Source organism: Meriones unguiculatus, chromosome 17 (genome assembly GCF_030254825.1).
Source record: "Meriones unguiculatus strain TT.TT164.6M chromosome 17, Bangor_MerUng_6.1, whole genome shotgun sequence".
NCBI lineage: Eukaryota > Metazoa > Chordata > Mammalia > Rodentia > Muridae > Meriones > Meriones unguiculatus.
This window is the reverse complement of record NC_083364.1, coordinates 93,419,973-93,478,007: the sequence shown is the minus strand read 5'-3', so window position 1 is coordinate 93,478,007 and position 58,035 is coordinate 93,419,973. Positions and strand designations below refer to the sequence as shown.

The window sequence follows — 58,035 nt, the reverse complement described above, 5'->3', positions numbered from 1 at the left end:
CATGCTTTTGTGAAATCTGCAAAGTGGGAGGTTTTAGCACTTTACTAACATCTCGGTGTTTGTCCTCTTCGAGTTTCTCTCTGACACACTTCTCTCGTAGGGAGGAGCTGGGGTGGCTCCGAGTGTTATTTTAGAAATGATGTGCACAACAGATATTACTTGAAAGAGGTCTATTGGATGAAGATGGAGGGGGGAAGAGAGAGACAGGGCAGGGGGAAGTGGGTGCCCCGAGAGAGAAAGGGGAGAGAGGGAGAGCAAGAGCAAGAGAGAGAGTTAGATGGGGGGGGGAGATAAGAGTCGGGGGTCCATTTATAGTGCCTGCATACTCTGCCACACAACTGGCAGGCGACACATGATGACATCATAGATTACTAGGCAACTGAGAGAGAAGCAGTCTGCCTAAATGCTAACAGTGAGAGCCTTGAGAAACGCCATGATGTTTTATAGCATATATTGATGTAAATCGACAGTACCTGTGAAGTTAAAGAAAAAAATTTTTTTGAACCTACAATAATAAAAACCAAATTTAGGGGCTCAGGGGTGAGATCACAGGCTGTCCTCACAGAGGCCAGGTCAGCTGTCCTCGCAGAGGCCAGGTCAGCTCTCCGCACCCTTGTCAGGTGGCTTCCTGCTCCCGGGGCTGTGGGAAGCTGCTCTCACGCTGCACACAGCCACTGAATGCAGACTGAAAAATCAAACCTGTATTAAAAATGCGGGCTAGTCACGCTAGAGGGAAGACTGAGCTCATTTGTAGGCAAGTGTACAGACGTGTGAATGTGTTCACACGACGGAGAACGACACTTGGCACTTTTTACGCCACACTCACACACAGCTCAACCGGTTGTGAAGTTAAAGGTAACTTTTCTAACCCATAATTTAAGAAGCAAAACTTGACAAATGGTGGGGCAGAAGGGACTGAAGCTCCTTCCTGTTTCTAAATGACTCTGTGCAAGGTTGCCACAGCAAGGATTGCGCAGAGGAGACGCGAGAAAAGCATGGTGGACGCTCCTAACGTTTCCTTATTTTTCTAGTTGTCGCACCAGCGTATTTGGCAGCCTTAAAATGGTAATCTTAATGGTTGTTTGTTTGCTCATTCTACATTAAAGCTTGTCGTTGTGTCTAATTTTATGTTCTTTATTGTGTGTTGTTTTATGTAAAGAGAGCTCACACATAGTATATGAACCTCGGCTCTATAAAACCTGAATCTAGCCTACCACTTTCCGGAAGTCCCTACCCTCCAGACTGTTGATTTCCTTCATCCTAACAGCCTGCCTGTGGGAGGGTGCAACCCCAAAGCAGGTGGATGACAGTGACAGGCAGAGGCCAGCAGTATGTCTGGGTGCATTGGGTCCCTGAATACTCATGGTCCAAAAGGTTCTGACTCCATTGCACAGTTTCGGGAGCCTTTTGAACTAAGTGCTGTTCCCAGGGGTGGATTTGTATTGTGCCGTCTTTGCTGAGCTGATACTTCCTAGATACACTTCCTAGATACGCTCTCTGGGACTGGGTCAGAGTGGGTGGGAACAGGTGTTTGCTCACAGGGTTTGTCAGGGAGAAGGAAATGCACAGCCATAATTTTATACTTGGGAGGTTGGGCTGTGAATGAAACCTTGTCATGGCTCACGGAGTAGAGCTTGTTTGTTGGCTGGCATCCTGGATGCAAGAGCGAGCCCCTGCCGGATATTCCACTACCTCAGCCTCATCTTCTGGGACAGGTGTGGTTTGCCCTGTGGCAAAGGGTGCCAGCATTCTCTGAGGGATAGTTGCAGGAGTGCTCAAACTGGAGGCCTGGTAATGGAGGCGCACGTGCGGTCTGGATTCTAGCCAGTCTTACGTGCTAGCACACTGCATGATGGTTCTGTTCCTTTGGTCAAATTCTGGCTGAGCTTGATCACATGACTGGGAAGTGGTGGTGTGTGCTGCCTCAGTCTTGCCTGATTTCAGAGCCTACTGCAGCTCATCTCTAACTTCTGCCGCGGCCGTTCTTTCTCATGCAACCATCCTATTCTGTGTTTATCTGTCCTCCTTGTTGTTACCCTACCAGTGAGCCTCTGTAGCCGTGTTTCCTGAAGGCCTCCTTGGCCACCTCTCAGCTTCTCTTGCTGCTGTGGACTTCCCCTTCTCATTGTCCCCTGACCCCTTGTTCCCGTGCCTATGGTCTAAATTCTAAGCTCACTCTCTTACCCGGGCTTCTGCCTCCAGAGAACGGTGGAGTCCTCTCACTACCCTTTTCATTGCTTGGGGTCACTTTATGCATTACTGCTCTGTGTGTGTGTGTGTGTGTGTGTGTGTGCCCGGGGCAGCACCTCCATGACAGGCCCACTGACTTCTGTGTGTGTTTGCAGTTGAATGCCCTCTGTGGATATAAGCTGAGCCTCATGTTTGAGTTGAGTCCAAAGTAGGACCCTGATGATGGATGGATGAAATTTTGGTTTGTGGTTGGGCAGGCTCAGGAGGCTTTCCACAAGTGTTAATGACTTTCCAAGTTCAAACTTCCTTAAGGAAGGATTTATTTTGGCTCATGGTTTTGGAGGGCTTTAGTCTCTCACAGCAGGGACAGCACAGCCCCAGGAATATGTGAGGAAGGCTGTTACCATCCCAGAGGACCAGAGAACAAGGAAGGAACCCGGTGCAGGTAGAACCTTCGGAGACCTGCCTGGGGTCTGCCAGCTAGGCCCATCTCCTGAGAGGCTCCACAGTTAGGTTCCTGAGCCAGCCCCGTTAGCTGGTGACCCAGATGCAAAATGTGAGGTGCAGAACAAGAATCAGTTCAGATCAAATGAATTCTGCAGGAAAGAGGAAACTCCCCCGGGTCTCCGGACGGGCTGTTTTCTTATCGTGTTCATTGGCCACAGCTCCCTCTTCTTCAGCCCTACAAATGCTGCATTTCTGATTGCCAAGTAGTCACATTCCAGAAACATCTTCTGGGTGGTCTCTTCTCCACCACCTGGGACTGTCAGAGACCCTTCCGGTGTCCACATCGCAAAGCAGGACCCCTACAAACCACGCTTCCTTAGAGCAAGGTGTGAAGGGGGCCAGCAGGAAGAGCCTTCCAGGTCCCTTCCGAATGGGGAGACTCCTGCCTGCGGATTCCTGACCCCCACCCCCATGTGTGTGTTAAGCACCACCAGCCCCGAGGAGTTTCTAGAAGCTCCAGCGGGAACTGGAAAGGGAAGGCCTGAGGTTCCGTCCGCTTAGGCTCAGGGCAGGATGTGTGTCATGAAATTTCTTGTGTTTTGTTAATTCTGAGAATTTCATATTGATCTGTTTTCTAGAAAGATTACGATCATTGTGTGAGTGTGTGTGTGTTTGCACATGTGTGTGTGATAAAATTTGCTCTCTGGGATCCTGTAAGGTTCTAGGAAAAGCTTGGCGGTTGGGCAAATCAGAGCTGTTCCCGGGCTAAGAGCAGCGGTGGTTACCGTAAGTCCCTGAGAAGAGCTGGCAGGCATCAGACACACGTGTGAGTCACTGAATGTGCCATCGGCAGACCTGGAGTTACACCCAAGCTCTCCGGGGACAATCGGCCCCATCCACCCAGGCGAATGATGCACGGTTACTCGGCTGAGCCTCACACAAACCTGCGACGGAGGCAGAGAGTGTGGAGTCTCACTTTTGGATTCTCCAGAATCCTGCTCTCTGGGGCCATTTTCAGCCTTCTGAATACCTCATCCTTCCAGAAAACTCAGATTCCTAGCCCCTTGGAATACAGCAGGCAGCCGTTTTATTCCGTCTGTGTCGGCTCCGTCCTCCACGGGAATGACTTTACACTGCGAATCTTCACTGGTCCCAAAGCACACACAAAAATCACCTCCAGTCACCACCTGGCACACCTCGGAGTTTTCTGATTCTTCAACAGTTTTCAAAAATGTATTTTACATGTCTGAGTGTTTTGCCTGCTTTTGCCTGCGTGTGTGCCCATGAGCTACATGCACGCCTGGTGCCCACTGAGGTCAGAAGAGGGCATCAGATCCAAGGTGGTGGGCTGGTCAGGTGGGTGCTGGAAAGCGATCCAGGTGCTCTGCAAGAGCAGCCAGCGCCGTAAGCATAACCTCTCCAGCCCTCTCTAACAATTCTTTATACCCCACAAAACCGAAAGACTTCCGCCACCCACACTGTTGAGAGACAGGCTCGTCCAGGTCTCTGCAAACATCCACTCAGACGCCTTTTCAGAATTTCCTCTACCTGGATCATTGATCATCTTTGCTTTAGGAATGTATATTTGATGCTTAACCGGCAGGGTAGAGACTGTGGCCATGAAGGTGGCCGTCCAGGGAAGGCCTTCTCCGCCGCACTCACGTTGTATTGGTCCTTGAGATTTACCCAGTGACGGAAACTCGGCTGCATGCTTTGTAGTAGTGGGGGCTGCATTTGCCCTCTCCCTCAAGAAGTGTTAAGAATTTTAAAAAGTGCAGGATGGGAGGAGTGCACGTCTTTAATCAGGTGGATCTCTGAATCAGCCTGGTCTACAGAGTGAGTCCAGGTCAGCCAGGGCTACACAGAGAGACCCTGTCTCAGAAAACAAATACACAAACATTTTTTCACCCTCAGATGTATATTTTGATTCGATTACGGCTAATCTTTGTGTTTGGAAAGGATGTGCCTGAGCCTCTGGTGACTCTTGTTTACTGTGCTTTTCTCTCTTGTGGGAGGAGTCTCTCTCTTGTGAGCATGTGTGTGCATATGGGTGTGCTTTTGTACATGAGTGCCTGTGTCAGTATGTGTATGCGCATGTATGTGGCTGTGTACAAGTGTGTACCCGTGCATATTTTGGACAGGTCTTGAGCTTTGACTGTGCCAAAACCCCGAAGGGCTGAGCTGCTGAGAGAGGAGTGCTTCTTCGGCTCAGGCGTCTGCTTGTGTAGGACCCGGCCGTAGCCGCTTGCGTTGCTGCACCACGGGCGCACCACATGACTTGAGTCTAACTCACATCCTGCTTCAACCCCTTTCAAGCTGCCAGTCGGTGTTTCTGGAGGCAGGGCACAGAGCCCTCCTGGGAGCCCCCAGTTCAGGGGTGGGTGAGCCATGCCCCTCACCAGTGCACTCTGGGAGGCCTGCCTGGGCTTTTGTCCTGAAGCCTGCACTGGTTCCATATTGTGTAACATGCTACCACAAACTTAGTGTTTTAAGACAAAGACGGCAGGAATCCCAAAAGTGTGAACACAGCTGTGGCTTTTGGGGAGGCTCCAGGGGAAGAGAGATACATATTCTTGGCTTTTCCAGCTTCTAGATGGGTCTTATTCCAATTCATGGGCCCTTCTAAGGCCCATTCTAAGTCAGCAGCACAGAGTCATCAGTTATTTAGCTTGTGTAAGCTCTCTCCCTCTCTCCCTCTCCCTGTGGTTCTCTCTCCCTCTCAGCATCTTATTTGCTGATCCCCTTCCCTCTTTCAGGTATACAAAGGTTGGTCCCAGCCTGTGGTACTGACAGCAGGCAGTGGAACCTTCATTTAAGATGTAGGCCTGATGGGAGGAAGGTAGGTCATTGGGGGGCATACCGATGAAGGCTCCAAAGAACTCCGGCATTCCTCTCTGTCTCTTCAGCCAGGAACTTCTGTCATGAGGTTCTGTGCCACTGCTAGTCTAAAGAAACCTGGCTAAGCAGCTGTGGGGGGCAGTCTTTGAAACTGTGAGCCAGCCTGAGCGTTCCCTCTTTTACGTTGACTTATTTCAGGCATTTTGCCATAGCACAGGAAGCTGGCTAATATATTTCCATGTGGGGGCTTAGATGATAGGCATCCGAGGGACCATGAGTTAGCCCACTGCGGGAGCCGCACGGACTGACTGGCAGCAGGCGGGGCTGTGCCCAGCTCTTCTTCCTCAGATCCTTGTTTCACTTCTATGTGTGCTGTTCCTTCTGTCCCCAAACAGCAGGCTGGTTGGCCACTACTCCGCCTTCCCACACTCGACTCGAAAGGCCATGACCTGTCAAAGATATGCATCCTGGGACTGGCATTGATCTTGTCCTTGTTAACTTACTAAAAGCCTGGCTTAACTAAAGGGGGGTCCTAGGGTGTAGTTCAGTGGTAGAACATTTGCCTACTATGCCCTGGGTTCCATCTCCAGAACAGAGAGAAGGAGAGAGAGAAAGAGGTTAAAACAAAAACAGCAGAAGTGAGGGCTGGAAGGATTCACTAAGTTCTTGATGAAGCCTTATACTTTTATCTGTGAGCACGGTTGTGGTTTCCTGGCTTCAGGAAGGCAGCAGCGAGGCTGACACCTGGGCAGAGCTGGCAGTCAGGAGGTCTTGGGAGGGAGGTTTACTCCAACAGCAACTTTCTTTATTGAACCCTCTCAACCCCTCCACAGAGAAATCCTGGGGACATAGTCCTCTCGTATAGGCTCATACCGGAATTGAGGCTTCCAGGAAAAGGTGAAGAGGGTAGCCCTAGCACCGTCCTAGATTAGCTTGGTCAACACCTCTGGCAGTCAGCTGAGCTCTGATTCCCAATAATGATAATAAATTAATGCTATAGCCCATTCTCTCATTTAGAACAAAGAACGCACCGTTTGCTGCGGGTACGTTCTGAAGCCACCTTGTACCACAATTTGATTTCTGTGGTTTCAGTTGGAAATAAACAATTCCTATGTTTCAGTTTGCATGATATTCTGAGTGCTGGGATAACACTGCGAGAACCATCTCTGTTTCACCCCTTTATCCAATACCTCCATGCTGCCTGCTCCACTCAGCTGCCGGCCGCTTAGTAGCTCTCTGCGTTATCAAGCTGGTATGGTCACAGCTCTGTGTCAGGGAGCCCTCAGATGGTAACGTAGCATATATCATCATGCTAGTCACTCACCTCAGCCCGCCTTCCCTCTCAGGCATTGCGGCATGTAACACCACCAGGAGAACAGCTACAATTTGATGGGATATTTTGAGAGCAAAAGATGACTCTAAAAGAACCATCTATTATATTGTTATAATTGAACTGTTTTACCATAGTTACTGCTCTTAATCCCTACTGTGCCTTATGTACATTATATTGTTGGAGTGATGTTTTTGTGCACTGTGTAAAGGCTGCCCTTGTGTATTCAAATGCTGATTTCTGTACCAGAGCGTTTAGTACAGGTCTGACTTCGGTAGTGTTAAGAATCACCTGTCTCAATGTTTTGTAAACGCTCTTCTCCATCATCTTCTGATTGGTTGAATAAAGAGCTGAACAGCCCATCGCTGAGACACGAGAGGGAGGCAGGACTTCTGGCAGAGACAGAGACTATGGGAAAGAGGCAGGCTGGAGGGTGAGAAAGGAGGGAGGAGAGAGGGGGATGACTCCCTAAGAGACGAGGAGGAAATCAGGGTATGAAGCTGAAGAAGAGGTAACACGTCACATGGCAGGACAAGGGTTAATACAATGGGTTAACACTATATTGACATAATGGGTTAACATAGGTCGAGAGCTAGCTGGGGAGCAAGCCTAAGCTGAAGCCAAACGCTATTATGAATGAGGTAAGTCTCCATGTCATCATTCAGAGCTGGGGCGGACATAGGAAATCTGTGTGGTTTCACAATATGACTGTGTTAAATATGTATATTTACCTGTATAAGTGGAAATATTTATGTGTAGGTTAAGGCAGTATATGATATAGCTTGATGCCGTCCCAGGTTGTAGGTACCCTCTCAGGATAAGGAAGTTACCCGCCATAGACAAGAAAGAACTGTTGCATTATTTATTTATTTATTTACCGTGTATATGTGCTTGTGTGTGTGCGTGTTTCTGTGAGGACACACGTAGGTCTAGATTTTTAATCAAACCTACTTTATTTAGGGTTCTTAAATGCTCTGACCTCCCTTCCAATCCCCCAAAACTGGGCAGGAGGGAAAGAAGGTTAGTGGTGACAGGGGTGGAGTTCTCTTTGCTACTTCCCTCTGGATAGGGTCGAAGGATTCTTTTGGGGCAACACCAATATCAGTCACCAAGAAATCCAGAAGTCCAGGGAACCAGCAAGTCAGCAAATAGCAAATGCAGCAGCAGGCCGAACCAGCAGCAAGCAGGCCTCCTCCAAGCAGCCGCACCCGTTACACTTCTACCCCTCAAAGTCCTCAGACCCCAACTAATTCCACCTGGCAAGACCTCGCTCTGCACGAGACACTTTGTGTGGACAAACTAAAATCCCCAACTTGGAATCATAACAAAAACATGTTTACATAAGGTAAATCAAAGCATCCACAACAGGCACATGGGTGTGAATGTGTGTGCATGAGGTCAGAGGTCAACTTTGAGTGTTGAGTTTCAGGAATGCTATCCAGCTTGTTTTTTGAGATAAGCATTAAAAAATGATATCTTGGTTTTACACATATGTATACACATATGCCCACATGAATGTACAGGAACCACATATAGCTGGGTTGGAATTGTGAGCACACTCTGTTAACCTGCTCTGGACAGGTGGCTGAGCTGCCAGTTAATGACACTTGCTGGTTCCCTTTGGACTTGCACTGACGTGGCAGAGGTATATAATGTGTGAGTCACGGGGCCCTGAAGAGTGCTGTTCCTGGAAGGGAGGCGCCCTTGGGAGAGACGAAGCATGGCAGTGAATGACACTTCTCAGGTTGTAATTAAGGATCAGTTTTGTAATCAATCCAGCATGGTAAAGAATGGCCTGGGGATCCCGTTAAGGACTGCCATAGCGCCCTGGCCAGGAGGCAGAGGAAGGGTGTCGAGGAGAGATGGCAGCATTCTCAGGAGAGTCACGCAGTAGGCGGCCAGAAGAGACAGAGAGTCTAAGAACGCATCAGATCCAGAAGGGGCTTGGAGGTGGAAGGAAGCTGGCCTGGGCAGATCTGGCATCTTTTTTGGAGAGGCGAGGTGAGCTTAGAATCTAGAGGACTAGGTTTAGGACAACCCCTCGAAGTAGCCTGCTTCCTGGACAATGGATGAAGGTGACCCGACCCCAGGTACCTCCAGAGATGCAAAGGAAAGCAGGGTCGTTGCTTGGGGTGGTCAGAACACAGCGTGGACATGCGCCGTGCCACGTGAAGTTTCCCTGAGGTTTGCTTTGCCGGAGTCAATGGACGTCTAGTCGGGGAAGGAGATTGTGCTTCCAGAAGTCACGTCTCAGGGTAACCCACACCCCGCTCAGCCCAGGGCAACCTTGCGGTCAGCGTGCTCACTCTGTGCAGCAGCCCCTCCGGGCCAACAGCTCTGTGCAGCAGCCCCTCCTGGTGAACAGCCACCGGGTCACAGCACGGTGCTATGTGGTTGATGTGAGAAGGCAGTCTGTCGGCAGTGAAAGTCGGCAGACAGAGCGACATGTGGTTAGCACGCCGTAACCACACAGTAGCAAAGGTTACCTAGTTAAGTGCGAAAGCAGCAGTGACTTCTACGAACGTCAAGGAAGCTTGGGAACGCTTCCTCGAAGCTTTCCGATTACACCCAGAACCATGTCAAAATCACAGCGGTTCCTCTGAGGCTGAAGCTGTGCTTTCTCCTGTGCTCAATGGCTCTCCAGGTGCCAGGGGACAAGAGCCTAGAAATGAATCTAGCTAAGTTCCAGGGTCAGGTGGAAGAGCAAGAAGAGGCTCTTCTCGATCCCTTACTGAAAGGAGAGTCTGGGTCTATGCTGTCCCTGCCTGGTGTTGGAACAAACGCACCCACGTGGTTCATCAGAATTCTCCAAAGCCAGTGCTGACAGCTGGTAAGGGAGGTGTCTCTATAAGAGACTGTGTCTCTGGGATCTCCAGCCAAGTAAGGAACACCTATGATGCCAGGATGAGGCAGAGGAGGAACAGGGCAGAGAGGCTTGGAAGGGAGGGGCTGGCCAACACATCAAGCTTGGACAAGGAGGAGGAGGCTGGGTCAATGTGTAGGTGGTTCTTGTAGACAGCAGTGACCTTAGAGAAAGTGTTAGCTGCCAAATTAAGGATGATTAAGCACCGAGTGGGCGTGGAAGCAGAGAAGGTGTGGTAAGAAAGTGTGGTGGTGAGTCAAGGAAATGGTAGAGATAGACATATATACAAATGGTGTGTGTGTGCGTGTGTAAAGCTGGGGAGACCTGAGTATCCTCGTGGGCAGAAGGAAGTTGTCACTGAAGGAGAGAATACTGATTTTGAGCCTCTGTCCATGTGTCGTGCCGTGGCTGACATGTTCATTTAGAAGTCCCCGTGAAGCCCCACATGTTTCGGCCTTGGCTCTGAGGCTGCACTGTGGGAAGCTGGTGTCTTCTCAGGGACAGGTTTGGGGAGTCTGTAGGTCATTGGGAGCGAACTCTCAATAGGAACTATATTCCTCCCCAGTCTTCCTTCTCTTCCTCTCTCTTCCAATATTGATTTTTTTTCTTTATTGGCTTTTTTAAAAAGGTGGTTTAAATGCTTTTTAAATGTTCCTTTGGTCTGGGGCTCTGCCAGGAAAGTGGAAGGACCCTGCCTCTCCTCTCCCCTCCTTCTCGTTTTTCTTCCCCTACTCCATTTCCCTGCGTTAGGCTTGAGATGTGGCCACTGGCTCCTGTGCGCACTCCTGCACAAGAGTTGCTTTTGGAGGGATTTTTTTTTTATCATAGCAATAGAAATGAAGCCAAAAGTTTATATTAATAATTTATGTATGAGGTTAAAAACAACAGCAAAACCCCTACTCAAATGTAGCCCTTAGACTCAGTGTCCAAGTTGGTTCCTGAATAAGGGGAGCAGGAGCTGTCTCTGGCATGAACTCAGTGGCAGGCTCTCTGGTCCCTGGGGGGAAGCAGCCTTGACAGTGCACAGAGGAAGACAATGCAACCAGTCCTGATGAGACCTGATAGGCTAGGCTCAAATAGAAGGGGAGGAGGACCTCCTTTATCAGGACTAGGGGAGGGGCATAGGAGAAGAGGGAGGGTAGGATTAGAAGGAGATGACGGAAGGGACCTCAGCTGGGATTCAAATTGGATAAATTGTAATAAGTGATAATAATAATAATAATAATAATAACAACAACAGCAAGAAAAACCTTGGGCCTGCAGCTTCTCAGAACAAGTTGGAGCTCAGATCACATCTCAAAACAAAACAAAGCAAGGCAAAGCAAAGCAAAACAAAACAAAAAACAAAACCAAACCAAAGTTACCACAGGGAGAGGGAGGGCAAGCCCAGTGCCCAAACACCTACTTGTCATGGATCTGGGCTGTGGTCTCTGTGGACAAGCAAGACGTGGTCTTCCCAAGCAACAGGATAGTACTCAGCCTTCAAAGGGACAAAGTACTGACCAAAATGAGAGCCCATGCATAGCTAAAGACACCAGTCAGAGAGGTATGATCCCGCTGTCTTGGTCCTTCCTATCGCCGTGACAAAACACCCTCTGATAAAAGCAACTGCAAGGGAGGAAGTTTATTGGGCTCACAATTCTAGGTCATTATGGTGAGGTCAAGACAGGAGCTTGAAGCAGCTACGTGAACCCACAGTCAGGGGTAGAGAGACAATGATGCAGGCACGCCCCGAGCCGGGTCTCCGTCTCCTCTTTTATATGGCTCAGGACCCAAACCCAGGAGAGCTGTCACCACCTTTAGGCTGGGTCTTCCATATCAATTATTTACAATAAAAGTTTACATTTAATTATTTGATTCTATATATACAAATGTTTTATCTGTATGTACACATGTATATCATATGTCTGCCTGGTGCCCTTGATGACCAGGGGAGGGGGGTGACATTCTAGAGAGTTCCAGATGGCTGTGAGTCCTCATGTAGGTGCTGGGAACTGAACCTGATTCTCTCCAAGAGCAGCAAATGCTCTTAGTCACTGAGCCAGCTTTCTAGCCCTTTTCCCACAATTAATTACATTAATTGATGTAATCAAGACAACCCCTCCAAGACATGCCTGTGGGCTAACCTGGTCTGCAGGGTCCCTCACTAACACTGATTTCCAAGGTGACTCTAGGCTGTGTCAGGTGGAACTAACTATCATACCCATTTATGTGAAATGCCCAGAAGAGGTCAGTTCACAGACAGAACTCAGACTGGTGCTCCCCAGAGGCTGGGGGCAGGGAGGGAGCACAGAGGAGGACCAGCTTCATGGGTGTGAGGTTCTATTTGAGATGATGAGTATGTTTTCTGATTCTCAGCCTTTCCTTCAAGAGACAGCCATTATTGGACTATCTGCACCATGTTTCAGCACCTGGGATAGATGGCCCGGCCTGAACTGTGCCGACAGCCTGAGGGATCACTTTCTCTAAGCCCTTTGCTGCCAAACATCTCTCTGTTAGTTCACAGCATCTTGGATTCTCCCTGAGTCTTTCTGGAAGAAGAGAATAAGTCCTAGGCTTAGACGGATAGCTCTTTGAAGGTCTGCAAGGGGCAGGCTGGAGAGATGCTGAGTGGTTAAGAGCACTGGCTGCACTTCCAGAGGACCGGGGTTCAATTCCCAGCACCCACAGGGCAGCACACAGCCACCTGTAACTCTAGTTCCAGAGGATCTGATGCCCTCTTCTGGATTCCAAGGGCACCAGGCACGCAGATGGTACAGACAGATGTAGGCAAAACACCCAGACATGTAGCATGAAAGTATGAAATAAGCCCATGAAGGAAGGGCAGAACACTAGCAGCAAGCAGGAAAGATGAGGTGAGCCAGTCATCAAGAGGGGTCTATGCAAAGCAGTGAGGCCCACGGTACTTCCTCAGCCTTCATTCCGAGGACATGAGGACACTGGAGGATACCTGCTTTGCTGAGGGCAGGGATGGGGTTCCCGGAAGACCGGATCTCAGCCAGCTGCCGGAGCAACCAGACAGCCTGGGGTTTTGTTCTAATTTGTACACAGAATTGCGTCTCTTTCATGGCTGAGACTAAACATTAAGGGTATGAAAAGTGATGGCTGCAAAATTCTTACAAATCTCTGCCCGTTCCCAGAAAAGATGAATATTCTCCCACCGTCATCTCCCTCCTCTCTCTTTAAACTACTAATGTGCTCTGTTGACTCCTCCAGGCCTTAGCCAATGGTAAAAGTCTCCTTCACTGCACACACATATGCACACACACACATACACACACACACACACACACACACACACACACACGAAGCCCCAAACCAACCAACTAACCCCACAAACAAACAAACAAACACCAACAACAAACTTATAGGGGTGATCATTTCTCTTGACTCGGGGTTTCAGAGATTTCAGTCTTGAGCTCTGTTAATTCTGGGCACACGGTGAGATAGACCACGATGGAGGAAAAGCATGTGGCAGAGCCCACATGCCTCATAACAGACAGGAAGCAAGAAGAGAGACGGTTACAGCCCCCGGGCCCCTCAGCTAGGCCCCACCTCCTGCTTCCTACCACTTACTGAGGATGCCGTAGTGAGCCCCAGCTCATGATCAGAACACACACGGTCTAATCGTTTCTGGAATATCTCTCACGGACACATCTGGAGCTGTGCTTTGCAGATCTCTTAGATGTTTCTCAGTGAGATGAGCCCTCACAGAGCAATAATTCAAACAAGGCTGGGGGGTAGCTCAGACGGCGAAGGGTCGTCCTGGGTTCCATCTCCAGCACCACATCAGCCCACACGTGGTGGTGCTGGTCTGTAATTCCAGTGCTTGGGAAGGGCGGATGGGAGAATCTGAAAACTCAGTGTCTTCTTTGTTTACATAGTAAGGCTAGCCTGGGCTATGTGAGACCCTGGTCAACTCCTGTTCCCCTTTTACACAGTGACAAAATGATGCCAGGCACTGCCCTTTCCTGGGTTCTGCATCCCTTCTGCCGAGAATGCATTGCTTATGGCCTTTGGAAAGGGCAGGTCACCACCAGCCTCTGAATCCATGGCTGGTGGGTTAGTCCCAGCACAGTGACATATCAGGGTTGCTTTCCCACAGACTTCCTCACATCTAGGAGCAAGTGGCACCAGAGCATCACTATACCTCAGTCTTCTCTTTTCCAGCACTGGAATGTTTTATATAGTCCAGGTTGGCCTTGGACTATGATCCTCCTGCCTCAGCCTCCAAGAGTGCCAGGATTATGAGTGTGCTCTACCACACCTGGCCTCGAATCTCTATCTTCAACCAATGCTGTAGTTAGGCGTGCCACGCTTTGCATAGTGACTAGTTGCCCTGCTTTGCCAGAGACCAAAGGAGTTCCCCCGAATGAGGGAATTTCAGCGCTGAAACCGGGAAGTCCCAAGTCAGTCAGGAGGAGCAGCTGTGTGGGTGTGCAGAGCTCAAAGCTGTGGCCTCTCCTGGCCCAAAGGCCAGCCCCAGGCTCCCTCACCCCCAGGCTGCCGTCCTTCAGCGCAGTCAGGGATGTGCTGGATTTCTGTGAACTAGAGCAGGAAGCTGGATTTAAAGTCAGGGGCAGGCGCTGAGATAATTCTAAAGCAGGGGCTGCTAGTTTATCCTTTCGAAATAGAAACCGGGTTTTCCTTACATCTGGAGGTCAAGGGCTAGCACAACGAGAGACCCTTTCAGTTAGCGAGTGCAGGCAGCCACCCAAGCGTCCTGAGGGGTGGTGGGAGCAGTCAGTGTGTGTAATGAGGAGGCATCTGAGGAGCGCAATAGCCTGGCTAACTTGTAACTGTGCCAAGGGGACTGGGGAAGAGTGGCCGGGACTCTACTCTCTGTTCTGGAGTTGAAGTTGACACAGCACATCTGATGGAGCTGTGGGCAGGGGAAGTTTGGCTGAGGCCAATACAAAAAAGAGCAGCAGAGGCGCTGGTTCCCCCTGAGCCAAGCGTCTCGCTGCATGGCACAATACTTGACAAAAGTGACCTACAGAAGGGAGAGTTTATGTGGGTCACAGTTTGAGGGGACGCAGGCCATTGTGGCATGGAAGGCATGCGGTGTGTGTGTGTGTGTTTGTGTGTGTGTGTGTGTATGTGTGCATGTGTAGAGGCTGGCGATGTTTCTGTAGCTGGGAGGCAGAGACCTTTGCCCTTTTCATCCTTTCCAGGCTACCAGCCTATGGGGTAGAGATGTCTCCACTGAGTCAGTCTCCCTTCTCAGGCAAAGCTCCCTGAGACTTCATTCACAGACATGCCCAGAGGTGTGTCTCCTGGTGGATTGTATAGGAAATGAAGTTGACAATGAGGTTAACTCATTACAAGGGGTGAGGGTGAAGGAGGTCTGAGCTGCTGGCATTTGATGGGGTGTTTTTAGGGCAGTGGTTGACCCTGAGTCGAAAGCGGACAGCTAAGTACAGTGTGCATTAGTCACGAAGCGGATAGCCGGAGGGCCCAGCCACTTATGACTGGAAAAACAAAACATGGTGTATTGTGGAAATTATTTGGCAATTAAAAAAAAAGTCATCTTGGGTCAGCAAGATGTTCAAGTTGGCAAAGGTGTCTACTGCCTCGATTCATGACCTGAGCTTGAGCCCTGGGACCCACATGGTGAAAAGAGGAAAGTGACTCGTGTAAGTTGTCCTCTGAGCATCACAAATGCGCCATGATGTGCACAAGTCCACACAATCACAGTTCACACACTAAGTAAATAAGTATAAAAAATAGAACATTGAGCATCACCGGTGGGCTTCTATGCCTCTATGATGAGGCTCTATTGGCCTCAACTAGGCCACAAGGCAGTCAAGAATGTGGCGGCTGAGGCATAGCCACTGTGGCTGGAGCATGTGTGTCCAAGTGGGTCTGAAAAGAGAGTCTGAAAGAGAGTAGCTTGGTCCTGTGTTCTTTTTCTTATCACTGTGACCAAATAACCCGCTAAAAAATGGAAGGGACCTGGGAATGTGGCACAGGCCTGTAATCCCAGCATGTGGAAAGAAGAAGCAAGAACAGGAGTGCAAGGGACATTTGGGCTCCATGAGACCCTTTCTCAAACATTTATAGCTAAATCCCAAAAACTTAAAGTATTTTTAAAGTATTTTTCTCAAAATACTTATTTTGGTTCACATGTCCAGGGGGTCACAGCTCCCTGTGGCTAGGAGGGCACACACAAGGCAAAGAGGAAGCAGGGACAAGATGGCTCTAAGGACACACCTCCAACAACCTGCTTCCGCTAGCCAGGTCTCTTCTCACCTCTAAGTTTTCTAGAATCTTTCAAATTAGCACCGTTAGCTGGAGACCAAGCCCTCAACAAATGAGCCTTTGGGGAAGACATTCCATAATAACCCTTATGAGCAAGTGGCCCTGGCACAGCTGCCCAGGGACTCTAAGAACTAAGAGGAGTTAAAAGGAATTGAAGGAGGTGAGAGACGTTCCCGACACCAGGGAAGGGCAGTTGCCAAGGACTGGATCTCCATCTCCAGTGCGTAATAAAACTTCCAGAGAAAAACCAACAAAATACTGTTAGGTGCTGCAGTGCAGATGGACCTGGACAATGGTCTGCTAAGCAAAGAATCCAGGCCCAATGGGCCACGAAGGTATGATTCTCTTCATCTGGACGGTGTAGAAAAGGCACATTTATAAACCCAGTAGAGGAAGCCAACCAAGGAGAGTTAATGGGCACCAAACAAGTTCATAGGCCTTCTGCTTGCTTGGGAGACCACACGAGCTACCAGTGTGCCCCGAGTTGTGGTATGTAACCCCTGGACCCTCCCTCCATGCTGTTGTTGCTTTCAGGCCTACTCTGAGTGGGAGAGTCTTTGAGGAATGGGGAGCAGAGCAGGGATAGCCCAGGGAAGCAGCCATGTCTCTCAGCCCTTCCTCTTGCACACGCTCTTGATCAAATGGGAGTCTTGGCCCCAGAGCTGCCCGTTGCCTTGAACTCTGGCTTTGCATCCTGCCCAGATCTAGCTGACATGCTGCTGTGAGTCAGGAGATGCCGGGCCTTGACCAACCTTATCTTCAGATCCTACTGCACCTTAGAAACGCCCAGGAAGCTGAAAGCCCACAGGACCTCCCCTCATTCCTTGAGGCCTCTGCATCATCAGTTGGGGTGTGTGGTAGGGACTCAAATCTTAAACACAGAGTGAGACCTATAACATGTAGATCAAAGACTGTCAGCCAGCCGTGGAAGGGAGACTTGTTGGAGTCTGTTAGGCAGCTAGTCCAGTGTTGTTTCCCACTGTGGTATGTAAATCCTTTGATTTAAAATTTGTAATTCTTAATTATGTTCTCTTAGTGTAAATAAATATTAATTTTGAACCTAATTTTGTGTTTTTTAAAACTAATGTGTGTATGAATGTTTTGCACACATGTGTGTATATGACCCATATGTGTGTAATGCTCACACAGGTCAGAAGAAGGCTTTGGAGCCTCTGGACCTGGAGTTAGAGATGGTTTTCAGTCACTGTGTGGGTGCTGGGATCCAAATCCAGGTCCTCTGCAAGCACAGGAAGTGCTCTGCTCTTACCTGCTGAGGCACGTCTCCAGTAACATGCTCTTTCTTTCTTCCTTCCCTCCTCTCTCTCCTTCTACCTTCCTCCTTCCTTCGTTCCCTCCCTTCTTTTCTCCCTTCCCTCCTTTCTTCCTTCTTTTGTTTCTTTGTTTCTTTTCTAACTGAAGATATGCAGAATATACTCTCAACACTGTATATGCCGTGTTCTTGTTTGCTTGTGGTCTCTTTTTAAATTTTTTTAAAATTTTATATTTTGAAATTTTTATTCATTATTTATTACAATTTATTCATTTTGTATCCCAACTATAGCCCCCTCCCTCATCTTCTCCCAATCCTACCCTCTCTCCCTCTTCTCCTCCTATGTCCCTGCCCTAGTCCACTGATAAGGAGGTCTTCCTCCACTTCTATTTGACTCTAGCTTATCAGGTCTCATCAGGACTGGCAGCATGGTCTTCCTCTGTGGCCTGGCAAGGCTGCACCCCCCAGGGGGAGGTGATTAGAGAGCCAGCCACTGAGTTCATGCCAGAGAAAGCCCCTGCTCCTCTTACTAGGGACCCCACTTGGAAACTGAGTCTATGGCTATATCTGAGCTAGGGTTTTAGGTCCTCTCCATGCATTGTCCTGGTCTCTGCAGGACCCCCAGGGCCCAAGTTTGTTTTTTTTTTTTTTGTTTTTTTTTTTTTTGGTTTTTTTTTTTTTTTTTTTTGGCTCTGTTGGTCTCCTTTTGAAGCTCCTGTTCCCTCCAGGTCCCCAGCTCCTTTCTATCTCCTCCTTTTAGCTTTTTAAAATGAAATGATTTACTTGTTTTATTCTTTGACAATCTCATGCAATGTGTTTTGATCATTTTCACAACCTTGCCCTCTCCAACGCCCCGTCCACTCCTGCTGAACCCTTCCCTCTTCTGAACAGTCCCTGCCTTCTTTCATGTATTATTTCACTTTGTTTCTGTGAGCCCTTGAGTTGAATTCTGGTTCTTTGTGTATGTAGGACAGGTGGTGGATACTGGCACATGGGCAGCAAGTGGCTACAGCACTGAAGAAAATGACTCTCCATACCCCAGTGACCATCAACTGACTTTAGTTCCTCAGGGGGTGGGGTGGGGTGGGGCTCATGGTCCCCTCCTCCATCCCTGACAGAAAGATGAACTAGAGCCACAGAAGGCTGTAACTCTCCGTGTGGGTTCTAGGAATTGAAACCAGGTCCCCTGGGAGAACACTTCTTCTCCTTTTTTGTTAGTTCTTTGAGAAATTCATACAGTGTGTTTTGATCATATCCATCCCCTCCTCCAACTCCTGCCAGACCCACCCACCCTTTTCACTCAACTTCCCTTTGTGTACTCTTAAAACAAAAACAAACAGATAAACAAAAAACCCAAACCAGCAAGTGCAATTTGTGCTGCTCAGATGGTCACCAATGTGTGGCCTCCACTGGAGCCTGGCCAGTCTCCCAGCAGGTACCAGTGGCCAACATGTCCTCCTCGAGGGGTGGGCCGACGCCACCTCCCCTCGGCAGATGCGACTGTCTGGTTTGAGGGTCTACAGTTCTGTTCCTGAGTGTCATGCCTGTTGAGAGCCAGAAGCACACTCCCGCTGTGTCCAGAGGACGCTCCTTCCTTGTAGCCAGCTAGTCATCCATGGCCTCTGGCTCTTACAGCCCTCTTGTGCCTCTTAAGCAATGGTCCCCGAGGCTTTGGTGGACAGGTGGTGCAGCCATCCCACTAGGGACTAAGCATTCTGCACTCTTTTCACCTTGGCCAGTTGTGGGTCTCAGTATTAATGGCTATCAGCTGCAAACAGAAGCTTCTCCAATGAGGCCTGAGGGCTGCCTTAGTGCCTGGGTGTGATCCCTAGTCATTAGGAGCTGGTTTTATGCTACGTGCATTTAGCAGGCTCCCCGCTAGGGCCTGTGACCTGTCGAGCTACAAATTCTTGGCCATGAAATCATTCCAGGTATGGTTTTCATCTTGTGGAATGAGCCTTAAGTCCAATTAGGAAGTGGCTGGCTTCCCTTGCTCATCATGACTGTTGATTACACCAGTGGGCATACTTTGCCAGGCAAGTTGTTATTGTAGCTTGCAGGGTTCACAACTGGGTAAGACTGGTGATTGTTTTCCTCCTCCTGAAGATTCCAGCACTATGAAAGCCAGAAAATATGGGTACTGGCTGGTTTTGTGTCAATTCCACACAAGTTAGAGTCATCAGAGAGGAAGGAGCCTCAGCTGAGGAACCGCCTCCATGAGATCCAGCTGTCAGGCATTTTTTCAACTAGTGATCAGTGGGGGAAGGCCCAGCCCATGGTGGGTGGTGCCATCCCTGGGCTGGTGGTCCTGGGTGCTTTAAGAAAGCAGACTGAGAAAAAAAAAAAAAAAAAAAAAAAAGAAAGCAGACTGAGTAAGCCACAGGGAGCACACCAGGAAGCAGCACCCTCCGTGGGCTCTTTGTCAGCTCCTGCCTCCAGGATCCTGCCCTGCCTTGCTTGAGTTCCTGTCCTGACTTCCTTTGGTGATGGACAACAACGTGGAAGTGTAAGACAAATATACCCTCTCTTCCCAACTTGGTTTTTGTCACTGTTTCATTACAGCAAGACAAACAAACCCTGACCGAGGCAGTGGGTTGAAGATTTCAGGCCCACACCAGCTAGAATTCTCCATGTTGTGTGAATCAAACATGTGCTGTCTTCAGGGTCTTCCCATCAGCTCGAGAGTAACCGCTAGCATTGAGAATATTCTGTAGTGTTTGGGGGCCTATGGGCACTCCTTGCTAAGAACTCCAAAAGGTAACCTTTTTCCTGGCACAGGGCTTTTCATCTGTTAGCCTGTGCTGCCTAGTCGTACTGTTGTTCTGTCATAGGACAACTCCATTTTAACTTTTTATTTGTGGTTGCACTTTAAGATGCTTCAATGGTAGTGGGGTTTCATATGACTTTTTCTAAAGTGTGCGCGTGTGTGTGTGTGCGCGTGCGCAGAAGAGGCCAGAGGAGTCATTAAATTCCCTGGAGCTAGAGTAACAGGAAGTTATGAGCTCCCTGATATTGATGCTGGGACCCAAACTCTGGTTCTCTGCAAGAGCATTAAGTGTTTGTAACTGCTGAGCCAACCCTTAAATTGTTGCTTTTCTTCTTCTTCTTTCAAGGACAATAGCTTAAATGAAATCTTTTGAACTATTTTAGTGGACTCATTAACTGTTCGTCTTTTGTTAAACGTGTGTTGGCTAATTGGATGTATCTGTGGCCTACCCAGATACTGGGGAAACACTATTCTAGATGTTTCTATGCTGGAGTTTTGAAGATGAATCCCATTTTTCTCGGTGGTGGTGTGGATCAGTGTGGTGGCCATGGATGTGGTGATGGTGGTTAGATCTGAGACATTTCTGAGATGGCCCTGGCAGGATTTCCTGACAGAATGTAGGGCATGAAAGAAAGGGGAAGTCAAGGCTCCTACATGCTTTTACGTAGAAGAAAGGAACTAGCTCACCAGTTCTGATGAGAAATGATTGAGCAATGAGACAGTTTGGCTTGGTTTCAAAATTGCATCCCCATCCCTCTTCCTGTTTGTTTTATTAGAGATAGGCCTTAAGCATGATATCATTCTGCCTTAGCTCCAGGGTGCCGAGGTTACAGTGTTGGAGGTACTAATTATGACTGGCTGGTGTTCTTCATTTTGTAATGAAAGAATTTTGTGAAGCATTTTTTTTTTTAAGGAAAAGAAAATGTCTGAAGTCTGTGCTTGTAGAGTCTTCTAGATAATACTGCAACTTTGAACTGTGTATTTTATCACCACCAATCTTCATGATGTGTGAGAACATCTTTCTCATGTTTATTACTATGCAATCATTACTGTATTATAGTTTCTGAGCACTTCTTGGGTTTTAGGCAGAGAGGTGAAGCCGAAGCTGTTTAGCCAGGTTTACACAGGTAATGGGCATCAGGGCTTGAACTGAACTAGGTTGTATCTTGGGACCCTTATTCTTCAAGACATTTGGGCCTAACTGCAGAATTGTACGTTTGATCTGCCTACCCAAAGAGAAATGCACAGCAATAAGTTTGAGCTATCTATACACTCCAGAGTGGCTAAGGCAGCACGTGTCCCTTGGGTCATTTTCAATGTTTGTTCTTTAAATTCTATGCATAGAAAAAAAAATAGACTTCCCTGCATTGATGAGGAAGTATAACTAGACGCTGGACGCTGAGTCAAGAGGGAAAATGTCAACGTAAAAAAAAACGCCCTTGCATTTGAGGAAGTAGGTCCGAAGGCCAGCAGACCCACAAAGAACCAGACAGCGGTACGTAAGTTCAGAGCAAAATCATCTAAGATGGAAGGACTAACACTAGCCATATACCAGTACTGTAATTGGTCCAGGCTGGTTTTCCTCGACTGGGTTAGTGAAAGAGCGGGTGTTCGGGGCAGGATGTACAGGGCGTGAACAGGCCTCAAGATGAATGGAGGCATCATCTTTTTCACTTAGCATTCCTGCGGTGACTGACGGCTTTGCTTAGCATATTCATTCCTGATGGTTATCAGCACAGAGATGTGAATGGCGGGCTGTAGCTCAGCGGTAGAGGGCTTACTTAGTACCCATGGACCTCTGGGCTCAATCCTTCACACTGAAAAACAACAAACAAAAAGGAGTACAGGATGCAGGCAGCAGACACCGCCCACACCGAGAATGGGCAGATGCAGGGGAAGATTTGAGGTACAGCCCAGTTACGTTTTAGAGAAAAGCAGCTCTGAGACAAAAGCTTCACCTTATCCCTTCTGCTTTTGGGGAAAAAAAAATAAACGCAAACCCACTTTTATTATGTTGTTGTTGTTGTTGTTGTGATTTTGACAAAAACAAACACGCTCTTCTTGACTGGGGTAAATCTATACTGGATTCATTATGATGAATTCTCTCAATTTCTAAGTCACAGTTTTTGCTCCTGGACCTAATGCACTCCCCACCCTGACCTTGGTGCCGCTCTCCCGCCAACCTCCTGTGAGCTGTGCTCACCACTGTGGCCTACTGGTTCCATCTGGTGTGGACACAGAGCCCCCAGAGCTTCCCAAAGATGCACTAAAGACAAGGTGTATTGAGTGTTCTTCAGTGTGCAGGTAAGGGGCATGCCAGGTCTTACGCTCATTTCCTTTTTCTTTCTTTTTACAGCTGCCTGTGGGAACACCCTCAAACCCTGCAGGACAAAGAGGGGTATTGAAGTGCTGTCTGCTCCTTGTTCCCAGGGGCCTCCTGGCATTACAGTGTCTTAGGCCAATGTCCCTATATACCCTGAGATCGGGCGGAAGGAGACGAACCTTCCAGGATACACACTCTGTACTCTCAGCAAGTCTTCCTTCCTTGTCCCCTGGGGGGCTCAGGTTTGTTCTTTTCCTTCCTCCTCAGGATGGGCCTTACCCAGTATTCCCACGTGATGCTGGTGGGGTCTGACCCGAGCTTTGCCAGACAAGTCTCTGGGCCTTGGCATGCAGGACAGGGCTGCTGGCTTCTATCTGCAGGGTCCTCAGGCCTGGAGGTCAACTGTGTTATACAATCTCATAATCCATCACGGTCACAGTCCTGGAGTTATTAAGGGCCTTTCTATGTGGGGTGGGAATCTCAGGAACCAGCCTAGAACTGTACTGTGCTCAGCTGAAAGACTGTCAGCCGCGGCCAGCCATGTCTCATTTGGCCACAGGATGGGCTTCCTGGGTAAATCCCCAATACTGACATTAACATGCAGGAAGTGTCGTGTATTCCCTGAGGTGATCTATGCAAGGGAGGGGAGGAAGGCAAGACTGGGAGGCAAAGCTCCAGCATGGCTCTCACGGGCATCCCAGCTGTCTCTTGACAACACCCAGGCAGGTAGGGATCCAGATGGTCACTCCTGAGCCCGGCATGACAGCCAGAGCAATGAACTGCATTGTGATACTTTATTCACGTGTCTGAATACATATCCAAGCAAGATGACAAGCAAGTTTATCTGGAGCACAAGTTTTGGTCACCCCCATGACTAACTTGCCACTCTTAACCCATTGGCTTAGTCAGGATAGCTACAGAACGTTCCACCGCTGAGTAAGACCATTAGTGACAGCTCTGCCCACAGCAGCCTGCAGCTGATGCAGAGGGATGGTCCCTGGGGAAGAAGCTTCCGACCAGTTCCAGCTTGATTTCCAGGCCAATGAGTGATTCTATCTCAGGAACAATTAGAAGGGCTGCAGAGATGGCTCAGTGGTTAACAGTGCTTGTTGCTCTCTCAGAGGCACCCATCCATGATTCCTGATCCAGGGGATATAATGTGCTCTTCTGACTTCCTGGGGTGCCAGGCAGGCATATGGTACACACACATATGTGCAGGCAAATGTTTAAACACATAAGAAAAAGCCAATTAAAAAGGGAGGGTGCCAAAGGAATGACACACGGAGGCATCCTTTGACTCTTACACACACACACACACACACACACACACACACACACACACACACGACATTTTTCACTTACTAGGCTTTAAACCTTAGCATATCTAGGTTTTTTAATTATTATTATTATTTTATTTATTTTGTGTACAACTTAGATGATTTGCTAACATTCAACTTTAACTAAAATTAAGAAAAACAATGGAAGTTTGTGATAGAACCTGGGGAGAATAGTTCAAGAGTCAGATTAGCTGCAGGAGGAGCTCTGGTCAGCAGACTGCTAGCCTGGCATGCAGGAGGCCCTGGGATGATCCCCCGCTCTTCTGTATATGGCACACCTGGGGATATGGATCAGGGCTAGAGTGCTAGTAGCATGCCTGGGCTCTCCAGTTCCAGAAAAAAAGAAAAACTTGATACATGATAATAATAATATTTATGGTTAGAATGTGATGTTTTAATATGTGTATACAAAGCACAAGGATCCAGACAGGATGAGTGGCACATCCATGGCTAGAGACATTTCTTGTCTCCTTGTGTTGGGGACATTCTAAACACACTCTCCCAGCTATTTTGAAATCATCACTGACATTCTCCAACCAGTTGCTACCCTATTGTCCAAGACAGAACATCAGAAGTTGCTCCTTGAGGCCTGTCCTGCCCTCCCGCATCCTCTCTGCCCTTCTCAGACTGGCTGGTAGCCTCCCACCTTTAAACAGGCCAGCAATGTTTAAAGATGGGGAGCTGTTGTGCTGTGTTCAGGAAGTCCTCTAGGCACAGTAACACTGGTTTGAAAACTGGCAGTGGGACACAGACAGAGATGGATTCAAGTTATATGTCGCTAGTTATATGCGGATGAGTCATGCTGACTACTGTACAGTCAGAGATTCCCCATGGTTTGATTTATTTTGGGGGGGGGGAGGTTGGTATTAGACAGGGTCTCACTATGTAGCCCTGGCTGTTCTGGAACTCTCTCTCTCTGTAGACCAGGCTAGCCTCAAACTCACAGAGACCCACCTGCCTTTGCCTCCCAAGTGGGGGTTTTAATACATTTTAATAATATTAATTAAAATAAATTTTAATAAAATTAAAACTTTAAGACAGGGGTGGTACTATATGCCTTTAATCCCAGCACTGAGGAGGCAGAGGCAAGTAGAGCTCTGAGTTTGAGGACAGCCAGGGCTTCACAGAGAAACCCTGACTCAGAAAACCAAGATAAACAAACAACAAAACTTTATTTTATGTGCATGAGTGTTTTGCTTGTATGTATGTCTGTGGCACCAAGCATACACATGATATACAGACATACATACAAGCAAAGTGCCCAGAAGAAGGTATTGGATCCTTTGGAACTGTGGTTACAGATAGTTATGAACTACTTTTGGGGTGCTGGGAATTGCACATTGGTCTTCTATAAGAATAGCCAGTGTTCTTAACCATGGAGCTATGTCTCCAGCCGTGTGTGTGTGTGTGTGCTCCTGCAGTAGACCTAGGTCTGGCTCCCAGCACCCGCCTTACAGCTCATAACTGTTGCAACTCCAATGCCTGGGGTCCAATGCCCTCTCCAGCCTCCAAGGGTTCCAGGCACGTACACTGTACTTTCATGCACTCAGACAATCAATCAGACACAGAAAATAAAAACAAAATCTTAGAATGAAGCAGCTTAAGCAGTTCACTGCAGGACATGTGAGGCAAACATGCTGAGCTCAGGAACATTCACCACCAGCAGATTCATTTGGTCTGTAGCAATTTAATTCTACAAAACATCATCATACACATTCAATTAACATTTTCTTTGATTATAAATTAAGTCTGGAGCTGGACACAGTGGTGTATGCCTGCAATCCCAGGACTTGGGAGGCAGAGGCAGGCAGATTGCTGTGAGTTTGAGGCCAGCCTGGTCTACAAAGTGAGTTTAGGACAACCAAGGCTACACAGAGAAACCCTGTCTCAAAAAACCAAGAAAGAGAATGAGAGAGAGAGAGAGAGAGAAGCTAAGTTTGTGTTTTTAGTTGTATAAGAGTTGAAAATTAAAGATTTTCTTTCTATGTAGGGATACACATGATGGGCTGGAGGGTTCCCAGCACTCACATGGCAGCTCACAGCTATGTGTAACTCCAGTTTCAATAAACCTGCCATCCTCATACAGATATACATGCAGGCAAAACACCAATGCACATAAAAAATATATATTTAAAGATCACACATTATAAGTCATTGGCCAACACTGGGAACTAGCCAAGAAGCTTTGTTCTTTCAAGGGGCGCAGACATTTTTCACATCTAAGGAACACTCTATTGAACACTTGTGATCTGTGTTTAACTCTGACAGCACTTCAGAATCAATCAAGAAGCTTTGTAAAAACACGCAACCCAGCTGGAGAGAGAAGTTAGGAGCACCGCTGTTCTTCCAGAGGTCCCGAGTTCAATTCCCAGCAACCACATGGTGGTCCACAAGCATCTGTATTTCCAGGTCTAGGAGGCCTAGTGTCCCCGAAGGCCTGCTTACAGGCATATTCAGATACACATAAAAATAAAGCACATTAACAAGTACCCACCCTAAGTCCCTAAGTATTATCAAGATTTGTTACACTCATACATGAAAATATAGAAGGGCCTGAGGATGCAGCTTAGCCAGTAGAATGCTTGCCTGGCTTGTACCAAGTGCTGGGGTTCCCAGCATCACTTAAACTGGGCCCAATGGCACGTGATTGTAATTCCAACAGCTGAGAGTACAGGCAGGAGGACCAGAAGTTCAAGGTCATCCTCGGTACAGGAGGCCTTGTCTAAGCAAACAACAAAGAAAACGTGTCAAAATGAAACCCATTATTTTATATAATTAGTATATGCTGAAATAGCCCCAGTCTCAGAGGATGGGAGAAATCTTAATGCAACAGTAACCAAAGACATCTATAATGGCCACACTAACATCAGAACCAACAACCAGACAAAAATTGTGTCTAGATATTTTTCACCAGGGTTGAGAGATGTCTCAAGTATTATGTGGAACAAGTTTACATTAAACGATAATTTATTTAAGCTGAAGATATAATTCAGGAATTTATGCCTGTGTTTCTGGGGCAGAATTCCAGTTTCAAAGAGGGAATGGAGCTCTTATACAGAATGTCCCAACTGCCTCTGCAGATGAAATGCTGGTGTAGTCAGAGTGCAGTGTGAGGATAATACCTTACTAACACCCAGGCTGAACTTACATGAACTTCAAATGAGATTCAACTGAGTGTATGTTCTCTATTTTTATTTATACGTCTGGCAACTTTGCCTGGTACGTATTGCCTTCAATATAGCCATTTAAGAATCTTTCCCCTTCCCCTTCTTTTATAAGATTCCTTGCACTCTGCCCAAAGTTTGGCTATGAGTCTCAGCATCTGCTTCTATACTCTGCTGGGGAGAGTCTTTCAGAGGCCGTCTGTGGCCTCTGTCACAGGCTCCTGTCCTGTTCCCTGTTTTCTCCCTCTTCCGATGTCTATCCCATTTGCCTTTCTTAATGAGGATTGAACATCTTACCCAGAGTCCTCCTTCTTGCTTAGCTTCTTTAGGTGAAAGACCTGGAGGGGACAGGAGCTCCACAAGGAGAGCAACAGAACCAAAACTGGACACAGGGGTCTTTTCTGAGACTGATACTCCAACCAAGGAGCACACATGGAGATAACCTAGAACCCCTGCACAGGTATAGCCCATGGCAGCTCAGAGTCCAAGTGGGTTTACTAGTTAGGGGAACAAAGACTATCTCTGACATGAACTCAGTGACTGGCTCTTTGATCACCTCCCCGAGGGGGGAGCAGCCACAGAGGAAAACAATGCAGCCAGTCCTGATAAGACCTGATAGGCTAGGGTCAGATGGAAGGGGAGGGGTCAGATGCCCCTCCCCTATCAGTGGTCTTGGGTAGGGGCATGGGAGGAGAAAAGGGAGGGAATGTGGGATTGGGAGAGGGCTACAGGTGGGATACAAAGGGAATAAATTGTAATAAATAAAAATGAATATTTCCTTTAAGCAAGATGTAGTTTTGCATGCCTTTAATCCCAGCACTTGGATCTCTGCGAGTTCCAAGCTATCGTGGTCTACATAATCAATTCTTGGCCAGCCAGGGCTGCACAGTGAGACATTATCTCCACAAAGAAACAAACACACACCAAACAAATGAGAAAAACAACCCCCTTTTGTTATATAGCAGCCAGTTGTGTTCAAACAGGGTGCTCTTTCCCTCTAGTGGTGAATCCTGTTGATTCACGGGGGGGGGGGGGAACGACGGACGGACCTTCCATGACCACACCATAGCCAGTACTCACCAAAAAAGTTCCCAGCAATAGTGAGACACAACGGGGGGTGGGGGTGGGGAGAAGGAAAGGATCTGTATTTTAGGGTCCACCTTGGAAGGAGATGTCCTGGAAGATCCTCTGAAACTGTGTGTGTGTGTGTGTGTGTGTGTGCTACAGTAGCAACAAAATGTCTGACCTGAGGACCCATCTAGTTAAAAAAGGACTGTCAGAAACACAGGACAATTGATCTGTTTTCCTCTGCTTCTTCTATGAGGGATCCAGGTGTGTGTGTGTGTGGGGGGGGGAGGTGCTAGTTCATTGTAAGTAATTTTAACTTGAGCAGCCATGGGATAGTGTTTTCTGTTTCCTTCTTCTTCCCAAGACAGCTTCCCTGAAACCTCTCCAACCCCCCTCCAAAGCCAATTTCCTTTCTTCATTTTCATCATTCGCTCCTACGCAGAACGTCTTCCGCTGACACAGGTGTGGGCAGGGGTGGGGTGTCACAGACAGGGAGGGGACTTGGGCATCACAAAGAAGAAACAGCAAATCCCGCTTGCCTTCGTTCCTCTCAGATGGAGAAACTTATCCCGATAATATAGCTGAAATTGCTGAAATCCACGTGTTTCTGCTGCCCTCTAAGACTGGTAATTCTGTAATCACCTTAAGCCAGGGAAGAGTTGTAAGAAAAAGTTGGATGTGGTCTTGGGAGACTGCCCGCTGGACGAGTGCTTTGTCGGCAGGCATGAGGAATTGAGTGCGAATCTCCAAATACCTAACAAAAAAGCTGGGGTTCCATGCTGGAGCAGTCCTAGCCCTGGGATCCCAGCCAGAATGAGCTTGCTCCCCAGTGAGAGGCCCTGGCCCAAGGCGACAGGGTGGAGAAAGGAGGAAGACGCTTGACGTCATACTTGGCCCTTCACGAGTGGGTACAGGCATGGACACGTGTGACACCTGTGTACTCAACATTCATGCACAGGCATGTACACACTCACATGCAGCACAGACATACATGACGGGGAGAGACACTCACACACAAAGACAGAAACTGTTTTTGAAACAAGGTTTCTCTGTGTAGTCCTGGCTGTCCTGGAATTCACTCTGTAAACCAGCCTGACCTCAAATTAGAGACCCACTTGCCTCTGCCTGAGTGCTGGGAGCAAAGGTGAGCGCCACCACCACCTGTCGTGGCTGTCAATGCTATGAACTGTGACATTCCCTCCTGGACAGAGAAGGAAAGCTCTTAAAATTTAGGAAGCCAGAACAGCTCAAGGCTTAGAAGTTACAGGTTCCCTAGGAGCCTCACCAAGGTTGGAAAAGCAGCGAGCAATTGCTCAGGGAAGAGGAGAGCCCCCAGAACCGCTTACAGGGTGGACAGGGGCCTCATCTGAGCTCCTGTGAGAAGCCCAAATAAACTCACTGGCTCAGCAAGCTAGCTTTAGAGCAGTGTTCCCAACCATCCTAACCTTCAACCTTTCAAGACAGTTCCTCATGTGTGACCCTTAACCACAAAATTATTTTTGTTGCTACTTTGTAAATGCAATTTTGCTATGGTTAAAAATTGTAATGTAAATATCAACAAGCAGGATATCTGATATTTGACCCCTGTGAAAAGGTCATTCCACTCCCAAAGGGGTCACGCACCACAGGTTAAGACCGGCTGACTTAGCCAGTACCTCTTCTGTCTTATTGGTGCCTGTCCATGGACAGTGCCATTTCTCCATTTAGCAAAACTTAGGCCACGGCCCGTGATCTGAGCACTTGGGAGCTGATGCAGGAGCATCTTAAAAACAAACAAACTCAGGCCCCAGAAGGCAGCTGGCATTTGTCACCTGTTGTGGATGTTTTGGTATACGGTATGTGAACATGTTTTTGTTATGATTCCAAGCTGGAGATTTTAGTTTGTCCACACCTGTTAGGTATCTCGTGTGGAGCGTGGTCTTGCCAGCTGGAATTAGTTGAGGGCTGAGGCCCTTGAGGGGTATAAATACGACAGCCCAGAGGAAGAAGGCGCGGCTGCTGGAGGACTGCTTGCTGCTGGTTTGTTCTGCTGGCGAGTTTGTCTGGGTTTCCTGACGACAGATACTGGTACTGTCCCCCTAAGAAAGGTCTGTTAAAAAGTCTAAGCTTATGGTCACTGTCATTACGCAAGAAAGGATAGAGATGAATTTATTATTTCCTTCCACTATGAGGAATGAGTGGCAGAAAGGCTTGCAAGGAACAGCAGTTGGGATCCAGGAACCCAGAGTGTGACAGTCCTGTCCGACTCTCTTACACAGCCATCTGCGGGGTGCTGGGCTGTCTGCAGCGCCTGAGACACACGGAGTCCAGGCGGAAGGCAGCACCACCCCAAATCCAGAGTTGTGGTCCCAGTGTTCGTTACGTCATCATTTTACAAGTGCGGACTCCAGACAGAAATCCAGAAGGATGGAGATACAGACTTGGTACACAGAAACAGGGACATGACTACTTTCTTTCACAAACAGCAGAAGGGTCTCCTGCTTCGACCTAGGATGTCACTCCTTCAGCAGCTGCTGAGCACCTCTGTGTTGCACTGCGCTGTCCCGGGGCAGGGCACGGCTGGCAGAGCTGCTGCAACAGTGGAAACAAACACTAAACAACGATGCACACCAGCTCCACAGGTAAGGAGGGGTGCGAAGGCGTCTGTGACACTCCGAGCCCCAAGAAGAGCCAAGGCTCTCTGTAGTCTTGTAGCCTGTCGGCCCCCATACTTCACACACGCATACAACAGGCCCTTGCTTTGTTGCTTAGGTTGGCCCCACTTTCCTGGGCAGCTGTGCCTAGGAGACCCGGCAGGCATTGTGCCTGACCTGGTTTCAAATGAAATGTTTGTAGGTTCTAGGCTCCTGCTCAGGATTGAAATGGTTCTATTCTGGAACGCTATTTTGTTATCTTTTTTTTTTTTTTTTTCCCAGAGCTGAGGACTGAACCCAGGGCCTTGTGCTTGCTAGGCAAGCGCTCTACCACTGAGCTAAATCCCCACCCCTCTGGAACACTATTTTAGATGCTGCTGTAACAGGTGCCTTGTGGCATACCCACCGGATGCAGGCAGCTCACCTGTGGAGCTGTGCCCATGGGCCTTACTATTTACAGCTGTACACACACATCCCTGAGACCACTTTCCCATGACCCTCAGCTGGTGCTCGGCGTCTCCAAGAGCTAGTGATAAACGGCGCTCGGGCAGTTTGCTGGTGCCCTCGTGTGCATGAACTTTGAAGATCTTTATTTAGGGAAGGCAGAGCGTTTATGTGTCAATCTTGCCTACTACGTGTTTGTGCACTTTGTGCTCACCTGGCGCCTGAGGCAAGCAGAAGCTGGTGCTGCGTCCTCTGAGCTGAAGTTACAGGCAGCTGTGAATGAGCATGCGGGCGCTGGAGACTGAACGTGGGCTCTATGCACGCGCACCCACTGAGCCAGCTCCCCACCCCCACACAGTACTCCTAACGAAGGAAACCCTGTCACCTTACAGGCAGCAGCTTGTAGCATGCAGATGACCATGAAGCACGGGGCAGGATGGCCTTTACTCGCCTGAGGGCACAACTTGAGGGAAGGCTCCCTCACCTGCGTCAGCCGCCAAGCGTTTGTCTTGGGTCTCACCCTGAAGACCTGTGCTCACACTTGTGAGGAATGAAACGACCTTGCTGGTGCCACTTAATGTCTGGACCTCACCTTCCCCACATCCTAAAAGACCTTGTTCCTTTGTAGGCTGTCCTGCCAAGGGCATTAAAATGGCACTGCTGAGGGCAATGGGAGCCGAGGGCGCGATCCATCATTCTAATCTTAATCTCTCTCTCCTCTCTAAAGTTAGTCATAGGCACCTGCACACAGTAGTAAGCAAACGAACTCTCTTCCTTCACCTTAGCTTTCTGACACTTTGGCTTTTTTAAGTGCATGCTGAGAAGGGGTCCCTAAACACTACCAGACAGAGGAAAGAGGTCTGGCTGGGTTTATAAGCAACACTAGAAAGCTAAAGAACCAACATAGGGTTTGTAAAGAGACCGATGGCACACGGTCTTCCTTTGTCATCAGAGTCACCAGCTTCTTTCTCGCTGAACAACTCTATTTTTGTTTTGTAAATGGTATGCTCTAGTGACTCAAGTACTAAAGTGCAGCATGTGTGCCCAGGCCACGCTGAGATCTGAAAACACAGCACTGGCTCCTCTAACTAGAGTCCCCTTTCTCTGTGACTACAGGGACTTCTGGGTAGAAGCCAGTGCTGTGGTAAATTATGCTGGTGTAAACAACAGTACCTCTGGAACACTATGGCAGTATTAAAAGCTGAATGTTTTAAATGTCTCGTAGAATATGAACACCAAGAGAACCACCAGCTGGCTCCAGCAGCAGTGAGCCATACCTGTGGCACAAAACAGCACCCAGGGGTTTAGTCTGTCAGCAGAAACTGGCAGCCACCTTAGTTAAGCCTGCCTTATTCAAGATGAGCAGGACAAGTTGGATGCATCAGATGGCAGCCAGCCTGGGTCAGCAGTGGAGACCTGGCTGTGTCCTCCGGACTAGGGTCTAAAGATGCGCCTGCTCCCTCCCTCTTCCAAGGTCCCAGGAGGGCAAGTAGTACTCCATGGATTCCCACAGGGATTCTGCACATGAGCCCACTGTGGGCGGGAGCCGTCCTACGGCCTGAGCCCTCTGCTGCTTTCACTGCCCGAACTTTCCTCTTCGTTAGAATAGTTCCCCGAGTCCTGGCTGGTCTGAGAACTGTACTTTCTGTGATCTTCCTCGGTGAGATGGCTTTCTTCTACAGCAACCGTATCTGTGTTTTCAACGATGAAGCATCTTTCTGTGTGCTCCTCGGCAGTCAAAAGTAGAAGGGTTTTTGAAGGTGGTTCAGAGAGAAACTAATGGTTAAGGGGGGGGGGGGAGAAACACAGGCTGGTTAAAAGGAAACCCGATTTTCTAGCACTAACTTCTTTGCTTTCTTATGTCCAATATCCAAAAGATTTTTGGTGTGTGCATTCCAACAGATGAGTGAAACCCAGCAATGCACTGTAAGGCTCAGGAGAAACAGCAAGGCCGTTTTTTTGGGTAAGGCTGTGAAGAGTGTGTAGACATATACTGTGCTATCAAGGCTGCAGTGGGGTACTGGGATCAAGGACATTTTGAAGTAACAGCACTCAGTTCACCTGAGCTCAAAAGCACAAGTGAGAGATGGACGCTTCCTGCTGCCTAGGCAGTAAGGGGCTGGTTCTATTTCTGTCACAGTTGTCAACTACCACAGCACATAGGGGAATAATTCAAAACTCCAGTGCGTGCAGTAAGTGTATGCTGAGCTCTGAAGGCACAGTGCCCTTTACGGCTTCTTCTGTTGCTTACAACTCACGGACCCTGCATCTCTACCAGAGCAGGCTCAGTTTCACACAGATCGGTGGCCACTCGCCTGCATTCTCTAGCCAAGCTCGACTCTTGACCCCACTGCTTCAAGGCTAGCCAGCCCCTGCTCTGAGAGAGCGGATCCCCAGGTCCCAGGTTTAGCATTTTCATTCAGTGCTAACCATTATTTTAGGCACTAACCTTCATAGAAGCCCTGAGCACCATGAAAGGAAACTTGTGGCTTTGCTTGCTGCATCTTCTGTTACTTCACCCAGGGAACCAGGTGTGGCAAAGAGCCATACAGGTGGCAAATGATAAGGCAAATGCCACAACAGGCGGGGCAAGACATTCTTCTGATTGGCCAGGTGCAGACTATGGGAATAGGTGGCCCCTTGTCTCAGACTCAAGACTGTCCTGGAGCAGGCTGGCCCCTCACACTGACAAGGACACAGGAGAAGAGCAAGGCACTGAGGACACTCATGTCTATGCCCTGGTTCCCAGTGCCTGCACTGGCTCCCTCCGGGAAAAAATGTCTGTCCCTGTCCACGCATCTGAGCCCAAGTGGGCTGTTTGGACAGGGCCTCCCTGGTCACTTGGGAATGATGTCATAAATGCCAATTTGATGCTGTTATCTGCTGCCTGCTTTCAATTTTGTTGCTACACACTTACCCTATATACATATCATCTTTGGACAGAACAGGATTCTACATTAAGTCACTGTTTCTAAACTTCTTATATGGTTTTTTGAGACAGGGTCTCACTGTGTAGCCTTCTGATCCTGAACTCGCAGGACTCTGCCTGCCTCTGCCACCCAAGTGCTGAGGTTAAACATGTGTGCCACCATTCTTGGTTTTCTTTCGTCTGCTTTGAGATGGGGTCTTTCTGTAGTTCTGGCTGACCGGAAACTTCTGAAAACATTCTTTTGCTTTTGGAGATGGGATGTGACTACTCGGCTCATGCTGGCCTCAAACTCACGACAATCCCCCTGTCTTAGTTCCCTGAGTTTTATAGGAATGCATTACCACAACAGGCTTATGTCACTGGAATTCTCGAGAAATAACCACGTCAGTACAGATTATTTCTGGACATCAAGAAAGCATATACCATCTGCTGAATCCACACATCTGCGCCCCCTTTCCTAGCTGGTGACAAGAAGAGAAAGGTACCTCATCGATACTGGGAGGAGGCTTCAGCGAAGGGAAGAACACACTACTGAGGTATTTCAGGAGGCACTTCCCAGCATAAAGGGCCATGACGGAAAAAACCACAGCGCCGAATCCAATGATGATCCAGGTCAAGGAAGAATTCCCTAAAACACATGTAACATGAGCACCAGCACACTCCTATGACACCAGCCATAGGAGAAGGAAATACGGAGTATCCCGGAAACCCTTTCTTGTCAGCCCTTAGTGCACTGTTGTGGGCGATGAGGGTTCCAGTTGAACACCCTCTGAAAACGGAGACTGGGAGGACCGTGTCAACAGAGGTCCTGACTGGTGTTGCCAGCACCTGCGCAGTGCTCTGCGGCTAAGCCTCTTCCAGTCTAGACTAAAGCACGGGCATAACAAAACCACAGCAAATGTGATGCCATTTCCACAAGCTCACTAAAGACTAGAGTTGGAAACATTACAAGTGAGTGGGCTTGACCGCTTGCCAATGGGCGATAACGAAAGGCAACTGATTATGTAAGCCCTGCATTTTTTCATCCACTAAGCAGGAAGGTGCTCCCTTGATTCCTGTAGTTCAGAAAGGGCAGTTTCTACCATCTGATGCAGAGAAGGAATTCTTCCCAACCCCCAGTGCAGTATTTTTATCACCTCTAGCTGCATCACTCTCACCTGGCTTTGTTTTCTTACACAGTTTATCACTGAATTCGCTGCTCTTATTCCACCTGGCAAAGGAGTGCACCCTGGCTCGGACACAGTACACAGTCAGTGGCTGCAGGTTCACGATGGTAAACGTCGGGTTCTCTTTCTCCATTCTTCTCTAGAAGCATAATAAGATTCGGTCACCCCATAAAATCATATGGAGAACACATTCTCTGAATTCCAAGAGGAATCGTCACCATCTGTCTCCTCCAAACACCTAGCTGCTATGCTCTAAACAACACAGTAACCTGTTATAACAAATCAGAGTTAAAAATTTGCTGCCACAAAGGCATACAGCGAACCCCCAGGAAACCCTTATTCCACGAGCCTGCTGGTTTTCACGGAGGACAGTTGAGAGAGAGCATCCGGCCCCACTGTGCCCACAATCGATTCCCACACAGGCTGTGACCTCGTGCCGCTTCCCGGTCAGCACAGGCCACCCACTGCTACAGCAGTGCTGTGTGACAGCCATGCCAGCGCCCAGCAGCTAACACAGTTTTCTTACACGGGCACAGACTGGCTGGGGCAGTTCCCTCTAACGCCTGGTCTGCCAGTCTCGGCCTCCGCCCAGGTGTGGTATGCACATGCCTCCTGGCACCCAGGGGATGCAGAGGCCAAATCGCGCCATCAGGTACCCTTGGGGCTTCTGTTCACAGCATGTGCGCCCAGGCTTCAGCATCGTGAGGAAGTGAGCAACACTCGATGGCCAGCAAGATGGCCCCATGGGTAAAGGTGCTTGAGCAAGGCCGGATGACCTGCATTTAATCGCTGGGAGTTATAAGGTAGGGCGAGCGAAGGCATGCCTACCCCTTGCCCTCTGGCCTCCACGTGTGCCCTGGGATGCGCACACGATAAGTAAGTAATCGTAAACACGCACGTTCATTCTCTCTCATACATGCATACATTTGCACCTTCACACAGAACATGGAGAAGGCTGACATTCACTCTACTGCACATAGCCATAGTAATTGAAAGGCCTTCCTTAAACCCAAGATCTCGAGTGTGCTCGCTCTCCTCCTTTCCTCCCTCCCTCCCCCGCTATCACAATTATGAGGCTACGTCACAAAGTTACTGTGTAGGCTTTTTACCTCAGTACTGGAAGTATTTTCCCAAAAAATGATTTCATAAATTAGTCCATGACATTTGCTGATGGAACTGTCCTGACATGTGACATAGACACGAAATGAGTCGCTAGTGGGAGTGATGCCAATGACCGGAGGAGGGATGGTAGCTGGGAAAGAAATGTGAACACAAAATGAGGAGTTAGACACCTCAAAACAATTTCTGGAATGTGCACTAAACGAGGAATTAGTCTCAAGCAAATGCGTACTATATAAACCCAGCATGAAAGTCAACTTTCAGGAGCTCAGGCAGGGGGACTGCTATGAGTTTGAAGCCAGCCCAGGCTACAGTGTCAGACTCTGTCTCAAAGAAAACTTGGCTTACTGTATTTTTGAGAATTAATATATTTCTCTTCAGACCAAAAGGATGTGTTATTTCCATGTGATGCTTGTACGCGGAGGAAGAAAGTTGTTATGTGGAAAGTATCTTGAGGGAAGACACAGTACGTAGTCTGGACATTTGCACAGGTAGGTATTGGTCTCCATTGATCTGAAAAGCTTCCAGGAATACTTTTTAGATAGCCACTTGAAAAGAAAAAAAGTTAAATTCGGTTGAATTAATCCATCATTAATTTAACTAATCATTAATTCAGCAAATATGCACGGAGGATTTATATTACATGATGCATGCAGGGACAGACGCCGATCCCCAACAGAGGAGAGCCACGGGTGCTCCAGAGCGTGTGAGAAATTCTCAGGAAAGTGGCAAGCTGTTCCTCACTGTGTGTGGTGTGAATGTGTTTGCAGGTACACATGTGTGGGCATGAAGGCCTGAAATTGAAGATCGGTATCTTGGTTGCTCTCCTCTTTACCTAGGTAAAGATACTGAGACCTTACCCCACCTGCAGCTTGCTGACTGACTAGTCTCACTAGCCAGCTTGCCCAGAGCTCCCTGTCAGACTTCCAAGTACTGGGATTACAGGGGCTGCCATTCCTGCGGGATTTTACCTGGGTTCTAGGATCGAAGCTCTGGTGCTTTTGCTGCTAAGTCACCTCTTCAAAGCTCGACATTTTTTTTTAAAGGCAAATTATTAAAAGGCTGATTGATATACAAACTCAGAAATAATAACTTACTAAAATTTTTCAAAACTCGCCTTGTCCTATGCACTGGCTACTTTTATATGACCTTGATACAAGCTACAGTCCTCTGAGAGAGGAGCTCAACTGAGAAATGCCTCTAGGATCTCCAGGCTGTAAGCAGGTGAGCCTGCAGGGATATTTTAATGACTGATCTTGGCTGAGAGCCCAGCCCATGTGGGTATGGTGTCCCCTGGCTTGGTGGTCCTAGCAGAGCCAGCCAGCAAACAGCATCCTCCATGGCCTCTGCCTCAGTTCTGCCTGGTTTGAGCTCCTGCCCTGGCTTCCCTCAGTGATGGACAAGGTGGAAGTGACATAAACCTTTTCCACCCCAAATTGGTTTGGTCACAGTGTTTCCTCACAGCACAGGGAACCCAAACTACAACATCCTAGTTGGATCCTACCTGCTCCTGACGCTTTCACCTGTCACAGGCTAACACACTACCTAATGGTACACACTGTGAGTGCCTACCACCCCAGGTCCACATTCAAAGATTTCAAGCTGGTAGTTTCAGAGTGGCCACAATGGGAACATTTCTGGCACAAAATCTGGCCAACCAATAGGACTCTTCCCTTCTGGAATGATGGTTGCTGTGGCAACACACCCCTGTAAAAGCCCCATGACACAGATCCGTACCATCCACCACAGGGCACATCCCACCAAGGGCAAGCTCCTCCCTGAGGAGAGAGGAAAAGCAACTGGCAAGAGACCACAGCGCAAAGAACCATAGTTGCACCCAAGCACAGGCCCCACACGGAAACTGGCTGTACACAGCTTCCCCAAGCAGCCTCCCTGCCACTCCACCTTCCAGCACAAATTCCCAATGTTTCCCAAAGACTTGTAAGAGAGGCAGCCAGCGCCCAGCCTGACCTCACACAACTCTTCCTGTTTTTGTTTTCTTACACCTCCTTGTCCTGATGGCCTGCTCTTCTAGAAAGACACCCTCCTACCGTGGCAGGAAATATAGTCTTGGACACCCCCAGGGCTCCTGCCCTCCTCTGCTTCACCCTTCCTACAGCCCCTCCACAGAGTGAAGGGGAAGACCTGAAGAGATGGCGGCTGCCTCACTTTCCTGTCAGGTTACATTAGCTGGCAAAGAGAAGGGGACTTTGAGGATGAGGCTAAGGGCGCACTCCACCATTCTGAATTAATGGAATGAAGTAGCTCCCTGTTGAGCACAGCCTTTGAGGTGACTGCTTAACAAGGTGTAAAGGTCACAGTCCCTCCTAATGGCCCCTGAGATGCTGCCTGAGTTCTACAGCTTCAGGCCACGGCTTCTGCCCACCACCTCAGGAGCACGCAAAAGAAAGGTAAGTCTTGTAGGAAACCACCTACCTCAGTGACATGTTTTTTTCTTTGTGAGTGAGCCTGTCTGTGTATGAGCCAGTGAGTGTGTGTGTGTCTGTGTGTACATGTGGATTAGTGTGGTGTATATATTTGTGCGTGTGTGGGGATGTGTACAGAGGCCAGAGGCGGCTGTCAGGTGTTCAGCTCTGTCATTTTCTACCATATTCCCTAGAGACGGGGAACCTGCTTCCCAATGCACCACACCCACCTTTCAGCCAGTCTGTGCAACAAGATGCACACAGAAGTAGGGTGAATGCAAAGCTAACTGGTAAAGGAAGAAACATTTCAGAGAGGAACTTACAGGAGCCACTGCGCTCTGAAGCTCACGTTTAGAGATGAGTTGTAGTCCCATTTCAGAACATAGCTCTCACCCCGGGCATCCAGCTCTACATTTTCTGGCGTAGGCATTTTACTTGTTACTAGGAACCAAAGAATCCGCTAAATGTACATTTGAAACTATGGTATAGAAGCACATTTATCTTGCTTGATTTTAAAAGACAAACATTTTATAATTAAAACCATGAACAGGCCCAGCTCCCACCCGGACCTTACTCACTGGCCAGGTTGGCAGTGACTAAGGATTTCTGGCTGTTTTCATTTCTGGCATTTCATCTGTAGAGGTGTGCTCTGGACACCAACCATCCTGCTACATTAGGTATTACAAATAAAAAGCATTTGTGACATTATAAAAATTTTAACTTTTAAGTAGAATTAATTTTCCTTAGTACTGAGACAAAACTTGCCAAGTGCTGTTATCCTTCCTTCCTCTCTTTAGAGTGTGGCACTGGGAAATGAAATGGGGCCTTTGTGTGCTAGACACATCCCCTACCCGGAGCTTTGTTTTAGTAATTCTTAAGTCATCATAAAACATCATATAAAATGGTTCACCAATTAGAGAAGAAAACGCCCAAGTTAAAATGCTGCCAACAGTCGGTGGCTGGGTCTAACGTCAGACGTGTTCACCTGTGGTGTTGATACACTGCACGGCGCTTCTGCTGTGTTTCTGAAGCAACGAGTGTACCGCTTCCACTTCCAAGCAATAAGTAGTCTCCGGTGACAGTTTTAGTATCTTTTCTGAGTAATAAGTAGTTTCAATAATTTTCTATTAAAAAGATAAAAAATATACAGTCAAGTTTTAGCGTTCATTCACCTCCTTTTCTTACAGACACAGGTAAAGACACTTACTTTCTCATCTGAAGATGTCTGCCAGATTACTATCTTGTACATGAAGCTGAAACTCTCCCTCGCCCACATGTTCCCACCTTGTCCAGGATGAGAGATGTTTACTAGGATAGCTTTATCCTCGGCTTCTAACTGGACGCCTGGGGGGCCAATGTGAGCTGTTGACACCAAAGAACAAGTATGAAACTGCAGCGGCACCACTCCAAGATGTTCCTAAGAAATCCTGCCTGCCTGGTATGGCAAGGTGGAGGAAAGCCCCACCTGTGTCTTAGACCCGGAAAGAGCCTAACCCTCAAACAGCGAGATGCACGTACGCACTAAAGAAAAACATGTGAAGGGTGGGAAGATAGCAAGTGCTATTTCTGATCAGTCATCCAGGAAAGCTGTTCTGGAACCTCCCAGCAGAAGACAGAATAAAACCTGGAGTCGTGCAAACACACAGACAAGCAGCCCAGGCCCATGGCTCATGTGTGAAGTGTCTGAGATGGAACAGCGAAGCTTGAAGGGTGGGTGAGAGGGCTCAGAAATAGGCGTGGCTGGAGGCCAGATACAGAAGGAAGTGGCAGCAATTTAAGACGCTGGAGGGCTGAGGTTGGCAAAGAGCCAGAATCCAGTTTCAGAATGATCGGCTTGGCCGAGGGATGAGGAAACAGGGAGGTCAGCAATGAATCAAGTGAAGAAGACAAGGGCCTTGGTAAAAGGAGCATCTCTAATCTCCCCACAGGATGGGCCAGACAGAGTATTAGCGCATTGTGGTCATCACTTTTCTAAGATTTACACAGCATTCTGCCCAAATGTTTGCAGTGCACACCAGAAGGGGGCGCCAGATCTCACTATAGATGGTTGAGTCACTACGTGGTTCCTGGGAATTGAACTCTGGACCTTTTAGAAAAGCAGCCAGTGCTCTCAGGCAGTACTAGACTCCATGACCATCATTAAGGAGAGCACGGCAGCAGGCAGGCAACCATGGTGGAGCAGCAGGTGAGAGCTTACATGTGAACCACAAGAGACAGACACAGAGGGAGAGCGCTAACTGGGAATGGCACAGGCTTTGAAACAGCAAAGCCTACTTCTTGTGACAAACCTAACAAGACCACACCTTCTAGTCCTTCCCAAACAGTTCTATCAAGTATTGACCTGTGTGAGCCTATGGGGCCTATTCTAATTCAGATCATCACAGGTATAGAACTTAGAGAAACAGCAAAGATGGACTCAGGGTCTGAGCTTGAGCAAATAACCAGCTGCTGTTATTTCCTGAGATGGCGTGCACCGCAGGAAGGGCAGGGAGGGAGACGCTGAGCCGCCTCTGAGCATTTTTTTCTGTGGGATGGTGTTTAACATCTAGGTAGACACTGGGTGGAGACTCACTCAGAGGGAGCACTGGGGCAGGAGAGGAGATTCTAGGACTCAAAAGCAGCCTTGATGACTAGCCCTGCTCAGCTCAACTCTGAAATTTCCTTACGCTCCTTTTTAAGGTTGGAGCAGGGCCCTGTTTCTTGCACTTTTCCGTATCTCGGTCCCTTTACAGAAATTATGACACTAGAGAGACAGCCCAACAGTTGAGAATGTTCCTCCAGTGGAGCCAGATTTAATTCCCAGCTCCTCTGCCAGGCTGCTCACAACTGTCCGCCTGTAACTCCACCTCCGGCCAGTCCTCCACCACCTTCTGGCCTCTACCAGCATGTGCTACACACTCTCACACATAGATGGAAATAAATCTTTAAAAAGATGAAGCTTGTCTAGAATTCTGATTTCATCATTCTACCTTCTGACATCCAACACATTGACCATTAAAATGAATAAAATGAAAAAAAAAAAAAACAAACATTGGACATATTGTTATTAATTACACGTTTTTGCTTGTTTTCCAGACAGGGTTTCTGTGGAGCCTTGGCTGTCCTGGAACTCACTCTTTTGACCAGGCTGGCCTCGAACTCGGAAATCTGCCTGCCTCTGCTGCCCAAGGGCTGTGATTAAAAGTGTACACGACCACTGCCCAGAACAAGCACATTTTCAAAAACAACAGAAACGTAAAGGCGTGATATTGCTCTCCACGTTAAAAAAAAAACAAAAACCCTCATTAACACGTGGGCTAATCAACACTTGCAATCAAGTGGCCTCTCCTTTCAAAACTTCCATGGTGCCTGTAAGATACAGTGCCAACGAGCAAGGCCACCGTCCCTGAATTACCAGGGAAAGCCCTGACTCTCTGGACCCGCTAAGGGTTCTTGGTGATCACGCTTGGGGTGCCACTAACTACTGCAGAAGGCCAGGCGAGCGGGCCTTCGTGGGAGGAGCTGCAGGAGAGTGAACGGGCTCATACAGAGCTGCTCTGTAACACTTCCTAGAGAGCAACACAGCCAGTGGCACTTTCTTACCTCTGTAAAACGGAATAAATGACTCGCTCTCACTCCACGGAGAAGTGCTGTTCCCTTTTTCTGCTCTTACATGAAACTTTGTGTTGACATAAACATCTGAGTCCAGTAAAGAGAATTCACATTCGGTCCTCGTAATATGTTGACACTCAGGCAGTTTTAACCAGTTCTCCAACTCTTCTCTTTAATTGAGAAAAAAGTTTGCATGATGTATATATATAGAAGTTTTACATTTACTTTCCATCACCATCATCGTTAGCAAGAATTATTTTCTATGGTGTCACTGTATGCTGAGCAAGCGAGCCTAAGTGAAGTTCAACCCCCTCCCCAAATTAACAATGGCTGCACCTAACAGGCCTCTAATGATATGCACTCACTTTGCTGCACAAACTGTTCAGTATACCCAAGAACAAGGCCATGAAGTTTGGGGACATTTCGAAAGCAAGTGCCTTCAAAGGTTATGTGCTTTTCAAGGAATATGTCAAGCTGTATTGCTACGGTCAGGAATCCACCTCATGAGGCCTGCGAGGACAGAGGACGACCCTAATCACCATTTAGAACTGCTGGTTGCTGCCCAGAACCTCTACCAAAGCCAACATGAAGAGCTTTCTTCGGAAAGAAGAAAAACATCTGGGAAAAATAAGATGGAAACTATACTAAAAAGAATTTATTTTCTTTGAGATAATGTTCTGTTAACATTTCCCTGCATATTCTCTGATTCTTTTTGATACATATGAGCCAAGTTACTACTTGAAATAATTCAAACATTTAGTTAAATGAAAAAATGTTTTTTTAAGACAAGGTTTCTCTCCATAGCCCTGGCTATCCTGGCACTCTTCTATAAATCAGGCTGACCTAGAACTCAAGAGATCCATCTGCCTCTGCCTCCCGATTGATGGGATTAAAGGCGTGCACCCACCCCAGTCACTCAGTTAATTTTTAATGGAGTTTTTGCTTCAATTTTATGCTTGCAATTCTACATTAGCATTTCAAGGAAAGAGAAGTAAATGACCCATACACAAAAGTAGATTTGGCTAGTTGGTCCAAGATAACTGTGTGACTTCTAGGAAATGAACCTGTATTTCTAGACTTTAATTTCCTTACTGAAAAACTGGGAATTGATCTGATAATCCCCTTCTGACCCCTAGGAATAAACTGCCTGTCCTAAGACAGACCTCAGCGCTGTGTGGTCTGAGTCTCCTCTGCCCTTCCAAATCAAGCACTCTGTCTGTTTCCTGGGGTCTTTTGGTTTTCAAAGATTTCTTTTAAAATTATGTGTAATGTGACTGTATGTGGGTATGTGTATGTCACTGTGGGGTCAGAAGATTGGGAAGCAGCTGGAGCTGGAGTCACAGGTGGCGAGACTCTGCCCGTGTGCTCTTTATTATAACCTTAAGGGCATCACCCAGATCCCCACTATACCTAAACCAGCTGCTGGACGAGAACATTCAACCCAAGGCAAAGAACGGAAACTCAAAACTCAAACTTGCACATGCAGAAAACTCACTCTAGATAAAACATCTGTGTGTGTGTGCGCATGTGCATACACACATGTACACACACCACACTCAGTTAGGAACCTGTAAGATCACTATGTCCAGTTTAGTAACACGTGGGCAACCGGTGTACCCACGGTGTACTTCGTGGCAGACGAAGTGCGGGGTCCTGACTTGGGAAGTCCTCACATCTCCCCCCTTCAATGCTGACTCCATCCTACACAGGGGACACAGGGTGCCGATAGGCCAACACCAAGCAGGAGCAGGCGGGGGAGGCACCTCCTGTAAGCCTGACTTCTGAGGCTCTCTGCCTATCCTCTTAGCAAATGGGAAGTAGAAAGTCAGTCCTGAGAAAGAGGCACTGACCAGATACCCAGCCTACGGAAGCATAGGGTCTAAAATACTGAGGTGTCTGAAGAGTATCTAAGAAGAAAGCACTAGAGCTGCAGAAATGGTTCAGTGGCTAACAGCACTTACTCGGCAGACGACCTGGGTTAGGTTCCCAGCGCCCACATGGTTTGCAACCTTCCCTAACTACGGATCCAGGGAATCCGATGCCCTCTTCTGACCTTCTCAGGCACCAGGTACACACACGGCACACATACATGCATACAGGCAAGACACATTTATAAATAAACTAAACCTATATGTGAGTGCTGTGTCTGCATGCACTCCTGCATGCCAGAAGAAGGCACCAGATCCCATTATAGATGGTTGAGAGCCGCCTGCTTACTGAGAATTCAACTCAGCGTTAAGTGCTCTTAACGCTGAGCCATCTCTCCAGCCCATAAAATAAACTTATAATTAAAAAAGAAACCACTGTGTATGATGGAATGATAGGAAAACCAAACATGGAAGGCTTCAGGGCCTGTTCCAAGGCCCAGCATGGCCCTTCTGGGTACTCTCCCGCATAGTTAAGACAGTTCAGATGCTGTCATACATTTAGCGAATACGTGACATCTACGAAGAGAAGGTATGGGAATGGTTGTCTACTACTCTCGTCCTCAAACCTCCTGAAGAGATCTTTTACTTCATGTGTGTATGTCTCTGTGTGGACGTGCGTGCACGTGCAAACACACCAAAGCATACGAGTGGAAGTGAGAGAAAATTTGCATGAGTTGGTTTTTTCTTTTTCCATGTGGGTCCTGGAAGTTCACTCATTCTGTCAGGCATGGTGGCGACCACCAGCTCTTCATCTCAGCTCAGTCCCCACTGAGATAAAGTTACAAATATTATGTGAAGTAGACATAAAATTTTCTATAACGAAAACAGCCAAGTTCTTCCCACATGAATAGGAAATTGCGGTGGCTGGAGAGCTGGCTCAGGGGTTAAGAGCACCGGAAAGGACCAGGGTTCTATTCCCAGCACCGACATGGCAGTTCACAACCATCTGTGACTCTAGTTTCAGGGGATCTGACAACTTCACACACACAGACAAGCAGGCAAAACACCAAGACACATAAAAACATTTTAGAAAGGAAATTATGGGGTTGAAATTATAAAAATTATGCCTATCACTCCAGCAAGCCAATCAGTTACCTACGTCTGATACTCTGCTGAAAAGGTCACGCTGCCCATCAACTCTTCGCTGCTGTTCCACTTTAAGGTGTAGTTGTCATCTACAATGTAGACATCTATATTCTCAGGAGGTCTCAGATTTTCTCCACCTATAAATCCAAGAAGCAACAAATGATTATATGTTGTAAAATCTGTCATAAATTCTTCTTCTTCACATCGATAACTGAATGCATTCATTTCCACTTTATATTTTTTGCTATGATGCATATAAACTGCAACAACCACCAGCATGGCACAATAACCCTAAGGGGGCAATAGCGGCACACATATGTTGGTGGTAACCAACAGTTGTCCAATTAGACTTAAGAAGACAGAAATCATGCCTGGCTCTGCTCAGAGCCAGTGAAGTCATGAATCTCGGAAGAGAACCTATAAATATCACAATTCTAAAACCAGTACAACCCTAACTATATTCTAAATATTTATACTCATACCCACGGTAAGTGTGGTTCTCAAACACCATCAAAGAAACTTCTATCTGCAACAGACGGAGATCATAACAGAAAAATACAACTGATCAAAATGCAGAGTTGCGGAGCCCACTCCCAACTGATACATCTACAACACAGGGCCTGAGCTTAAGGCTCAGGGATCACCGTGGAAGACAGAGCAGAAGAACAGGGATTCTGCTGTGAGACTGTATCTCCTGGAAATGTCAGAGGCTATAGCCATATGTCACCAACATGACTGCCTAAGCATGACCTAAACAATCATGCTACCAGCAGACTTGTTACTGAGGAGAGGAAAAAGCTCAGGAGGCCTCAATCCGTGGGGAGGATGGACTGCAGGCAGCCAAGAGATGCTGAGAGCAGGAGAAACAGTCTCCAGGAAGCACTCACCAATCACGTATCCAAAGATCAGCCCTGAAAACATACACATAGTGACATCATACAGACTAAGAAGGTTGTTAATTATGTATTTAGGAGTACATAGAAACACACAAACATGAAAAAAAAGAAAGAGTGTGAACTTCACAAAGTGGGTTGGTGGAGGTATGTGGGAGGGTGTGGAAGGAGAGGGAAGGAGGAAATGATGCAACTACATTTTAATCTCAGGTATTTTTAACTTTGAATTCGATTTTTGTATTCTATTTTTCGTGAGAATGTGTACGTGTACTCCACGGAGGTCAGAAGAGGGCATCAGATCTCCTGGAACTGAAGTTACAGATGACTGTGAACCACCAAGTGGGTGCTGGGAATTGAACCTAGGTCTTTTGCAAGTACAATTAAGTCCTCAATCCCTAAGTCATCTCTCCAGCCCCAGGACAGAATTTATTCAAACACAACAGCGGGAGTTATAGCCCAAGACCCCCAAACTGCCTCAAACTGCAGTTAGAATCAGCTCTATCCTACATCAGTATGTTCAGTTATGATAAAATGTAATACAACAGGCACAATAAGATAATAATAACTATGATATCCTGTGATTACAGTGGGGTTGGGGTGTCAGAGGTCATTATTAGGTAAATGAGAGGGTTCCTTGGACATAATCTCTGTACTACTGGTTATTTGGATATCCTGGACAATGAGAGGATCCCCATGCCAGGAAAGATAGAGCTACTTCATGATGATGATCCAAATGGCGCAATTTATACAGAGGTGCACAGATCTCTGTAATTGCTGTATCTATCTATATTGAACCTTTATTACTATACAATGCCTTGTCTAATGTAGCCTTAAGTGTGTGAATTAGGTACTTCCAAAGAAACTATATTTCACTAGAACACAGATCTAGACAGCTTCCTCCCAAAGGAGTGCAAGCTCAGGCCCAGCTGGTGCCGTGGGCACCCAGAGGCTTGGGACAAAGGCTGCTCCAGAGCTCTGAGAAACAAGCACTACTCCTGATCTTCTGAGCCTGACCTAACACTTCCAGGACAAGCAGGCAGAGAGCAGACCTGACTCAGACAGTCCTCTAAGAACTAAGTAAGGTACCATCTCATTCTGGTGGCCAGATCCCATCACTCCTTCAGCTTATCTCTGGAAGTGTCCCTTACACAGACAGAACACCTCCCGAACACCTTCTCCCCATCTTTACAAAATATACTGGGATTTGTTTGTTTGTTCTGTGGTTACAAAAACTCATGTAACCTCACTGAACATGTACTTCTGGCCATGTGTATTCTTGGCCATTCATGTTTCAGAATAAAGCATTTAATTTCCCTTCAAAGCAGAATCACTCCTTTGTGTCTGAGACAGACGAGACCAAGCCTGCTCATCAAGTCTTCTCTTGAAGATGCATGCCTTTGGCAGACTCCAGAGAGTTCCGAAGCAGCTGCACGGCAGTGCAAGTGGTGTTTAGGTGTCTAGTGGAGACAATGACTACTCCAGTCATAGTTCCAGAATACTCAAAGAAAGGCATGTTTTTAAAAGACTTTTTTTTGGGGGTGTGTGTGTGTGTGTATATTTACGTGTCTGTTTGGGCCAGAATATCATGTTGGGATTTCCTAGAGCATCCAGCACAGCTGCTCCAATCAGGTTCTCTTTAAGAGCAATACATACTCTCAACTGCTTAGCTGTTACTACAGCCTGAAGCCCTGTTCCTTACTGGGTGTGGTAGTCCATTCCTGTAATCCACGTACTTGGAAAGCTGATACAGGAATATCATTTAAGGCTTGGGTACATACCAGGCCTCTGTCTAACAACAACAAAATACACCAACAGGAATAAACCCTACTTCAAATCAGACAAGTGCTCTTGCCCGTTGAGCCATCTCTCTAGCTCCTAGGCCGTAATTTTTTAAAAGTATCTTTTCACTTTACATCTGGTTCCACTGTTACTGTTTTGCAAACGTCTGCCTCAAGACTATTATGTCATATTGCCTGGCAGGTTTCTACTCCGGAGACTTACAGACTTCTAACACTTAGATACCATGAGGAGACATCTGAGAAAACATTTCCTGATTTATTTATTTATTTGCCACCAGGTGGTATCCACCAAGTCTCCCCACTCTCAATTTTCACTTTCTTAGTGCTGGGGATTGAACTCATGGTCTTGTGTTTACTAAGAACACACGAGTTACATTTCCAGCACCCCCACCAGAGCCTTTGAACTCCATCCCTAAACTGAATCTACCCTGTTAGCCTCGTCCACTGTAAGAATGTACAGATTCTGTGCAGAAAGGGCAGCACTTGTGCTTCTAAGATTAGCAAAGGATCTGATGGCTTCGTGGCAGCAAGCATAGCGCTCATGAAAATCTTTTAAGGATTTGTTTTATATGTATTAGTACTGTGCCTACACGTACACCATGTGGGGCATCACGGAGCTCCAAGGTGGACGGATTTCTAAGAGGTCTCGGAACTTGTACTACGTCCAGGAGTCCTGACTGGGCTGCTGGGCTGTCTTCTTTGGCTTCCTCACAGCACTAAGAAGAGATCTCTGTTGTCTATCACCCTTAGAGCAGTCGCCTTCTCCTGATGGAACTAGCCCAGGTTTCCTAGCTCGCTTGTTTGGTTAGCCTGCTCTGACCTCGGGCCTGTTAAAATGACTCTCGTCTCCTTCTGGAGGGCGGGACAAACAGCGCTAGGCTAGGAAAGTACACTTCTGCCGTTGTCTGGTCTCCCACACGCCGGTCGTCCCGAGGTTCCGGGACAGGCTAGCGTCCCCAGGCTAGAGCGGGGCGCATCGCCGGTTCCCGTCGGGAGGGCATCGGGGTGAGGGCGCGGGGACCAGCTGGCCGAAGGCGCAGACGCCCAGAGCTCTCCCTCCCCGCCCGGCCCGGCCCTCGCCCAGGCCCCTCGGCTCACCCGCGGCTTCGGGCAGCACCCACGGCGCCTGGGCCAGCAGCACCAGGGCCGCCGCGCCCAGGACGGCGAGCATCGTCTCGGGAGTCCGGATCGGTCGCTCACATCCTCCCCTTCCTCCAGCAGCGCAGGAGGCGCCTCCGCAGGGCGGCACCCTCTCCGGGACACGCCGCCTCCTCCGCCAGCACCCCGCCCGCTCCGCGAGCACTGGGCTTGGAAAATACCGAGCGGCCTAGTCCTGGACTCGCGCCCCGAGCTCTGACCGTGGACTTGTCTGTCACGCCCACCCCCACTTCCGGAATGACCGCCCCGGACAGGCGGACTCCGGGGAGGAACGCGGGTGCGGCCAGTGCGCCTGCGCAGCCCCGCCCCCTGTGCCCCTCAGCTTCCTGTTTTTTATCTTGGTTGGAGCTTCTACCTGGGTTACCGGGCCACGGGTTTCAAACCTGGAGAGAGCGTCCCCGGAGTCTGTAGATCCCAGGACTCTGGGACCGAGAAGGCCCCGGCGACACATTTACTACCTCAACTGCACAAGATTTTCATGCTTGATTTCTTGGTTTCATGGGATGGTTTGGTGCTGTAGATTCGCTCTATCTGTGGGTTTTGAGTCATGCAGCATTTGAATCTTGTTTCTAAAAATATGTTTTTGGGTTGTTTTCATGTGTATGAGTGCTTTGCTGTATGTATGTATGTATGTGAGCACCATATACATACATGCGTGCCCTGGTACTCATGGAGGCCAGTAGAGCCTTCCAGATACCCTGGCATTAGATATGGCCCCCGTCCTCTGCAGGTGCTCTTCACCGCTGAACCATCTCTCCAGCCTCTTAACTCTTTTCATTACTTCCTCCTAAAGAGACTCGTATTTATTTATTGTTTAATTCATGTTTTTAAAAGCGTGTTTATCCATCAGCAGCGATACAATATAGAATATTAGTGGAAAAAATAATTCCCAAACACACACAAAAGATTTCTGTGTTTTCAGGTGTCCGGCATGTTCCACTTTGAGATCAGGAACACGTCAGTATTCCCGAGGAGTCTCAGGGTTTGAAAAGTAAGATATTTTAAACACACTTCTTACAAGCTTTACATTTATAATCTGCATAGCTGAAGAACACCATGCTTAGTAGTGTGCAGAATGCAGTCTGTAAGAATGTTCATTGAAAACCATTTAAAGTCTGGGTTTCACAGCGGGGTAGACAGCCTTTCTTGTGGCCAGTTCCCAGCTCTGACTGACGACACTGGAAGTGCTATGCCTTGAGAGTGCGCTCACAGGACTTACACCAAGTATTCTCTGTGTGTGAGCTCCTTCGCAGCCATTTTACCTGATGCAAGTTATCCAGTTCTGTTCTTATGCAACATGTTGTACTTACCCTCACGTACATGGTTAGTTTTACACATGTAGACACCACAGGTCAGGACCCATATATGAAGGAACCCCCCCCCCGAGATTGGTGACCTTGCTTAACATGCATTCTAAGTTCATTCATTTTTAAAAATTATTTCTTTTTATGTTATGTACATTGGTGTTTTGACTGCATGTATGTCTGTGTGAGGGTGTTGGATTCCCTGGAACAGGAGTTACAGACAGTTGTGAGCTGCCATGTGGGTGCTGGGAATTGAACCTGGGTCCTCTGAAAAAGCAGTCAGTGCTCTTAACCACTGAGCCATCTCTCCAGGACCAAGTGCATTCATTTTTATGGCAGATTTTGTGGTTTTATTTTTCTTTAGAGATGAATAATATTCTATTTTTTATATGTACTAGATTTTCAGCATCCATTCTGCTGATGGACAATTAGGTTGGACCCATTTCCAGTGAATAAAATGGCAGTAAACAGGGCAGAGGTGCAGCTATTTGTGATAGAGTATGGGGTTCTCTGGGTGAGTGAAAATGAGTTTAGCTGGGTCGTATGGTAGTTCTGTTTTTTGAGGACTTTCACAATGATTTTAAAAGTGACTTAATATGCACCCCAATCAGCCAGTCAGCAGTGAATAACAGTTCCTCTTCCTTTGCATCCTCTCCAACATTCGTCAGACCATTTTGACTGGGTGAGGTGAATGCCAGCTCAGTTTTAATGTGCATTTTGCTGATGGATCAGGACTTTGAATACTTTAAAAATAGTTGAGAATGTATTTCAGATTTTTGAAAACTGTGTTCAATTTATTAGTCCATTTGTTGACAGGTAGATTCATTTCCTTAATTTCTGAAGTTCTTTATGAATTCTTGATGTCAAAAGCTTGTCTGAGGTATAGCTAGGCAAGATTTTCTCCCATCCCATGGCCTGTGTGCTCCACAGAGAGCTTCCGTTGCTGCTCAGACGCTCTTGAATTTCATGCCGTCCCATCTGTTGATACTTGCAGTTAGTTCCTGTTGCCTCCCCTAGTGTTGTGAACAGTATTTCCTGTGTTTTTCTCTAGAAGTTTCAGGTTTTATTTTTTTAATATTTATTTATTTATTATGAATACGATGTCTGCCTGTGTATACACCTGCATGCCAGAAGAAGGCACCAGATATCATTATGGATGGTTGTGAGCCGTCAGCCAGTGCTCTTAACCTGGAGCCATCTCTCCAGCCCCAAGTTTCAGAGTTTAAATGAAGGTCTGTGATCCATTTGAAATTGGCTTTTGTATAGAGTGAAAGATACAGCTCTGATTTAATACTTTTGCAGGTGAATGTTGAGTTTTGCCAGCACCTTTTGTTGAACTGTTTTTCTCCCAGTGCATTTCTGCCTCCTTTGTCTGGAGTGGACACAGTCCTGTCAGTTTATTTCCAGGTACTCTGTCCTGTCCCCTTGGTCTCCTGTCTGTTTCCATGCCGGAAACAGACTGCTTTTATCTCTATACCTCAGTGGTATAATTTGGAGATGTGTTATGTTATGATTGGTTATATTATTAGTGATTGTTTGTGGTTCCATATGAATCCAAGTTATTTTTATTACATGTTAAATATGACATTGGAATTTTGATGCACATTCATCATAGATTAATTTGGAAGTACAGCTGTTTTCACATATTCTGGCAATTTCAGAGCATGACAGATCTTCTCATTGTTTAATATCTTCTTTAATTTCCTTTTTCAATGTCTTGGAATTTCCATTGTAGAAGTGTTTATTTCTTAGATGTACTTCTAGGAACTTTCGAGGGGGGCGGTTAAGGAAGCTATGTGAATGGGATTGGTCCTCTAATTTCTTTCTTGGTAAATATGTTTGTATACGTGAAAGATTTATTTATTACTTGTACAGTGTTCTGTACTGCATGTGTGCCTGCACACCAGAAGGGGGCGCCAGATCTCATTGTAAATGGCTGGGAGCCACCATGTTGCTGGGAATTGAACTCAGGACCTTTGGAAGAGCAGACAGTGCTCTTAACCTCTGAGCCATCTCTGCAGCTCCCCCTCCCCCTTTAAAGTATAGAATCTTATCATCTGCAAATAGAGATAGCCTGACTTCTCTGTATTCTGTGTTTATTCCCTTATCATCTTTTCTTACTTAATTTCTATAGCTAAGACTTAGAGCAATATCAAGTAAGAGAGGAGGGAGCAGACATCGTTGTCTATACTTGTTTGTTTGTTTGTTTGTTTTTTAGATAGGGTTTCTTTGTGTAGCCCTGGCTGTTCTCAACTGTCTTTGTACACTTTGCTGGCCTCAAACTCAGAGATCCAGCTGCCTCTGTCTCCCGAGTGCTGGGATTAAAGGCATGTGCCACTACAGCTGGCTTCATTCCTGGTTTTAGGAGAGATGCTCACAGCTTGTCTCCATCTACTATTGCCTATAGGTTGAACGTCCTTTGTTATTGTGAGTTATGTTCTGTATGTTCCTAGCAGTTCTAGGACTTTTACTATCAATGCATGTTTAATTTTGTCAAATGCCTTTCTGATATCAATTGAGAAGGCTATGTGGTTTTTGTCTCAAGTTTGTTTACATGTCGTTTTACATTTATTGATTTACACATGTTGAGCAAAACTTGCCTTCCTGGGATGAAGCCTTCTTGGCCATAATGTGTGTTTTTCCTAAGATGTCTCTGAGTTTGGTTAGCAAACATTTTGCTAAAATTTTTGGATCTATATTCATCCAAAAAAGTTTTGGTCTCTTGTTTTCTTTCTTTGGTGTGTCTACCTGGTTTTGTTATTAGAATAATAATGACTTCCTGGGATGAATTTGAAAGTGCTATTTCTCTTTGTATTTTGTGGAACAAGCTAAGAATTACTATGAGATCATGTTCAGAAGGGTTCTAATTTAGCAACAGTAGCCTCAGGAGTCCTTCCAGTTCCATTCTGTTGCTGCAATAAAATGCTCTGAACAAAAGTAATTTAGGGAGAAGGGTTTATTTTTTTACACTCCCAGGTCAGGGTCCATTGTTAAGGAAAGTCAGTGCAGGAACCAGGGAAGAACTGCTGGCTTGCTCTCAGGCCATGCTAAGCTCGCTTTCTTATACAGCCCAGGGCCACCTGTCCATGAAAAGGCACCACCCACTGCCCCCACTACATCAATTAACAATATAGACAGCCACCTACAGACATGCCCGAAGGGCAGTCCGATCTTCACAGTTCCTCAAGCCAGACTTTCGAGGAGGTGACTCTAGGAGGTGTCAAATTGACAGTTAAAGCTCAGAGGAAAGTGCTTAATCAAGAGAAATAAAGACCCGAGTTAAATCCCTAGGCCCCAGGTGGTGGAAAGACAGAACCTCCCCCACAACCTGTCTCTGATCTCCACGAACAGGCAGCACACAAAGTAAATGAGTCCATGTAGTTTAGAAAAATATGAGAAACGTAAAAAGCAAACCAGGGCCAGAGGCAAGTGCCACATAACTCTCATGCAAAACACAAAACTTTGGAGGCAGTAGAGGGTACAGATGGTTGTGAGCCACCATGTGGTTGCTGGGAATTGAACTCAGGACCCCTGGAATACCAGGTAGTGCTCTTAACTGCTGATCTCTCCAGCCCCCAGTACACACAATCTTCAAAGTGTCAAAGCTCCTCCAATCTTACAGCCAAGCTTTCTTTCCCCAATCACAGTTACAAGTCTACTATGCAAAGTTACATTGTGTAGGGTTTCTTTTTTTTTCAGTATTTGAAGTGTTTTCCCAAATTACAATTTAATAAATTAGTCAATGATACTTGCTTGTGGAATCATCTAGACAACTGATAAAGACATGCAATGATGGTTGGAAAAAATTCATACAGACATAATGTGGACTCAGCCATGATGTGGAAATAGACATTTGTATCAGTCAAAGTTCTCTGATGAACAAAACTGATAGAATGGATGTCTCTGTGTGTGTGCGTGTGAGTGTATGTTTGTATGTGACTTAGAGTGGCTTAGAGGCTGTGGTCCAGCGAGTCCCGCAATGGCTGTCTCCCAGGAGCTAATCCAAGAGTGTCTCAGCTGATCGTCAGTATCCATAAGAATTCTGACGAAGTAGGCTCTGACAGCAGTGAAAGAAATGACTAGTCAGCCAGAGCAAGAAAAGAAAGAACATGCTTCCCCCTTCCATGTCTTTCATATAGGATGCAGTCTGAAGGTGTGGCCCAGATTTAAGGGGGATCTTCCCACCTCAAAAGATTGGGATTTACAGTAGGCCTTTCCACTTCAAATAATTCAATCAAGAAAAACCCCTTATAGGCATACCCAGACTAAGGTTTTAGTTAATTCCAGATGTAGACAAATTGACAACCAAGAATTGTGTGTGTGTGTGTGTGTGTGTGGTGTGGTGTGGTGTGGTGTGGTGTGAATGTGTTTGCAGGTACATATGTGTGGGCATGAAGGCCTGAAATTGAAGATCGGTATCTTGGTTGCTCTCCTCTTTACCTAGGCTAAGATACTGAGACCTTACCCCACCTGCAGCTTGCTGACTGACTAGTCTCACTAGCCAGCTTGCCCAGAGCTCCCTGTCAGACTTCTAAGTACTGGGATTACAGGGGCTGCCATTCCTGCGGGATTTTACCTGGGTTCTAGGGATAGAAGCTCTGGTAAGTTCAAACACAGAGAGGAAAACTAGCCCAGGCCCATGGATCACGTGTGAAGTGTCTAAGATGGGACAGTGAAGGTCGCAGGGTGGGTGAGAGGGCTCAGAAATAGCCAGGCATGGCTGGAGGCCAGATTCAGAAAAAAGTGGCAGCAATTTAAGACGCTGGCGGGCTGATGTTGGCAAAGAGCCAGAATCCAGTTCAGGTTTTAGAATGATCAGCCTGGCGGAGAGATTAGGGAGCAGGGAAGCAAGGGAAGCAAGGAATCAAGCAAAGAAGACAAGGGCCTTGGTAAATGGTTAAAGGAGCATCCCCAATATCCTTACAGGATGGGCCAGACAGAATGTTAGGGCATTGTCGTAGTCACCTTTCAATTGCGTGTCAAAGCTCCATGACCAAGGCAGCTTACAAAGGAAAACATTTAATTCTGGGGTTCCAGGCAGTAGACTCCATGACCATCATGAAGAGGAGCCCAGCAGCAGGCAGGCCGCCATGGCGGAGCAGTAGGTGAGAGCTTACATGTGAACTACATGCAGGAGAAAGAGCGCGTGCTCAGTTAAACCTTGAAATCTGGAGAAGAGAGACCCGTGGGGTCAGAAGATTGGGAAGCAGCTGGAGCTGGAGTCACAGGTGACGAGACTCTGCCCGTGTGCTCTTTATTATAACCTTAAGAGCATCACCCGGATCCCCACTATACCTAAACCAGCTGCTGGACGAGAACATTCAACCCAAGGCAAAGAACGGAAACTCAAAACTCAAACTTGCACATGCAGAAAACTCACTAGAGATAAAACATCTGTGTGCGCAGAGACACTCAGTTAGGAACCTGTAAGATCACTATCTCCAGCTTATTAACAGGCGGTCAACCATCGCAGCCCTCCTAGAATACTGCCCCTCTGCCCAACCCCTCCCTTTCCTGAAATCCCCAACCCACCCCTCCGCCCCGCCTGCCCTCCACTGCGCCCCGCCCCGCCCCGCCCCGCCCCTGACCTGCGAGCCTCCCTCCAGGAAAGCTCCTCCTGTTTCTTGAACTCTGTAGAATCGGGTCTGGGTCTTGCTCTCAGAGCGGTGACAGGTCGTGGCCTACCCCCTCGTCTTGGAAACGTGCCTTTAATTGCCCAACCGCAGGGATGGAGGCGGCGCGCTGCCAGAGCGCACGCGCAAAGCTGACGCACCGTCCTCTGTTTCTTGTTTTTGCACCTGGCTAGTTTGTTATCTGAGCGTGCAAGCTGTTCCGCTAGGGGTCGCTGAGTCCCCGGCCTAGAACTTAGTGTGGGGACCCCCGGGGGCCGAGGGCCAGTCCCTGGGACCAGTAAGGCACTTGAGAGGCAGGTGGTTCCCAGTGTGCGGGGTCGCGGGCCTGGGCTCTAGAATCAATGTCTCTGAGATTATGCTTCCTTGGCACCTATCAGTGAACAGTTTGAGCTTGCCTTTCATAAGGTTGTTTACCTACATACTTTAAGACCACGCTGTGAAAATATGCAAAATGAAATTTAAAAACAACAGATGAGGGACGTTGTCAACTCCGGGACAAACAGGCATGGGGTCCTAGGTTCCATACCCTGTAGCGGCAAAAAGAAAATAATTGAACCGGGCGTGGTAACACATGCTGGTAATCTGAGCAGGCAGATAGCGAAGGACCCCCCCTTTGCTATCTAAAATCATGCTTAAAATCATGCCATAAAGTCTGCCATAAAATCATGCATTTTAAGTGAGCAATGATTTTAGTAACTGGCTGTTAGGACTTGTTCTTAAGCCCTTTAGATTTCATTTCATGAGTCAATCATCTTGGGGTTTGATTTTCACGATCCAGCGACCTGGGGTTGCCAGTTGTCTAGCTAGAAAAATGACCGTAAGGAGATCTGGAAGGAAGAACATTTTGGGGAGTGGCTACTAAAGCATACTGAAGAACATTCCCAGTGACGCATACTTATGGTTGTTGTTAAAAATTCCACTCTCGCTGGCCAAGAGTTCAGGAGTCAACTAAGACTACCGGAAAACACAGATATTTAAAATTGCAGTTAGGAAGTAGCAATGAAAATAGTCACCATAACATGAGGAACTGCATTAAAGGGTCTCAGTGTGAGGAAGGTTGAGAACCACTGACCTGGGAAAATTAACACAGATCTATAGCTGGAGGCCAGATACAGCAGTGCTGATGGACACATGAACTCAGAGATTGTGGCAGCAAGTACAAGGCCTACGCTGAAGCCACATGGGAGCTGAATGCTGAGAGCAGAAATCGGACAATGAATAAAATAAAGTGGGGAACAACTGCTCCTATGGGTTGGGGTTTTATTACAGATATAAGGGAAAATACAGTAGATTTGAGGGAGAGCCTAGCCAAAGGCAGAGGCAGAGACATCTGGGAGAGTCCAGAGAGGACCTGGATGGTAAACGGAACCAGCCATGTGAGGAGAGCAAAGAGGGCAGAGGGGAATCAGGAGTGCAGCCAAGAGGGCAAGAGGCCAAAGGCCATCAAAGGGCCAGTGTAGCCAAAGCGGTTATATAAGGAAGGGCAGCCCAGCCCAGTCCCTGTGGGTAGGGCACAGGGTATGCCAGCCATGAGGACCCTGTAGGGGGAGGGACTGAGGGATGCTGGGAGATCCTGGTGGCCAGAGTCTACTGTGATACTGTAACTATATCTCAGCCATTTGCCCTGGGGTTGAGACCTGACAGTAACCCCTAACCAAGAAGCTATCGGCAATTGAGACCTGTTTGTAAAAGGAAAAAAAAAAATTCCCAATGAAATCTCACTGGGTACATTAACCAGTGAGATTACCATATTAACTGCTCTGCAGTTCAGAGCAGGCCTCATGCCCAGAAGTAGTTGGCCAACACAAACCAAACTCAATCATATTTTTGTAGACTTTTTGTTTCCCTTTCTTTGGGCATTTTTTAAATCTTACTGTCTTTTTTTGCTTGTGTATTTTAATTTTCATTTTTGTGTTTGTTAAAGAGAGAAAAAGAACATAGAATTGGGTAGGTAGGAAGGATCTGGAAGGAATTAGAAGGAAACATAATCAAACTATATTGTGTAAACATTTTTAATAATAACAAGGACAAACTAGTTGGAATAGGTTGCTTCTTAATTTTGAGAAAA

General features: G+C 47.4%; 1 protein-coding gene across 2 annotated transcripts; it reads right to left on the bottom strand.

Moving 5' to 3' along the window:
• Window positions 1-29,980: 29,980 nt before the first annotated feature.
• On the bottom strand, window positions 29,981-55,943 carry Ifnar1 (interferon alpha and beta receptor subunit 1). Of its 2 annotated transcripts, none has more exons than XM_060370735.1 (11): window positions 55,923-55,943; window positions 45,194-45,317; window positions 42,158-42,336; window positions 39,783-39,937; window positions 39,561-39,699; window positions 38,899-39,016; window positions 36,498-36,697; window positions 36,140-36,282; window positions 35,022-35,169; window positions 34,350-34,492; window positions 29,981-32,711 (listed from the first exon to the last, which is right to left on the bottom strand). In XM_060370735.1, exons 2-11 carry the CDS (start codon window positions 45,226-45,228, stop codon window positions 32,487-32,489), a joined length of 1,485 nt encoding a protein of 494 aa, XP_060226718.1. In that variant the 5' UTR covers window positions 45,229-45,317; window positions 55,923-55,943; the 3' UTR covers window positions 29,981-32,486. The 2 variants fall into 2 exon arrangements, with proteins under 2 accessions (XP_060226718.1, XP_021484278.1); XM_021628603.2 differs by lacking the exon at window positions 55,923-55,943 and adding an exon at window positions 48,971-49,266.
• Between the last annotated feature and the right edge of the window lie 2,092 nt (window positions 55,944-58,035).

Excerpts from the sequence above, each read along its gene's own strand:
- Ifnar1 (XM_021628603.2), bottom strand. The coding sequence starts at position 49,043 with ATGCTCGCCGTCCTGGGCGCGGCGGCCCTGGTGCTGCTGGCCCAGGCG. Across the intron at positions 34,493-35,021 it reads GTGTAAGAAAACAAAGCCAG|GGAATTCTTCCTTGACCTGG; the intron begins GTGAGAGTGATG and ends CATGTGTTTTAG. Across the intron at positions 32,712-34,349 it reads CTCCTCCCAGTATCGATGAG|TTTCTCTCTGAACCACCTTC; the intron begins GTACCTTTCTCT and ends CTTAACCATTAG.